General features: G+C 35.1%; 5 protein-coding genes and 1 pseudogene across 10 annotated transcripts; 5 read left to right on the top strand and 1 right to left on the bottom strand.

Moving 5' to 3' along the window:
* Positions 1-11,727: 11,727 nt before the first annotated feature.
* LOC110727050 lies at positions 11,728-16,588 on the top strand (annotated as a pseudogene).
* A 975-nt stretch (positions 16,589-17,563) lies between these two features.
* Positions 17,564-41,842, top strand: LOC110727049 (glutamyl-tRNA(Gln) amidotransferase subunit B, chloroplastic/mitochondrial-like). 6 transcript variants are annotated; one of them, XR_002512455.1, is made up of 15 exons: positions 22,892-23,015; positions 27,011-27,690; positions 28,282-28,491; positions 29,299-29,439; positions 29,545-29,748; positions 30,472-30,669; positions 32,022-32,090; positions 32,991-33,107; positions 39,783-39,879; positions 40,051-40,113; positions 40,202-40,279; positions 40,381-41,054; positions 41,159-41,296; positions 41,378-41,458; positions 41,537-41,841. XR_002512455.1 is itself a non-coding variant. In XM_021906584.1 (10 exons), the coding sequence occupies exons 2-9, from the start codon at positions 27,061-27,063 to the stop codon at positions 33,302-33,304; spliced, it is 1,650 nt and encodes a 549-aa protein (XP_021762276.1). In that variant the 5' UTR covers positions 17,564-17,855; positions 27,011-27,060; the 3' UTR covers positions 33,305-33,317; positions 33,461-33,774. The 6 variants fall into 6 exon arrangements, 3 of the variants coding, with proteins under 3 accessions (XP_021762276.1, XP_021762278.1, XP_021762275.1); XR_002512454.1 differs by having other exon boundaries at positions 41,159-41,458; positions 41,537-41,842; XR_002512456.1 differs by lacking the exon at positions 40,202-40,279 and having other exon boundaries at positions 41,159-41,458.
* A 1,975-nt stretch (positions 41,843-43,817) lies between these two features.
* On the top strand, positions 43,818-46,934 carry LOC110726984 (B3 domain-containing protein Os04g0386900-like). Its single transcript, XM_021906523.1, has 3 exons — positions 43,818-44,912; positions 45,901-46,172; positions 46,386-46,934. Exons 2-3 carry the CDS (start codon positions 45,903-45,905, stop codon positions 46,692-46,694), a joined length of 579 nt encoding a protein of 192 aa, XP_021762215.1. The 5' UTR covers positions 43,818-44,912; positions 45,901-45,902; the 3' UTR covers positions 46,695-46,934.
* A 4,216-nt stretch (positions 46,935-51,150) lies between these two features.
* LOC110727048 (B3 domain-containing protein Os06g0112300-like) lies at positions 51,151-52,285 on the top strand. The gene is made up of 3 exons (XM_021906582.1): positions 51,151-51,319; positions 51,448-51,562; positions 51,671-52,285. The coding sequence occupies exons 1-3, from the start codon at positions 51,300-51,302 to the stop codon at positions 52,022-52,024; spliced, it is 489 nt and encodes a 162-aa protein (XP_021762274.1). The 5' UTR covers positions 51,151-51,299; the 3' UTR covers positions 52,025-52,285.
* A 29-nt stretch (positions 52,286-52,314) lies between these two features.
* On the bottom strand, positions 52,315-57,229 carry LOC110727047. The gene is made up of 3 exons (XM_021906581.1): positions 55,957-57,229; positions 53,929-54,281; positions 52,315-53,445 (listed from the first exon to the last, which is right to left on the bottom strand). The coding sequence occupies exons 1-3, from the start codon at positions 56,672-56,674 to the stop codon at positions 53,407-53,409; spliced, it is 1,110 nt and encodes a 369-aa protein (XP_021762273.1). The 5' UTR covers positions 56,675-57,229; the 3' UTR covers positions 52,315-53,406.
* A 4,878-nt stretch (positions 57,230-62,107) lies between these two features.
* On the top strand, positions 62,108-66,296 carry LOC110727046 (B3 domain-containing protein Os06g0112300-like). Its single transcript, XM_021906580.1, has 3 exons — positions 62,108-62,300; positions 64,699-64,834; positions 65,264-66,296. Exons 2-3 carry the CDS (start codon positions 64,703-64,705, stop codon positions 65,567-65,569), a joined length of 438 nt encoding a protein of 145 aa, XP_021762272.1. The 5' UTR covers positions 62,108-62,300; positions 64,699-64,702; the 3' UTR covers positions 65,570-66,296.
* Positions 66,297-72,089: the final 5,793 nt, after the last annotated feature.

Here is a 72,089-nt window from a genome sequence, read left to right as displayed (position 1 = left end):
TTACTTCGTTTTAGTAATTTTAATTAAAAATCATAATTTTTTTTATAATCTGAATCAATGGTAGGTTCTTTGGATACCGTATGGGCCCGAGTACATTGCCATATTGTTAATCAGATCCTTGCAATATGTAATGGTTTGGAGGCATCAAGATCAAAAATTGGTGAGAAGTACAGACAATTGTCACTATCACGTATAATGGCAAAGTGTCTCAACATTGTTTGAAAATTCTCGATGATGAGACAAGAAGGATGAGGGAGTTGAGTTACCAGGTGTATGAGCGTTGTGGATGTGCAATGTGTGTGACCCATGGTTTACCATGTTCTTGCCAGATACATGATTCGCTAGTTGCATAGTCAGGCTTGTATACCAGGCGAATTCATCCATTCTGGAAGACCTTGGTTATTGGTGGTGGTGTTGATATACTTGTGTTTGTTAACGATTCAACCGAGGAAGCTGCACATTTTTGTTCTCTGGTTGATGAGGTCATTGGTAGTGATCCTGCTATACTTCAAAATGTATCTCGCATTATTGAAGAGGAGTTGCATTTGGATCATACAAACCTTGAAGAACCACATGTAGACCACAATGTTCGAGGTCGACAAAGGAACAATGATACCAGGCGTGATCCTTGTTATTTCGAACATGTAAACCGTCGAAACACTCAACGTGGTACACAACAAACAAGTACGACCTCAGGTAAGTCATGAAATTGCACGTATTTGCACTTGTGAATTACACGCCTATTGTTCTTGTAGCGTACTAATAAATGACCATTAATCTTGTGAAAAAGATCAATGTGACATCAGTCAATGCAGGTATTTGCACTTGCTTCCAGGACCAATGTTGCCTTACATCACGGCATGAAAGGATGTCATTGGTGATGGAGACTATGGCTTTCGTTGTGTGACTGACTTCTTCTTTGGTGATCAAGCGCAATGGTTTACCGCTCGGGAAACAATAGCAAACGAGGTCGCCGCTCATCCAATGTTGTACGAAAGGATTTATGGGATTGGAAGGGTTTGGATGAATGTAGAACGTATCCGATGGGATGGTGGGGCGGTTGATATGCAGCATTGGATGGTAGCAATTCAAGATTTATTTCGTATTGCTACTTGGTTCAACGCAAAGGTGATTTATCTCGATATAGGTAGCTTACCAACCTGCTACTACCCATGCATCACGGTGTTACCGTTGTGGGCACGAAGCACGGTCAGGGCACCCGCTCGATAGTTCGTGATCACTACAGTTGGTGGGTCACATTTCATCCGTCTTGATCTTGCACAAGATTCACCTCTTCCCCGATTGCAGGTTGGTGGACCGAGCACCACAAGCCAAGTGGTGATGAGGATCAGCAATATGAAGTCAGAAGGAACATGTGGGATACATTAATTAGGTAGTGAACTCATTTATGTACTTTCACTAAGGTTGAACAGTTGTAGCTATGTAATATAGATAAAAGTAATTAAACTAAATTCCAACAAAACCAAATATAAAAGTGTCCAGTTCTTACATTACATACCGAATACAAAGTAATATAAAATAATGAAGACAAGTATAAAAAAGCAACCACTAATACGAATAAAGAGTAATCTACAACCCCATCATCGCCTTCCAGTCAACTATCAGCTGCTCAGTCATTGCCCTTGTTTCACGCGACATGTCACTACAAGAAAACAGCTTGATTCCGACGGAAAAAATTCCGTCGTAATCATCGGAAATTCCGTCGAAAAATGGTCTTCCGACGGAATTTCGTCGGAATCAGTCTGTTGCAAAACACTTTGTAGGAAATTCGACCTTTTCCGATGGAATTTCCGTCGGAAGGCTAGTTTCCGACGGAATTTCCGACAGATTTATTTCTGTCGGCACTGTTTTTGACTTTAATCGAGAGTCCGTCGGAATATACTTCTTCCGACAGAATTTTTCGTCGGAAAAGTTAATAATAAAAAAAAACAGCCCTACCCACCACCAGCCCACACCACCAGCCCACCCTGCCCCTCTACCCACCCATACCTTCCTGCCCCCATAATAACCCATGACTTCCCCCCTACCCACCCACCCACACCACCAGTGCCCTTAAACCGGACCACCAGCCCAAACTACCCACCTTAACCCACCAGTCCCCCTAACCCGTACCACCAGCCCACACCACCAAACCCACGCCACAAAACCCACGAAACCAACAAAACCCTAAGTAACGGCCACCCACAACCAACACCCAAACCCAAAACCACCCAAAAATACCTGAAACCACCCAAAACTACCCAAAAAAACCCGAAACCACCCAGATCTAGAGCAGACGTCCACCCACAACCACCACCCAAACCCACGCCACCAAACCCATGAAACCACCAAAACCATAACCAACTCTACCCCACGCCAGAATCCACGAAACCACCCACCACCTTCACAAATCGCCACCCACCACCAGCCCACACATTACACACGCACACACAACAACTTAAAACCCAAAAATTTTAAAAAAACAAAGAAAAAAAATCAGAAAATCGAAAAATTAAAACATAAAACATACCTTAAATTGAAATGGGCTCGAATTTCACCACGAAAACGGTTTAACAAGGCCAAATTCGGCCATGAAAAGTCTAGATCTAGGCTTTTAATGGTCGAATTTGGCCTAACAAACCTCGAAAAAAACTTTAAAAACCACGAAAACGATTGGTTACGCAGCGGCGGTGGTGGTGTTGGTTGCACAAGGAGAAGAGAGGGGAACTAAGAAGGAGAAGAGAGGAGAACAGAGAAGGAGAAGATAAATGAAGGAAGGAGAAGAGAGAGAAAGAGAGGGCAGAGGAGAGAGGAGAACTGAGAAGGAGAAGGGAAATGGAGGAAGGAGAAGGAGAAGAGAGAGAAAGAGAGGGCGGAGGAGAGAGAAGAAGGAGGCGAGAAACTGGGAAAGAGAAGGGGAAGGAGAAGAGGAGAGAGAACGAGAAACCAGAAGAGAAAGAGAAGAGAGGAAAAAAGAGAAGGGACGCAGGAGAGAGAAAAGGGTTTAGGGTTGGGGTTTGTTAAAAAATTTCATTTTTTTTTTTCTTTTTTTTTTAAAAGTTATATTCCAATGAAATTTTCCGTCGGAAATGACCTTTTCCGACGGAAAGTACAAATATTCTGACAGAATATAAATATGTCGTAATATATGGGCTTTCCGACGGAATATTCCGTCGGAAAGCCCATATATTTCTACGGATTTATATTTCGTTGGAATTTTCCGACGAATTTCCTACGAAATAAAAATCCGTTGGAATATATGGGATTTTCGACGGAAATTCGCGTCCGTCGAAAAAAGGCCTATTTCTAGTAGTGTGTTGGGATACTCATCCAGTGCTCTTTTGTGAATTTCCATGGACCGACTCATCCACCACAAATAAGAAAACAACATATTATAGAAATTACAATTACTAGAAGTTGGATTAATAGTATAATAAAACACAACTACTTACATAATCCGTGTTAATCCTCTCGGGTAGAATGCTACTCCCAGGAGATACACGAGGGTGAGAAAATCTATACAGCATTGCATGTAACTAGGAGCGACCGTAAGAGCTCGACGACCAAGTCTGGTGTGGGTACAAACTACACTGAAAGACGAACGAGGGACAAACCTAGTCCACATCACAAATGTCATCTCGGTCGGAAATTCTACCCGATACATCTTCAAGTTGGTCGGTCTCTTGGCCTTCTTAGGATAATACTCCTTGGAATGTCTTGCACGAATCCAAGTTGTCGAACCACTCGATCAGGCATGTACGACTCAATGATGCTACGGTACTGGATGCAGCCAGTAAATAAAGTGGGTGGCACGTGTCGTGCAGGATCAACTCAGTACGGGAGCCAGTTAACCTCACGGTCAGTCAGCTCATCCAGTCTAGCACGAAAAACTAAGAGGCGCTCCATGCTCTTGTTAGGGAATCACGATCCAACATCCCAAGCAGACGCACGAGGGATATTAAGCTCCCTCGTCAAGGTACCCTGCTGAGGCCGAAAGCACGGAAAGTACTCGTAAATCCACGCTTGTAGAAGCGTGAGACAACCAGCAATCGGATCAGCATCTTTTCGTGATGCCGTACCCAACTACCGATACAGGTAGGCTAGAGTAGTTGAACCCCAGAGTACTCATGAATCGGAACACCATCAACAACAAGCTCGTGGAGGAAGGAAGGATGAGTGCGGTTACTACTCTTGTCTAAAAACAGTGATCCTCCTAGTACTAACCACATGTATGCAGTATAATGGACACTAAAGAGCCTCTGCGCCTCCAAATTCGTATCAAAAATCCTCTCAGCCAACACCCCACTAGCCTGCCAAATGGTTTTAGTACCGCACTTCTCATTCAACTCTTTCGCATTCATATCCATGGTAACTGAGCACGCGTCCCGTATGGCATCCGTGCTAGGAGTAGTGGAAAGCATGGAACCATCAATACGAAGCCTAAGAATATGGTACACATCGTGCAGCATGATCGTGATCTCCCCAAATGGCATATGAAATGTGTTCGTATCTGTCTGCCATCTCTCAACAAAAGCATATATCAACGGCCAGTCGAGACGCTTAAACATAATCCCGGGTAAGTGAGACAGACCACTGCCATCAATCAATTTAAGGTGCTCCTGTGCAAGACGACCTCGCCAATTAATCAATTCAGAACACAACTATGTCCTACTAAAATAGCGCAAAACATTCCGCTCCGTCCCGCCCCATATATATGACGCCACGTGACCACCAAAACTATGGATAACAGTCCCATCCTCAGGACCACCTGGCATCGGCTGCTACACTAACCATATCTCTACTGAGCTGGTAGTAGGTTGACCCGCTTGACTACTAACAAATCTCCCATGCTAACCCCTATATACCGTATGATAATCTTGAGGGTCATACTCTTCGTCTTGATCAGCATGACTTGCTCGCTCTTCGTCCTCTTCGTCAGATGTAGGCAGTCCACCCGACGAGTACATGGGGAGGCTCCCTTGTTATTGATGCTCTCCCAACCAACTACTAGAAGACCCATATTGCTGCTGATGACGAAACGGTGCCCCCGTAATTACTGAACGACCTGACTCCCTCCTAACAGACGCATTCAAACGTCTTGATATTGCATGACGAGCACCCGAACCCTCAATCTACATTAAATAAGTACAAAATCAAATATCAGTAATAATTACATATATAACTATTTGATTACAGTTGAACAACAAATATTAATATTCAAAAAAAAATAATTTCAGAACAACACCATCACCAACAACATTATTAATAATAATAAGGACGAAAATAATAATAATAATAATAATAATAATAATAATAATAATAATAATAATAATAATTACAATAATAACAATAATAATAATAACAATAATAATAATAATTATAAACCACATATTTCGCAACATACTAATAACAATAGTAGAAAACAACAACAACAACAACAACAACAACAACAACAACAATAATAATAATAATAATATTAATTATAACAATAACAATAATAATAATATTACCAACAATAATAATAATAACAGCAACAACAACAACAATAATAATAATAATATTACTAATAATAATATTAATCAGTTTTTTAAAAAAAAATTAATCACGAAAAAAAAACTTTGGAACATCCGCCTGAAATTTTCGGATGAACCAAGGAGGATCCGTCTGAAATTTTCGGATCCTCCTTGGTTCATCTTACAGGCGGATGTATAGTGTTGCGATTTTTTTTTCGCTTTAAACACATAATTGTTCGCCTCCGGTGCCGCCGCCTCGACCACCATATGTCATTCGGATTCGCCGCGGGTCCGCCATCGCCGGATTTCTTCTCCCCTCCTTCGATTGGTGGCTGTCGGTGGTGGGTTATGGATGTGTTTACTTTTTTTCTTCAGATTTTTAAATTTTAGAGAGATAAAATAAGAGTGAAGTATGAGAGTAAAATGTGATTTCATAAATGAGTGTTGTTAGTGTCGTGAGTATTTATTTACGAGGGGTAAATAACTAAATACGGAAATTCAAGCAAAAAATGCGAGCGATGCCTAGTAAAATGGGAGTGACGTTTAACAACCCCCCTTTAATTTCCATAGGCATTTAAAATATTCATGAATTTTTTTTCATCATATCGTTTGATTGATATTTAAATGAAAACATGGAGGGAGTTATAATTTATGAGAATTATAATTTTCCACGAAATATGAGAATTTATTTACCCACCTACTTACGGTCAAACACAATTTTTAAGGTGTTTGTCTGTTTGGTTGCACATTAAAAAAAAGGAAGAATTGAAAACTCTCATGAATTTGAAAATAAAGAACTTATTTAGTAGACCAAAAAAATGAGCATGTGAGAAGTGTAAAATCATGGAAATTTTTAATTCCCACAAAATATGGAAATTTAATTACCAAGCTCCCTTTAATAACTCAAAATTCCCATAATTTGTCTGATGATAAAATTCTCATAATTTGTAAATACCCATATAATAACCAAACACGTTTAGATAATTCTTAGGAAATTTGATGTGGGATTTTAATTCCCATGAAATACAAATGCCTATAGGAAATTAAACCTTTGTCAACCAAATAATAACTAGATTTAAAAATTCCCACATGACAATCAAATACATTTGTGGATAAACTCGCCAATATGGGAGTTATCCTTGAGGAGAGGTGGTTTATTTCGATGCTCCTCCGATTGAAATAAAAAACCTTCTTTGGGAGGATATGGTCAGGGTGGCTTTGCCATGGTTGATGGTTTAAGTGTTTTGTTTTTGGGTTATTCCCTCATTTGCATCAAAAAAAAAAACCATTTATGTAGTTTCTAAAAAAAAATTAAGGAAATAATTTCTCATGCATTAGAATTTTCTGAATGTCAACGAGCTCTTTTACCCCAACTTTTCTTTCACTAAATGTCTTGACTTCATTGATTCGATCATAACCATTTCTTTTTCTTTTTTTTTTTTGGGGGAGTTGATGTAAATTATGAAGTGAATCACTCATTATATAATATTAGTAGAAAAGAGGTATGAGGAAATCATGAGCTAATCAGGTTGCACACAGTGGCGGAGCCAGGATTTTCAACTTGGGGGGACAAAATGCTTAACTTACGAAAACCTTAACAAAAAATAAAAACAAAAAAAAAACTCACACACAAATTGGTTAATACTTAATATTAAAATTTCAAAATAAAAATAAATACTTAGTCATACAATTCAAAATGATGAAAAAATTACATAAACATTACATTAAAATTACACGTTCATTCTTCGAGTTTCGTTCTTTTAAACAAGAATTGTCGAAGATCGGGTTGTTTAGTTGCCTTGAATTTGTTTGAATTTGGTGAATCTTTTGACATTTCCTAATTAAATCGAAAATTATATATCAATTTCCACAAGACCACAATACACATCATTACATAATAACAAAACCTAAGATTCTAAATTTCTTATTCAACTACACATTTCAATAATTTAAAAAACAGGGGAAACAAAGTATAAAACTAAAATCTTCAACACCAATTCGCAGAATACTAACCATCTCTTAAAGCAAGAACCTTAATATTAACAGAATACTAACCATCCCTTAAATCCAAAAGAGGAAACAGAATACTAACTAAACTATCAAAATCGTATATAAACTATAAATCAAATCTTCAACACCAATTGTCCAATTCGCAGACGACAACAGGGGAAACAGTCGGTTAATCAATTCAATTAAACATTTCTTCAACACCAATAATTCAGAAATTAAACATTTCTATTTTAATTCAATAAGCTCAATACTTCAGAGTTCAAACTTCAAAAATCATTAATCAATTCAATACCCACAAATGACAAATCCACAATAAAAGTATAAAACAATTAAACAAGTAATGAAATTCAGATTTGCATAATACATACCTCCATTGATATTTGATTTGGGCAAATTACGAATTGCGAATTGATGTGAAGCTGAGCCTGCTGCGAGCCTGCAAACTTCACATTTGTGAAGACCGAGCTGTCGCCTGAAACCCCGAGCACCGGAGCACAGCGAACGGCGACCTTCCGACGGGCGACGACAGGGATTGGCGACCTTCGAAGAGAGAGAAGATGAAAATTGAAAAAGTTAGGGTTTGTTTTGCATTTGTTTTCTTCTTTCTGTCTTAGCAGCGCCTTTTTCGTTCTTTTGTTTTTTTTTTAAATGGGGGGACAAGTGTCCCCACTCGTCCCCTTCTAGCTCCGCCCCTGGTTGCACATCCATGTTATCTCTTTAATTTGAAAGGGTTATATTACTCTATCATGTGAAAAAATATCAAGCAAATCAATTACAAGTACTAATTAAGGCCTTGTTTAGTTACACTTTACTAATGGTGGAAATAAAAATTCATGGGAAGTGAGTATATCTGTATATGCTTAGTTGTTTGGTTAACATATACTTCCTCCGTTATAGTAATATTGCAACAACTGGAATTTTACATTATTCATTACGCTTGTTTGACCACATTTTATGATTTATACGTTAAGTAAAATATAGTCATGTGGGGTCTTGTTAGATTCGTCTTGTAAAATGCTTTCACAAGATCAACTTTTTATACTTTCCTTGTCCTTTATCTACATGCCTACTTTTCTTTTGGGGGGTTTCAAAACTACATGCCTAATTTTATTTAAAGAATGTACTTTATGACAATATTCCCTCTTTTTGATGAGTTGTCATCAAATTTCTTTTTTTTTTTTTTTTTGTAATTTTGACATCATTTTCCAACACTTTTGCTCTTTATCTCTTCAATAATTATCAACTTCTTTTTCTTTCTCTCTATCTCTCTTTAACCCCACATGCACATTTGTACTTCCCAATCAAGGGTTTTAAGAAATCTTTAAGTTCCTTAATTCCCGTGAAAAATGGGAATAGGCATATAGATAAGGGACGTAGGGAGTAATTTTTACTCTTATATAATTATAGATATTTAGCATATAAAATGTGCTTTGGATTGCGTAATTTCATCTTTGTTGCAATATTTGTGGAACAAAGGAATTGTGTGGGAAGTTGAATTTCCTAGGTAAATGAAAATTCCTCCAAAACATGAGAATTCAATTCCTCCAATATACCTTGGTCAATCAAAATTCCCTTATGTATTTTTGGATAAAATTACAATTTTACTCTAAAAAAATTGGAAAAGTAGTTAAGGTAGTTATAATATATGAGAATTACATAAGGTTAACCAAACAAAACATAGGAAATTAATTCATGGGAAATACAATTTCCTTCATATCAACCAAACATGATTTTAGCATTTCTTAGGAATATTTACTTTCCATAAATTATAAATTCCTATGGGTTTCTATTTCCCTAATGCAACCAAACGAGGCCCAAAAACTTTTGCTTACAAGTTACAAAGAATAATTTGACATGTTTAGTTCCACTTTTCAAGTCATTCTTACTTAGTTTGACTAAAATATGGTGGTTCAAATTAGGTAATGTTCTTTTGAGCATCTGAGGGTGTAGTAGAAAAGTTGTCAGCAAACAGAGCAAGTGTCAACAAAGTTGTGTTCAACAAGGCAGAACAATTGTTATATTTTTTTGGTATTTAGAGAGCCACAAGGACGAGGGTGAGAATCAATCTCAGAATCTCCTGAAACCTAAAACAATTGTTATCAATTATTACTTATTGATTAATTATTAATTATTAATTATTAATTATTAATACTAATTAGAGTAGATGCATTATTAGCCATTTATCCACAATAAAACACATAATTTGGAGGAAATTTTGTGAAGAACTACCCCAAAGTAGGTTGTTTTGTGAACAACTACCCATTTTTATTTTATTTGTGAACAACTACCCGTAAGATGACAAATATTTGTCTAGCACTACCCATTAACGGATTCCGTCCAATTGAGCTGTTTGTGGGGCCCACTCCTATGATTTTCCAAGCCCCAATTAACTCCCCAACTACCTTTCACCATCTTAATTTGACCTAAGAATATTTATGCTCCAAATTCATCCCCTTTTCATAAATTGACAGGGCTTAAAACCCCTTTTTTTCCTCTCACAATTGTCTTTCTTTTTCCTACTCATCTTCTTGCTGTAAAATTTACAAGCCAAAAACTTTATGCCAGAGTTTGTTGTAGTCCAAGATGTTTCCATTTTTTATGGAATGCCACAGTTGCATCTGCTTGGATATTGCAAAGCATAGTGGTATGAAGAATTGGACATCCTACCAATAAATATGAAACAAAAGTAGCTATTTATAAATTATAATGCAATTGAATTCAAACCCTAACCCCAAATAAGCAAAACCCTTAATTCAATTCTAATCCTAAACCCTAGAAATTTAAATCCCAAACTGAATTGAAGCCCTAAACCCTAAATTGAATCTCTAATTATGTTAATTGAAGCAAAATTAAAACCCCTAAACCAATTAAACAGAGACCAAGAATTAAAACAATAGCTTAAAACATTATCTAATTTAGTGAGAAATTGTGTTTAATTGCTTGAATTATTTTCTTTGGATTTTTGGATGACTTGGGGAGGGGGGGGGGGGACAAGTATGAGAGGAAAGAGGTAGTTGGGGAGAGAGTTAATTGGATGAGAAACCGTAGGAGTGGGCCCCACAAATAGCTCAATTGGACGAAATACGTTAGTAGGTAGTGTTAGACAAATGTTTGTCATCTTAGGGGTAGTAGTTCACAAATAAAAAAAAAACGGGTAGTTGTTCACAAACCAACCTATCTTTGGAATAGTTCTTTACACAATTTCCTAATTTGGATTGTCAAGGTAAATTCAAGGTTAAAAAGAGTTTTTAGAACCCAACAACTCTTTTATTAAAATATTATGATGATTTTACCACAAAAAATAGCCCATGTTTTGAATAACCATCCATTTTAATTTTATTTTAAAATACAACTCAAAAAAATACAACTCAAAAAAAAAAAAAATTCACCACCACTTAACATTTTTCGTAAAGAAAATCATTAAAGCTAATGCCATTAAACAAAATTGTTCGACTTGCAATGATTTGAGGTCAAAATTGACAAAAATTAATTAAAAATGCTTCGTTTTACGTACTAGAAATACTCACTGCAAAACGAAAGCATTTTCGATATTGTTGTCAATTTTGATCCCAAATCAGACTCTTTTAAACCAAAATGACCCCTAGAACTTTAATGAAGCAAATTTTATACAAAAATCGATAACTTAATGATGTTTTTTATAGAAAGTGTAAATTGGTGGTATTTTTTTTTTTGGGTGGTATTTTTTTTTGGTGAAGTGAGGATGGTAAAATATAAATTTTCCTTTATTAAACTCCCAAATAAGTTTTTTTTTAGGATGTTCAAAGTAGAGTTGGGAATCGTGCCGTGTCGGGCCAGGAGGAGGGTCGTGCCATGTCGGGCCTGGGTGATGGCGGGGCGTGCCGTGCTAGGCCACCAAATGGCACACCCCAGCCCACGACACGACACGGCCCACGTGCCTGGCGAGTCGGGTCGTGCCGGGCCGCGGGCCAGCCCATTATTTTTATTATTAATAAAATAATTTATTATTAATAAATTAATTTTAATATTTTTATTATTTTTTATTTTTATTTTTATTTTTTATAGTTCTTTATACTTCGTATTATTATGGTTCTTTTAATTATTTTTATTTATTGTTTTTATTTTTATTATTTATAATTTTTTAATTATTTTTATTATTATGGGTAGTTCTGACAGGTCGCAACGCGGGCCGTGCTAGCAAGCCAAAAGTGCCGAAGTTTTATTTTTTGTTCACGAGACGGCACATGGCCACCCTCGTTCCACATGCTGTGCCGCTAGTGGGTTCGTGCCGTATGGGCCGCTACCGTACCGTGCCCGTGCCGCCCACAAGCCAGCCCGGCCCATGTCTAGCTTTGGTTCAAACCATACGAAGTCATTAAGCTAAAAGCTTTCTCGAAAAAGCTCTATTCAACTAAGGCACAATCAATCAAACCAAACCTAGCTTTTTCACGTTTACGCTGCTGGTTTCGACCCCTCTCTCTCTCCCATTGAAGCGTGCTCTGAATTCTCCATTGAAGCGGCTTCTGAGCTTTCTCTCCTCCATTGAAGCATCTTCTGAGGTAAGGTGTTATTTTTTTCATTTAATTTCGTTGAATATCAATTAATTTCTTATTCTAGGGTTTATCGTGATTTAATTGTTAGTATACTCAATTTAGGGTTTTCTAAGGTGGATTATTGAACTATTGGTATGTATATTGAAATTATGAAAGATTATAGTGAGCCATTTTGTTGATATTCTCAACCGATAAAAATTGATGCTATTATTGGAGCCTAATTTTGATGATTGAGTGAAATTTGACTGCTAATGTGTTGCGGAGCTTTGTTTGCATAACACTTTGGTGTAAGAACAGAACCATGAAAATGAACCTTTTCTCAGGCCGCCTCTCCTGCCCTTGCTCTGGGATCGGCCTATCCCGAAAAATGAATTGAGGTTTTAGTGATGAAATATGTTATAATGAGGTTTTTTGCTATTCCTAGACGATTTGATATTTTGTTAAGTCTAGTTAGCTAGTGAGAATGATTGATGCCTAGGGTCGAAGTTGGTGAAGTAAGATCATAAGTGAGAGGATAGTGGTTAACTTTTAGCTGGTAAATATCCGAGTTAGGCTACCGTGAGACATTTTTGAAGAGTTAGCGTTCGTGCGAAGTCAGGGCATACCTACATTTGCATCTTAATTGGCAATAGTAGTTGCTTGTTGAAAAGTTATGTCCATTTTGAAACTTTCTTGACCTTTGGACCTGGAGATAAAGGTGGATAACTTCGTGGTTCTTTGATTCAGACGAGGCTTCTCAGAACAGAGTCATCTGGTTTGTGAAGAATGTGCTTAGAGGGAGTGAGAGAAGGGGGAGGGAGGGAGATATTTAGGGACTGCTGAAACAGTAATTTGTCCAAATATGATTGTGGGAAAGATTTATAGGAGTAATAGGACTTCTTCCTTCTTTTCTTGTCAATATTATGAATTATACTTACTTAGCAATTTACCTTCTGGGTTTAATTTAGTGTAACCAGGGGTTATTAATAGTATTGTTTCTTTCTTACTTATTTGAGGCAGGCGAATAGTTTTAGAAATTTAGTTGATGTTTCTTAGCAAAATGTTGTTGGAAGTCCCAAAACCCAAAGTTGCAGCATACAAGTCAAAACTAAAAAAAATACTGATAATGCTTTACAATTCTTCTGGATTTGTGTATGATAATATCTGTTGTTTATCCCTGGCTCCCTACATCTGTGATACTTTTTTATTTCCTTTGGGACGCTTCTGTGCAGCCTGTCCTTTCATATATTGTGATACTAATAGCCCTTCAGATATTAGTTATATAGTATGTGTAAGACATAAATACATTTAAAAAACAGAATTCATCAGTCTCTGGTATTGTTTCTGGGGCTTTAGATCCATGACATGCATATGTTGTTTTTAAGTGTACTGCGATGAATTGTGAATATACTGGTTGCAGGTTATGTTTTATGCAAACATAGAACTTCTAAACATGGTTCAGAACTTCAGATACCACCCCCTGTAGAACTATAAGGGATTTCTCATCCAAACTCAAAGTAGATTATTAGTGTTGCTGTTTTGTTCCTGTTGATTAGTGTTACTTTTATACATGATAAAATCACCCCCTCTAGGCCTTTTAAGAGGTTTCTCATCCTATAATAACAAAGTAGATTATTAGTGTCACTGTTTTTTTCCTGTTTATTTGTGGATTTTGCATGAACTTCAAATGTGGTTAAGGTATATTACCTGTGGACCTCTAGTTTGATTAAGGGGTTCTCATAGTATAATAATAGGTTCTCAGTATGTGAGATGTGATTATAGGATAGGATTGCAAAATGGAGGTATCTTTCTTGTTGAAGCCACCACTTGTCCATTTTTTTTTAGTTAGTCTAGGTGTCATTGTTAGCTTTGTTAGTGGTTTTTAGGCAAGTATAATATCGCCATACTTCAATTACTTTATATATATCATCTTCTGAGTTAAAGAATTAAAAATGATTGCTTTGGCTGTCTCTAAAATATTAGTGGCTGTTTGGTTTCAAAGGAATTCAATTAGGGGAGAGGAAATCAGCACCTACATTCTTGCTGGTTGGTTGTACCATATATGATTCCCCACCTCTATCCAAGGAATTGAGTTAGTTCTTATTGGGTTTTCAACAAACATAATTACAAATTAGAAGGGGTAGCTACCTTCACCACATATCCCTTAAACCAGGCCACTGCCAGAGACCCACATTAAATGTTATGGTTATTAGAGACCGATGACTAACACCACCACATACTGCTGGACTCACTTCCGCGGGTTCTGCCGGTGTTGACACCATTTATAATTTACCTGTGTCATCAGTACTGGCAATCTATCTACCCTCACCAGCACCGCTGAAGCTGGAGTCAAATCTGTCACCATCGGCAAACATCAGCCCCAAACATAGCTTGCTGCTACCATTGTCAAACCTTCCCCTAACCTAGGACACTATCTTACTGAGACAATCATTCAAAAAAATGACTGGATTGAGCTACCAATAGACCACCAGTAAAGGAGATGGCGAGGGGGTAAAAAGTTGATCTAAAAGCAAAAAACTTACCGCTCAATCAACACAAAATTTTTGAGTGAATTCTGAATATGGCCTGAATCTTGTCTTTTGGTGGTTGAATTGCTTCCAGTTGGCCTAATCCAACTACCAAAAGTCGAGTTTTAGTTGGGCATATGGCAAGGTAATAGCAGAAACACAACACTGTAATGCAACCAATTGCAACAGCTGGGTCCAGGCTGGTTAGGAAAATAGCTGCTGAGGTTGGTTGAGCTGAGAGTGGTGGATCAAGTGGTATGAGCAGGAGCAGTTGATATTGAGGGAAGCAGGTTCTCAGGAGGAAAATAAAGTAGTGGACCCAAGTTTTCCAAATAGCTTTATTTTGTTTGAGAAACCAAACTATATAAAAGGATATTAACCAAACCAAAATTTTAAATTTATTTCTTGATTTCTTTCCTCTTTCCGTTTCCCCTTCGATGAACCATGCAGTCCCTCGGTTACATAACTCCACTAATTTATAAATTGTTATTTCTATGGATTTTTGATGAATTTTCCTGCTTTGTTGTTTCTTTGATTTGGACATTTTGGTAGTGCGAGTCATATTTTCTTCATTTCCAGGGCAGGTGCAGACAGTTCTTCGGTGTCACTCAGTGAAGCTAAAAGCAAGATGCTGGCCACTACAAATAACAATGAAAGTGCCTTATCTGTGGCTGGCCCTAGGCCAATGGAGTGGTCCACTGTGCCGTACAATGCTCCTCAGGCCCCTGGGCCAAATGGGAGACAGCGAACATCAAGTTTGGAATCACCAATCATGTTGTTGACCGGTCACCAAAGTGCAGTATATACCATGAAGTTCAATCCGGAAGGAACAGTCATTGCATCAGGTTCACACGACAGAGAAATTTTCTTGTGGAATGTGCATGGTGACTGCAAAAATTTTATGGTTTTGAAGGGTCACAAGAATGCTGTCCTTGATCTTCATTGGACCACTGATGGAACCCAGCTAGTTTCAGCTAGTCCTGATAAGACAGTAAGAGCATGGGATGCTGAAACTGGGAAACAGATCAAAAAGATGGCTGAGCATTCCTCATTTGTTAACTCATGCTGTCCTGCTCGGAGGGGACCACCTCTTGTTGTCAGTGGGTCTGATGATGGAACTGCAAAGCTTTGGGATATGCGTCACAGGGGTGCTATTCAGACATTCCCAGACAAATACCAAATAACTGCTGTTTGTTTCTCTGATGCATCTGATAAAATCTACACCGGTGGGATTGACAATGATGTCAAAGTGTGGGATGTTCGCAAAAATGAAGTTACTATGACCCTCCAAGGCCACCAGGATATGATCACTGGGATGTCTTTGAGTGCTGATGGATCTTATCTTCTCACCAATGGTATGGACTGTAAGCTTTGCATTTGGGATATGCGCCCCTATGCTCCTCAAAACCGTTGTGTTAAAGTTCTGGAAGGTCATCAACATAATTTTGAGAAGAATTTGTTGAAATGTGCGTGGTCTCCTGATGGCAGCAAAGTCACCGCTGGAAGTGCAGACCGGATGGTTTATATTTGGGATACAACTACTCGGCGTATCTTGTACAAGCTCCCTGGCCATACTGGCTCTGTGAATGAATCTGTTTTCCACCCAAGAGAGCCTATTGTTGGATCATGCAGTAGTGACAAACAGATCTACCTTGGGGAGCTGTAAACTGGTGTTTCTTTCTTATGGCAACACATTCAACATTAATGTCGTATAACGGTGTAACTGATTTCATCTTTTAGGTTCATTCATGTATTCACAGGAGACAGGTCTAGTCTAGCTAGTTTTACATAAGCAGGAAACTTGATGCTTTTGTAGAGAAAATTCTGTGATGCTTCAGATTAAGTTGAATTGGGAATCCTGCTTTTTTCCTGTCCTACTCTTGGATTGGAATATGTGTGCAATGACTGTTCTGTATTTTCCACAACTTAGGATAAGTTGTTCTCACTTCCAGATGCTGTTACCTGATGAAAATTTAGCCAAATTTGGAAAGAATGTATTCAATATGGTGACTCATCGAACTGAAAATGTGAATCAAATTGAAATTTTAGGTTTGGGGTTGACTTTTTTTTTTTTGATAATTTGTATCATCCAAATTTAAAATGTAAGTAGCCGAATTGGAAAGCGGAACCAAATTGAATTCAATTATGATTTTTTTATCTCAAAAATGAAGTCATGCGAAAATGGGCTATTTTAAAATCATGATGTTTGGCTTGTCAAAAATATAAAAAAAAGTCATGATGTTTGGGACACACATAAGACTATAAGAGTGACTATAATTGGTAAACATGATACTTAAGTATATTATTATTTTTTCAAGCCCGAATAAGCATTAAATTAGTTTAGTTTCTTTCTTAAAAAAAACAAGTTACGATTTTCTAATATACCATGTTTTACAACATGGTTGCTAGGGTAAGGGGGGTTCAAAAGTTGAGTAAGGATTAATTCATAAAAGTATGACCGGTACCATATTTTAGTTGTTGACAAGAATTGATCTATTTTTTTTCTCCCCACCAAAACCTCTCATGAGCAAACTTTTGCAATAAGTGAAGGTGCTTTAAAAGAAGCCTCAAGACTAATACAAAGATGAGCATGAGCAGAGCCATGTTGTATAGGTCCACGTGTCATGCTAGTGTGCCTTGTGCTCAAAAAGATTGTCCCAACAGCCCAAAAAAAAGGCGTGCCTAGTTGGGCTCATATCGATATTTCATAAATGGAGCCCATGCACAACCTGTCCCCTGTGTCGTGCTAGCGGGCTACTTTAATTTATATGAAGTTTTAATTTTTGGTAAATTGATTAAAAAATAATTGGGTTTAAATATGAGCTTATGACGGACTCGTGTCGGGGTGGACCTTTTTTGTGCCGTGCCTAACTAGCCCAACCCATTTCTATCTCTAGTTAAGCCTGCTATACATAGTAAATTGAATAAAGTCATTTTTATTTTCAATTTTCAACTAGAGCTTTTTAGGCGAGAACAAAAATTAAATTAGAATGAGCTCAAAGCCTATAACCATTAACCAATTGACCATTGATGTTATCTAGATTTGACAAAGAGAATATGTGCGGGTCTTTAAACACCTTGGTTCTCCGGTGAAACTGCACCTCTCTATCTCCTCCATTGAAGCGTGCTCTAACTTCTCCATTAAAGCTGCTTCCGAGCTTTCTTTCCCTTATTTACTTCCACTTTGAAGCTTTTCACCGTTGCACCTCTCTCTCTCCTCCATTGTAGCTACTCTGAGTTCTCCATTGAAGTGACTCCTGAGCTTTTTCTCTCTCATTGAAGCTGCTTCTGAGGTAAGATGTTTTTTCATTTTTATATTACCACCGACAATTAATTGTACAATGTGGGATTTAATTTCATGCTATTATCAATTTAATTGTCAGTATAGTCAATTTAGGGTTCTTCTAAGGTGGAATATTGAACTATTGGTTGTAATTGCTAATGTTATTTGAGCTTCTAACGAGCGATTTTGTTGCCAGTATTTTGTTATTTGCTATTTATGTTCAAATTCTTAAGTGAGAAGATAAGTGGGTGAGAAAATTTAATTAATTAGGATGACAATACTCAACTGTTTGTCATATTGAATTATAATTTCGTTGATGTCGTAGTGAAATTCGACTGTACAAGTGTTGAATAAATTACACTTGTACATTCGAATTTCGCTACGTACACTTGTACATTCGAATTTCGCTACGTACACTTGTACATTCGAATTTCGCTACGTACACTTGTATATTTTGGTGGCTCGGGGCAAAATGATAATACTTTTGTTAAATAAATTATTTGTTTTATAATTATAAATATTTATGTAATTTGTTAATTCATAAATAATTTTATGTAATTTGTTAATTACTTCATCCGTTATTTTAATTGCATTATTTACACTTTTCCACTATTCACTCACCTCTTTTGAATATCTTTTGTGATTTATCCGTTACAATATTATATTTTTAAATATCATATTTTTAAATATTTACATAATTTCATGATTAATCAATTTATGACATGGTTATGACACACACAAAATGTGCATAATTACACTTCTACGTTGGAATCCTTCTTTGACTCAACTCATTCTATAAAAGAGTATTAAATTTACTTGTCCCAATCTATAAATGAGTAATAAATAATAATCATGTTTTATAAATAATAAATTTAGCTCTTTCTTATAAAATTGAATTAAGGTTACATTAATTTTTTCTTGTTACTTATAATTAAATAATTACATGATTCAGTTCACTTTTAATAAATGTATCATGTCATAATTAAATTATCACTTCTTATCATGCTGGTAAACAAGTCATTAAATAGAATTTATCAAACAATCTAAAAATCATAATCTTCTTATAATGATGTCACCTCAATTTTCAAAGTATATAAAATACCTAATATGATACTATACGAGTATTAAAAAATTCATACATGCATACATACCAAATAAAATTATGGTGAATAGTCACAACCACTAAAAATCATCTCACTCGAATTCTCCTATATCGTAAGAATAATTATTGTCAAAATAAAATTGCATAATTAAAATATTCTAAGCCTAAAACAAGAAAAAACCTTCTCATGTGAAAAATAAATACTTGTAGGAAAACTTCTGAAACGACTACTATCATCAGTAACACATACACATCTAAATCCCTTCATTTAAAGTGGAATCTCGATTTTGATAACTTTGATATAAATAATTCCTATAAAAAAATAACATTCATTAAGATATCTTTATTTAACTACAATTATAATAAATTCAGACATTTAATGCAAGAAAAATGATCCCTCTATTTTTTAAAGTGCACATCACTTTAATCGGCATAATTTTTAGGAGATTGACTTGAATTCATAAATAATATGCACAAAAAAATTGATACATTGTATAAAATTTCATAGTATCAACTAATTATAATAAATATACGATCAAAATTATTAAAGGTAATTTATGTATCAACAAAAATGTATATTAAAGTGTTTCAATTACTTTAGGATGATTTTTTTTTTTTGACAAAAACTTTAGGATGATTAATTTTGTAGGGTACCCCTCCGTTTCTTTTTATTGGTTATTATCATATTTTAAATACTATTCATAATACTTCCTCCGTTTCTTTTTATTGGTTATGTTTAGATTTTAAACATTATTCATAATACTCCCTCCGTCCCAAAATATATGAGACGTTGGACTTTTTTCACTATTCATGTATTAGTTTTGATCATAATTTTTTACTAACATAATAAAACATATTTTATCATAAAATATGTTGTTAAATAGGTATATATATAAAGTTTCAAAATATAATTTTTAAAATAATTTTCATTAATATTTAATTATATACAAATAAAGTCAAAGTAGTGCATTGACATGTGTGCAATGTTGACTGTGTCATGTATTCTGAGATAGAGAGAGTATTAGATAATCTTCAAATTTACTCACAAAAGTAAAAGAGTCAGGTGAGATTTTGATTCATCTCAATCGTTATAACTTTAAAAAGTATGCAATGAATAATAATCAGATAGGTGTATTGACAAATGTGTAAAAGTCAAAACGTATCTAATAAAAGGGACAAAGGGAGTGTTATACTTTAGATATAGGGTAATTTTGTAAAAATTTAAGAAAATTTTACCAACAACTACCATTATAATGACTACTTTGAGAACAATAACTACCATTTATTTTTTTTTTTATTTTTTTTTAAAAAAAATCTAAAAAAATCTACCACAAAAACCTTGAGTAACACAAGTACATTTTATTTCTTGGCAATAATCTCCAATTGAGGGGGCTAAAAAATCGGCTGTTTCGACGACGAGGGAAGGGAGGAGGGGCGGTTTCATCAACCTGAAAAAGGGAGGGGCTATTTTTGGGATGGGGGAAGGGGGGTGGTTTCGATGGTGTAGGTGGGTCGCCCGAGTGGTTTTAGGGGTAGGGAGGGGCCGACCGGTTGTTATCGGTTGTTAGGGGAGGCGGGCGGTCGAATTTCGGTCAAGCTGGGGGTTAGGGCTAAGGGGAGGAAGGATGGTGGCTGGGAAGGGTTTTTAATTATTTTTTTTCTTGTTTTACAAAAAAAATTTGGACCAATTATGTTGCGACACATCACACATGGCTTTTACAAAATAATATTCACCCTTTAATCGACCTAGTGGAAGAAAATCAACCCAAAAGTTCATAGTGCTCCCTAATAAATATAAGTTGGGATTATTGAGAGTAAATCACTGAAAGTTCGGATTAATAAATTAAAGTGAATTTTTCTAAAAAATAAAACTTAGATTTTGGAAGCACCCAATATAATAGATCGAAAAGCGAAGACAAGTCGAATTCAGGGTTAATTGGAGGATGAAATGGAGTCGTTTGACTCTTGGAATTGCCCTTTTTAATCTCTTTAGTTTTAATAAAAAGGTGTTCCTTTAATGGAAGTGGTGTTACTTATGTTTGTTGGGAGATGTAGCAAAATTTCAATTTCAGATTTACATAAACCCTTGTTGAAGGAGGATGGTAGTAGGTGTTGTTAAACCCATTTGTATGAGAATATATACTCCCCACGTCCCACAATATAGTTTTTGTTTTCCTATTTTAGAGACCCAAAATTTTGTTCCTATTTCTATTTTTGAATAGTATGTAAAGACCATTATACCCTTATTTATTGACTTTATTCATTGAACTTCCTAATTTACCCTTAACTTATCCACTTGCATTGTACTTTTTTCACTTCCTCTCTCTAACTTTTTTCTATAATTGTACTTTTCACTTTTTTCCCCTTAAATTATCCACTTGCCTTGTAATTTTGTCTAGCTTTTTTCTACTTCTCCTCCCATTTCTTAAATTCCGTGAAAAAAACACAATATGAACTATATTATGGGATGGAGGGAGTATAAGATATGGTTTTGTCAGATCGCAAGAAATGTGATTGACATGTATGAAGCATAGATTCCAAGAAAATTTTATCCATTTGAATTATTGGGGTCCCTTAGGGTAAGGCATACTGATTTTTGAGTTGTCTCCGTCATTTCAGCAACATTCATAGACTTTTAGTTGTATGTTAGAAAATACCTTGCACAAGACGAAACATCATCACCATCTTCCCTTATTCTATCAATAGTCCCATCGCATGTTTAAATGTATATTGGTAAGCCTTATATGCGTTGTCATCACTCGTTGTAATAGCTAAAAGGTAAATATCGTTAATGACCTTAATTAGTATTGTGTAAGGGCTTCTTATGCCAATAGTAACTTATGTTACTTTACTATTCTTTCGTTTGTTGTAAACTTAGTTTAATTAATGTAATTTCAGTTTTTTTTTTTTTTTAAAAAAAAAAAAATCTAAAAACTTACAAAGAATTGATACAAGCTTTGGTGTATGGAAATATAAAAAACTAGGTTAGGTCTCGTGCCATGCACGACAATTTTAAGAAATTAATATCAACTTTTCAATATAATTGGTCATTTTACAACAATAAAACAAAAAATCTAAAAATACTATGGACAATCTTTGATTAAAATATGAAAGATAAGTGGATATATCTAATAAGTATAAATTGAATAATTTGATATTCTTAAATACAAAGTAATAAAATCGTCTATTAAGTAATTGAAATATTGATGTGTAGATATTGTATTCAAATATATAATTATACATAGTATCAACATGTTTTGGATGAGGGCAATAAATAATACTGTAGTATTGATCTTCATGAGATTTTTGTGTATGTTTATATTAATATTATGAAGTATAGTCTAACTAATTTTTATATATTAAGGTAGAAAAATAGTAATGTTTCTATAAATAAAATAAAATAATTTAATATAGTAACTCATTTTCACTTAGAGAAGGGAAAGAGCGTGGTTATTATCATTCAAGGGATAGTAAATGTATATGCACTACTCTATTGTGAATTCTAATCAATAAATAAACAACTTTAGGGGAAAAAAAATATAAATACTCTCGTGTAGTAAATCATTATATGTCGCAAATCATATTAATATTTTCTATTATAGTCATAAATGTTTGTGTGAAAAGGTAAATCAAATATTTTATATTTAAAGTAATTATCTTTGTTATTAACATATATAATAAAATATTTTCGTATAAGATTTTATTCTATGATAACTTTTTTTAAAAATAAAATAAAATTAAGGAGATACAAAATTATACGTGTCATTGCTAGTATGTCTTTTAGTATATAATTATATATTATTATTATTATTATTATTGACATTTAAAACATGTTTACTTAAAACCTTTATAAAGTCCACCTATCTCATAATTAAACGATCATATAAAGATCCGCCCCATTTATTTATCAGACCCATATTATAACTATGGCGGGTCATGGCTTTGAAAGGCCTCCATTCCTATTTCCTACCTCTCTGAGTTATTTCATTGAAGCGCACTCAACGTTATCCATTGAAGCGTTCTCAGTTGAATCTAATTCTTGTATCCCCCATTGAAGCAGCTTCTAAGGTAAGTTGTTTGTTGTTATCATCGCATCAATTTCACAAGGGTTTATATTTAATCTAATCTAATTTAATTATCAGTGCTTTAAGTTTAGGGTTCATAAATTCTTAGATTATGAAACATCATAACCAAAAGAAAAGAGAATTATGAGCGTAATTTAATTATTGAATCAATAAATATCCCTAAAATTATGTAGTTTTCGAGATAATTCAATATGAAATTAAATCTCTTTTTCCTGGGCCTAGGGCGGCCGCCCCTCCTGCCCTGCCTCAGGGACGGGCCTGCAAGTGTATAGTTCCTTGATTGACTCTTTCACATTTAGTGGGTTAAGTTAAAAATACTCACAATTGATGTTCAAGTTAAAAGTACCTTCAACTCTTCATTTTGTTCAATGTACCAATTTTCAGATACCCGGCACTCGGTCAAGGGTATGTATTTGTTGCTAGGCACTAGGCAGTTTAATTACATTTATCCTGACATTTCCATTATTTTGAACCACCTATCTTTACTGAAACATGATGAAATGGAGATGGAAGGAGATCAGAAAGTTATTTTAGAGTCTTTAAATGGTTTTGAGATTATAATATTAAAAGGAATCATCAACCTAAAATGTTTGTAAGTATATTTGTAACTTGCAATGCACATATAAAAGATAGAACTTGTTCACACATCTCTGAAGTTTTAAGCTTTGATGTGAATTGTATCATTTTTATGTACCCGACATTCATACCCATTTTTTATTAGCATAGATTAAGACTTTGAGGAAGTATAGAAGGTAAAATGTTTCCATTCAGTGTTTAATGATATAGCCTAAGAAAGTTATCTGATGCCATATGATGGGAATCATGGGATATTGTGAAAGATTTTTTTTATTTTTGGAAAGAAGACATTATTTTGACTTAATGACTGTGTATAGTTATCTTACGGGAGGAGATTATTTAGATAGGGTGAACCAGTCTCTGCGACTCTGCCCTTATTTTCCTCTTTGTGATCGAGGATTGTTTATTAGTATTTGATCAAGCTCTTTTCATATTAGTGTATTGTATATTGCTGTTCTTTCTTTGCTAGGAGTGGAACAAGATGTACCTTGTATATTTGGATAAGATTGTCAAAAGGGTTAGAAGCTTCCCAAAAAGCTACTTTCTCCATTTTGGATGCATTTCCCTAATCTGAAAATTTCATATTAATTGCTCATAATCTTTTCCAGTAATTGTCTCTCTTTATCTCTTTCCTCATCACACGAGCCCGTCTTTTTATCTTCACATGGACTCCTTAATTGTTGTGCCTTTTCCCCATGCAGCGATTAATATAAGCAGGGGAAGTATATTTTTGTAATAGTTGTGAATAGGGTTGAGAGCATGCATAGGAATTTCTCATGGGTTTCTTTTGCCAACAAGAAAGTTACACATATTGAAAAAATCTGTACTAAGAGAATTGGGGGTTTAAATTTTAAATATTTGCACCTTGCCTTATATTATCACAACTGTGAAGCACATTGGGTTTTTGTGTTACATAGGGTACCTCATCAATCAATCAATAAAAGCCTTAATTCCATAAGTGGGATTGGTTAACATGAACCAAGTTTGATTATTCCGTTAAGTCATCGACATAAATCTTCCTCCTCCATCCCTTACGATCCAATGCTTCATCCTCATGCACATCCATACACTTCATATCCTTCCTAACTCCTTCCAACCAAGTCATTTTCGGTCTCCCTCTCCCTCGTTTAACCCCTCCATGGTCCTACTCTTCCACTCTTTGCACCGGTGCACCCTCGGGTCTCCGTCTTACATGCCCAAACCAACGCAGGCGATTTTCCCTTAGTTTATCTACAATGCCTGCCACACCTACTTTCTTGCAAATAACTTCATTTCTGATACTATCTCTTAGAATGTTCCCACACATCCACCTTAACATGCGCATTTCTGTAACCTCCATCTTTTTAATGTGCTCCTTCTTAGAAGCCCAACATTCTGTACCATAGAGCAACACTGGTCTTATGGCACTCCTATCAGCTGAAAGGGAATGCTTCGGTCACATAGCACTCCCGTGGTCGCTCTCCATTTAAGCCACCCCGATTTAATCCTTTGGGCCACGTCTTGATCAATGTCACCATTCTTCTAGATGATCGACCCTAGATACTTAAAACATTCACTCATGGTCAAATCCTTTCCAACTAAACTCACCACTTCATTGCTTGTCCCCCTTTGAGTACCAAAACGATATACCAAATACTCAGTCTTACTCCGACTTAGCTTAAACCCTCTAAATTCCAACCTTTGCCTCCATTGCTCCAACTTAGCATTAATCCCATCCTTAGTTTCATCCACTAAAACGATATCATCTGCGAACAACATACACCATGGAACCTCATTTTGAATTGGGTTAGTTACTTTATCTAGAACCGTTGCAAAAAGAAAAGGGCTTAATGCAGACCCTTGATGCAATCCGATTGTAATAGGGAAATCTTTTGTCAACCCTTCACATGTCCTCACATTTGTTGACACATCCCGATACATATCCTTAACCAGATCCACGTACCTTCGTGGGATACCTTTCTTCAACATTGCCCACTAAAGTACCTCTCTTGGCACCTTGTCATAAGCCTTCTCTAAATCAATAAAGATCATATGGAGATCCTTCTTCTTTACCCTATAAAACTCCATCATTTGTCTTATCAAATGGATTGCTTCCATAGTAGATCTCCCCGGCATAAAACCAAACTGGTTATCCGAAATGCTTGTGCATGCTCTCAACCTATGTTCAATCACCCTTTCCCACAACTTCATAGTGTGGCTCATAAGCTTGATCCCTCGATAATTAGAACAATCTTGAGCGTCTCCTTTGTTTTTATAGACCGTGACCAAGGTGCTCTTCCTCCAATCTTGGGGGATCCTTGTAGTCGTCCATATCTTGTTGAAAAAGTCTGATTAACCAATCAATACCAATCTTACCCAAACACCTCCACACCATTGGTACACCATCAGGGCCAACCGCTTTCTTAGGCTTCATCTTCTTCAGTGCAATCTCCATCTCTACTCTCCTAATCCTCCACACATACTCCATGTTGATTTCTTCATCACACACGGAGGTATCTCCTATCACAACTCCATTACTTCCATTAAACAGTTCATCGAAGTACCCCTTTAACCTATCCTTGATGTCCTCCTCTTGTACTAGGACCATGAGGTAAATAAATCTATGAGATGGATTCAAAGGGGCTATAATAACCTTAAGACCTAATACTGTAAAGAGGGGTTTTCTTGATCCAAGGGAGGTTTTTGCACATTTGCTCAGCTACAAGCTATTTTAGAACCGACATGTAAGGTGGAAGGCTTTTAGGCTTATTTGGGATTCTTTCCTTTTTAAATATAGACTTATGATGTCATATGTGTTTAAATAAGAGTTTCTGACCGGAAGCAGTTTTAGGTGGGTATTTAGATTTATTATAGATAGCAGCTTCTGTAATGCTGTCTGCTGTGAATGTGATGAAAAATGTTGGCACATTACACACCTATTCTATTAGTGTAACTGGTCACTATCATTTTGTCCGTGAAATCAAAGGATGGCTTAAGCTGTTAAGCTTAAATTCTTGGTAGTTGACTTAGAAGCATCTCCAATGTCAAATCTTAGTAAGAAATAGACGTGGGATTAGGTTTAGAAGAAATGTACACTTGTACAGTGTGCTAACAGAAATGGGAAAATTTTCCATATCAGAGTAGTCCTCATATTTTCTTGCAGATATATAAGTTAATTTAAAATCCAGTCTTGGATTGAAGGTGGCTTTGTTTCTGTATGAAGAGGAGAATCGTTGGAATGATGTATGATTTAGGGTCTTCAGTTTTTATTGTTCATGTTCAAATTGTTCTTTCAGGGTATTTTAAGATTGATGCAGGTCTCTTTCTGCTGTCAGTGCTTACATACTTAGTTTTGTTGCAATTTTATACCCAATTATCAGTTAGTAGTATTACTAATGTAAGTCTTCTTTGCTTCTATCGCAGACTCAAATTTTGTTCTATTGATGTTGAAGTTGATGTAATCAATCAGTAAGATGACATCTGTATTGTTTAGAGGGTTGCAAATTCGTCCTCTGTGTATTTATCCATTTTCTCTGTTGACTAAAAAAGCGGGTGTTTTATACTGCACATCTAATAACTTACATACCCAAAGTGTAACAACACAAGATAAACCAAAGTCACAGTCAAAAGTTGTAGCTCGAAACCACAACAAAACACTTGACAAATTATTGACAGACTATGAAGCAATCATTGGTATAGAAACCCATGTGCAGCTCTCCACTGTTACCAAGGCCTTTTGCGGATGTGATTACAATTATGGTTCAGAACCGAACACCAATATTTGCCCTGTTTGCATGGGCTTGCCTGGTGCCTTACCGGTTTTGAATTCCAAAGTGATTGAGTGTGCAGTGAAACTTGGCCTTGCGCTCAATTGCAAGCTGTCCTTAAATTCAAAGTTTGACAGGAAGCAATATTTTTATCCTGATTTGCCGAAGGGGTACCAGATCTCTCAGTTCGATATTCCCATAGCGACTAGTGGCTATATTGACTTGGATCTCCCACTTGAGTATGGTGGTGGACATAGGAAATTTGGAATAACTCGAGTCCATATGGAAGAGGATGCAGGGAAACTACTCCATACAGACGGTGGAAGTCATTCTCAGGTACTTGCTTCATCATTTTTGGGAATCTCATATTTGCTAGCTTGTTACAAGTAAAGATCTCTTATTAAAACAATTCTATGTTTAAAGTAGTATGAGAAATTCCTTGGCACATGTAAATGCTCACTATTCATGGGGTTTTCACTGCAATTTAGTTGGAACATGTAAATACTCACTCTTCACTGGGTTTTCACTGTCTCCCTACTTGCTCAGCCTTGATTTCACTTTTTACCAATAGATTTTGGTCCCGTTCCATCCTAAAATTAGTTAAGAGAATCCTCTCTGTTTCTGGCTCTTTTCAAAGAAATTTTCATTGTCTCATTGGCACAAAATGTTGATGTCATTGTAGGGTATACCAAAATTTTACCAGCCTCTGGAATGTAAAAATTATTGATGAGCAATGCGGGGGTCATGAACATATAAATTTTTATTTATTTATTTATTTATCATTATTTTTTTATTTTTTTTTGAGGTTTTTTGTACTAAACCATGTGATGTGAAGCCAAGTCCAGATTGAAAATTTTCAGTGCATGAGTTACAATGCTCTTTTTAATATATAGATTGCTGGGGTTTAATGCTACTTGCCTTCTGCAGGTTGATTTAAATAGGGCTGGAGTACCTTTACTCGAGATTGTCTCTGAACCTGATATGAGAAGTGGTATAGAAGCTGCAGAATATGGTGCAGAATTGCAGAGATTAGTTAGGTACTTGGGTGTGAGCAATGGTAACATGCAAGAAGGTTCATTGCGCTGTGATGTTAATATATCAGTCCGTCCAAGAGGGCAAGCTGAGTTTGGTACAAAGGTAAAAAAAAATTGGACTCTTTTCCTCACTCTACGTGAGATTCTTAGGTGCCTGATACTCTCTGTGTACGTGCTATTAAAATTATGCATTAGAAGCACAGTATCGCAATTAGTTGGTGATTTTTTTATCATCAAGCTGCTTGGCCCAGGGTTTCAGAATTTGCTCATTAACATACAAAATGCCCAATCGGATCTGTTGACCAAATTTGCGAATCACAATAGATCTTGGTGGGATAGAAAGAAAATATTAATTTCAAAATAGAAAGAGAGTTTTTTTTTTTTTTAAATAGTTTTGAAACATATTTACTCGTAGGTCTGGATAATGAAACATGGTTTTCCTTATCAATTTTATAGTTGTTAATAGCATATAATTAGACCAATTGATTTACATTCCACTAGGATACACGATTCTCATTAACATATTTGTTTCTACATGATTGTCCCGTACTCTTGTATTATAATTGTCAACTGAAATGGAGAGTAAGATATTCATTTTTTATAATTTTTTTTTTTTTTTTTTTTTTTTTGGGGGGGGGGGGGTGGGGGTGGGGGGATGTGTGGGCTTGGTTTGGAATTGATGGAGTAATCACATAATGATATGTACTTTGGGAATTTACATTAAGTTGCCTGTTGATAGACTTGATTATGACACCTGAATCCTGATTAAACAAATTTGACAATGTCTGATAAAATGTTTGATAATTACATTTCTTCAAAAAAAATTATATATAAATGGTTTGATAGGTACATTTTTTAATTATGTTTTTTTTAATCATAGACTGAATTTTTTTCCAAATTTTACTGGCAGGTTGAAATAAAAAATTTGAACTCATTTTCAGCTATAAGTAGGGCCATTGATTATGAGATCACAAGACAAGTGCAACTGCATAACCAAGGACTAGGTGACCAAATTGTACAAGAGACTCGTCTTTGGGAGGATGGTGCTCAGGTTATTGCCGCATGTTGCTCCCCTATTAGTTATTGAATAGAAGTAAGAATGTTATTCATCTGTGTTCTTTTTCTAATCAATTCCTATATCATGTCTCCCTGCTAGAAAACAGTAACTATGAGAAAGAAGGAAGGGCTTGCTGATTACCGGTATTTCCCAGAGCCAGACCTTCCTGAAGTAACTTTGACAAAGGAATATATTGAGGATATTCGTGGTTCTTTGCCAGAAATTCCTGAGTTGAAGAGACGACGGTATGAACAAATGGGATTAAGCATGCAGGATGTGCTTTTTCTCGCCAATGATGTACATGTAAGTTCTCTGATGCATTAATTTCACTACTGAGCTGTTTGTCATTACTTTTGTGAGTCTTCATTAATGGTTTACACCAAATCTAGCTACATCTACTGGTTCTTGATCACTCAAATTGCTTATGTATCAAGATTATCAACATAGATAAGCGGATTAAGTGCACAACAACCTCTGAAGCATGTAATTTCGGATCAATTTTAAATTTTCCTTTCTAGAATTGGGGTTACAATCGAAGTTTTATAAAAAAAAAAGAAGTGCAATGGCTATAACTCAAATTCCTGAAAGATGTAGGCTACACTTCCATTGCTGTAAAACATTGAAGGTATAATAGGAATGTGCAAACTCTCTTATAAGAAAATCACAGGATATACTTCATTAAAATCACACAATCTTCAAGACTATTTTGATTTGCTGGAGTATATCTTCACTGAAATCACAAGGGCATGACATGTACAATTTGCAATGTTTATTAATCTACATACCTAATCTATCTGGCGATTAAAAGGCTCTTTATTTATTTAGTTATTATTTTTATTATGCTTCTCTGTAATTTATCCAAAAGTTTGAAGCATGTAAACTACTCAGAAATCTTATTTTGTACAGTATGTCTAAAGCATTAACTTTCCTTTGATCAATTTTCTGCTGCCTAAAATGTTTATAAATTTCAGTATCTTATCCATTGCTCTTAACGGCCGTAATTCTTATATCTGAATGGGTTCTCAGGTTGCAGAATTTTTTGATGCAACCCTATCTAAAGGTGCTGACATGAAGCTAGCTGCTAACTGGATAATGGGTGATGTTGCAGCATACATGAAGAATGAAAAGGTGTCCATAAATGAGATTAAGCTTACTCCTGATGAGTTGGCTGAATTGATTGATTCTATCAAAACTGGGACAATTAGTGGCAAAATTGGCAAAGAGGTGCGTTTTGTTATGCTGTTAGTGTACCTGTTGGAGCTTGACAGGCTTTTTTCATCACTGCAGAGGACTTTATATAGCATGTCTTGCAGAGTTGCAGCTTTCTCAACAAAATGCCATCAATTCTGCTAACTTGGTTGTTATTTTCACACTTTTTTCTCAGTGATTATGCCAAGAAAACCATGCCCACTTTCTTATCTTCTTCTGTATCAACTTGTCACTTGTCCACTAATATCCAAAAAAATGCAAGTTTCAATGATAATGTCGTAGAAGCGTGGAAGTGAACCTACTGTAATAGAACAATGACCTACTAAAATGCAATGAAGTGATGTATGGGGGAAAGAAACTTTAGGCTTTAGCTTTACAAGTTAGCTATGGGTAGCTTGGGAAAAAAGTTAGGGAGTTAGTTAAGGAAGACATTTATAAACAGAGAAGATTAGGGAGAGGGAAGTCATGTTGAATGTTGATGAGTGTTTTGCACTTTTGCTTATCTCTTAGGTAGTTGATTGGAAGAGAATCAAGCCTCTCGAATGCATTGATATCCTTCTTATTGCTGTATTCCAGTCGTTCATCAATCAGATCATCTTCTTATTCCTTCCTTATCATATTCAACTCTACATTCAGTCCATAGCTATGATAATTCATAGCATATTAGTCCTGCTGAGGTAGGGTTTTCTAGTCATAAACTTTTGGAGAGGCTTTCCAAAAGACCTGCATAGAAGTTTACTTATTGTTTGAAGGGAATCAAATATTGTAAAATCAGTAAATACACATATTGACCTATATGCTACAGTTGAGTCAAAGAGATAATGTATAGAAGTCAAAGTAAAACTATTTAACGGGACCAAAATAAAAAAGAAGTGATAAATCTAATTGGTGATGGGATAATAGATGGGATAGTGAGTTAGTGACAGACAACATACTGATTACCACTTTGATTCAATGGTCCTGTTATTTCCTTTTACTTTTCCAAGTTTGCTAAGTTTAAGGGACGTGAAATTAATGAATTCTAAGATTTCTAACCGAATCTTACCAGGATTTGTATTAGTTGCCTTTGGGCTTTACTCTTACTTTAAGCATATTGATTCTCAAAGTTCTTAATTTTGTCTCTTAAGTATGATGTTGGAATGGAAAGTAATATTTTTTTTCTTGGCCTTTTACTCTGTTATTATTGTGCCCTTTCTGTGGCAAGGAGAGATTAACTGTTCCTTTTTGATAAGAATAAGACTGAATATTAGCCTCAATTAGTGTTGCCTTTTTGGTTATCTCTGATGTTACTCTTATACGCTTTGTATGCCATGTTACTCTTATCTGCTTTGTATGGCGTTACACTTAGGCCGTTTATTGTACTGTAGATACTATTTGAGCTTATAGCCAAAGGAGGAACTGTCAAGGGTCTCATCAAGGAAAAGAATTTGGTCCAGGTAAATAGTTTTGCTTATATGTATAATTTTATTTTGAAATATGTATTTTCTCTTGATCCTTTTTTTTTTTTAAAAAATTTCCTGATGTCTTTGGGGGAGGGTGGGGAGATGATTTTGGAGGTTATGCATTGCATTGTCAGACTGTTTCAGACTGTTCGTTTCTGTGATATGAAACACATTAATCTGGTTTCTTGGTAATTTCATGTTTCCAAGAATTTTATTTTAATCTTACCCTATTGACATTAGAAATTGAGAACTTTGCTTGCCATTTTGATTGCGTACTTTAGTGCATTATCTGATCTTATTACCCTTTGCATATCTTGTGCCACTAGAAAATTGGAAATCCGAAAATGTAGTTTATAATATGAGCTAATTATATGACTGATGTGGTTAGCCAAGCTGCTGGAAAGTTTATCTTTTGAGATTCTGGCTTGATTTGCCTTTACATATTATGTCCTTGAGTTGGTCAATTTGCGTAAAAAGTTACACAAAGATCTAGTATAAGACTGATATATTGTATTAAGATGAATCAAAAGTATCATAGCCAGCTCGCCAAATGAATATTATCCTATCATTCCTATGTCTTGAGTAAAAGCCACCACCATCTATTATACTTTGATAGTAATTAGGTCCCCAAGTAAATAGCATCCTTATTTGTCAACCAGTGTATACACCAATTGTATCATATTGCTTATGATCTGCCCAACACTCTCACAAAAGGGGGAAAATCCAAGAGACGAGTCTCTGGTACTGCTGCTAGATTCACTAATTCAGTGCTCTGTTATATTAAGAGTTAGGTCCAAGAATACTGACTAGAATGCTAGTCTCTACAATTCTGCATGTCATAAACTTAACAAAATAACTTGCTATGATTTACTTCTTGCCTTGATGAACTTGCAGATTACAAATCCAGCTGAGATAGAGCAAATGATTGATAAAGTGCTTTCAGAAAATCCAAAGCAAGTTGAACAATATCGTGGAGGCAAAACAAAGCTGCAAGGTTTCTTTGCTGGCCAGGTATATCATCTTGTGTATTTGATGAAATCTTTATCCTGTTTTTTTAATCATTGGATGGTATTACGTACATTATGAACATTTGGGCTTTGTAAAAACTAGCAGTTCTGGATGTGTAGGTGATGAAAGAATCGAAAGGCAAGGCAAACCCAGGTGTTTTGAACAAGATACTCCTTGAGAAACTCAATGCCAAGAGCTGATGTTTGTACACAGGTATAAGTCAGGCCGTTTTTAGTCAGGCCATTTTTTTACTTTTAGTTTTCAAAATTACACAATACTTTCCACTTTTTGCTCCTTGTAATTGCTTTTAAATCGCAGTTCCCATTTGAGATTTACTATGTTTTCAACTCTGTTAGTGCTAGGAGTATTCTCTCGCTAAAACCATTTCTGAAGATGAATACACAGTGACACAGTAATGGGTGACAGACTTGGTTAATTATGGCTCAGCAAAGAACTATCGTGGGTTCAAGGCATTACCGCAGCCTCTTCTAGTGCGAAACCCTCTAAGTATCTTTAACCTTGAAAGTTTATTGTTACCTTTTTAGATTTTGGTTCTTGTAAAATTGAACAATAAGTCATTCAATTTAAACCAATATATATTGAAGGAATTTCACTTTTGCTCCAGCAAACTTGAGGTATCATAGTTTCTAACTACACTAGATTCAGTTGATGACACGCTAGATCTTCATTTGAGTGTTAATAGTCACTATTATATTAGGAGAATTATGGATTGTTTTCAGGTTCTATAAGCTCAAAATCAGTTACGCAGAATGATCTGTGGTTAATTACTTAATTATATGATACTCCATAATAGCTTGATAAAATGCTCCATTAGACAGTCCTTGACAAAATTAGATACTAATAAGCAACTTTCTACACCAGAATTTGAGCTCATTTCATAGTCGCTTTAAAAATTACTTTGGTTATCAACCGGCTTGCAAAATGTTAAGAAAAAGAAGCATAAATCTAGCTTCTTAACTTGCAATAAACTTTTTCATTCTAAGATGCTCATGACAGATACTCCGTACTATCATGCTTACACATTTGATGCTAGTCTTAAATTGAAATAAATCAAGCAATGCAATTAAATAGAACGATCACATTCCCTACCATATTTCACCCAATTAACATAAAGTATACAGTATTATATCTTCATTGTAATTCATACGAAGTATTAAACAATATTGTATTACGATGTAGTAATGTCATTCCCAACTCATTAGGTGGTAGGCCACGAGATGAAGGACTTTTTACCAAAGTGAGCTAATTTGGCAAAGTATTTACCAAATTGGTCTCGTGACAAAAGTATTTCCCAAACAAAGCTTCTGGTGTAAAACGCTGTCTCGGACAGCGTTTTACACCCAGATTTAAAAAAAAAAAAAATTCAAGAAGTAAAACGCTGTCTTAGACAGCATTTTACTTGTTTGACTTTTGTTGGCCAAACTTCGTATTTAATAATTTATTAAAAAAAAAATACCCCAATACTGTAAAACGCTGCCTGAGGCAGCGTTTATACGTTTAAATGAAACGCTGTCTGAGGCAGCGTTTCTTGCGGGGCATAAACCCAGATTCTGGTGCGTTTTTCACATTCTCACAACCGTATTTTACACTCTTTCTCTCACTAAAGCAACTCTCATTCTCACAAACACCGAACCACCGCTGCTGCCACCGCCGCCCCTGCCGCCGCCCAAGTGAAGGGAAGCTGTTGCTCACTCTCTCTCTCACTCACTCACTCACTCTCTAAATCCAGGTAATCCCTAAATTCGTAGTATAATTTTACATTGAATAGTTGGTAGTTTTTGTATGTTGTAGCAAAATGTGATGTAAATTGTATTAATTTGTTGCTAATTAATAAGGAAAATGTGATAAATTGTTGATAATTGTTGATGATAATGTAGTACATTATTGAAGAACAACGTAGACGAAATTGTTGATGGTAATGTGATACATAATTGACGAAAATAATGTGGTTTATTTTTGATGAAATTGTTGATGGTAATGTGGTTTATTTTTGTGAAAATAATGATGAAATTGTTGATGGTAATGCCGTACTAGTATGTTGATAGTTGTATGCAGTACTAAGAGTTAATGAAATTGGTGATGAAAATGTTGATAGTGAGTGGGCTTGTTTCATTGTTGTCATATTAGCTAAACATGTAGGTTCTTGAAATTTGATATAACTTTCCATTATCAAAGCTATGTATGCTATGCATCGTTAAATTAGGGGTTTTTTTACGTTGTTTTAGCATTCGATTATCCTTAAATGTGTTATGGTTGTTATGTAGAATATGGCTACACAAAATGTAGTGTTGTTATGCCGGTGGGGAGGTGAAATTATGTGCGATGGATCAAATGTTGAGTACAATGGAGGGAACATGGAACTTATAACACTTGAACCGAACATGACTGTGAATGATCTGATGAATGAGGTTCACAGTAGTATTGGCGGGTTGGTAGAAAGGGAGGCTATAGACACACTGTTAACTTCCAGTTGAGAACCTGTACATGCAACAAATTCCTAATATTCCACATTTCATGCTCTCATGTTCTAGCAGTGTGTGCGACTTATTCACTGTTAGAGAGGCCGTGGGTGGACCCTTTCCTGCAATCGGATGCGTATATGAACACGTATGCACCACAGTTCTGGCCTATTTTATGTCAGACCACTTGGACACAGTACGCAGGACCTAGACTCATCCCGGACGACAGCATGGTAAGAGGAAAAGGTCGACCAAAGTCAAAGTGCATATGCAATGAAATGGATGAGACTAGCCGACCTAGGACTAAATGCAGCTGCTGTCACCAACAAGGTCACAACCGCAAGACGTGCCCTGCTAGATCAACCGAAACATAAGCTTGTATTTGTTTTTAGCTATAGTAGTAGAACAGTAGATTCATGTAGTAGATGATTGTTGACGTTATGTAACATTTGTAACGCTTGGATCATGTCTATGTTATATTTCAGATTTGGTGACCTATTTTTCGACTTTGCCTTTTACCTGTGTTAGTCATGTCAATTTCATAATATAGTAATTCTGTTTTTTAATTGGTTTGGCCATATTGTTTTAAATGAACTGATATCATGGCCGGACACGATCGGATACCAGGACCACTTGACCCTTCTGTCCTTACACTGCAGGATAGTCATCGGAGTGTTGACATATAGGAGCAGACGGTAATTTCTCATGTGCCATTTCGTGTGCAGATTTGTCTTGTTTTGATGTATTCTCCAGCATTATTTACGGTTTTTAAATGAATTACCAGGGGGACATAGCGGAAATGTTGGCGTGCAGACACTTAAGGTCTGGCTGGGTAGTCCATCCACGCGTTCTTCAGTACGTCGACTGGGCTGGCTTCGGCGGTATTCATCGCGTGGGCTACAGAGAAATAGATCGAGGGCTTATCAGTGCATTAGTTGAGAGATGGAGACAGGAGACACACTCCTTCCATCTTCCTGTGGGGGAGGCGACTGTCACACTGCGGGACGTCGCGATACTCACACGCCTTCCCATACATGGGAATGCGGTGACAGGGGGCGTGGTGGTTGACCCCGCAGGTTTAGTAGGTCGGGTTCTAGGGGTTCAGCCAGAGCCAAACGAGATCAGGGGCAGCGCGCTGAGGTCGGTACGATATTTCCTTATTGTAGATGACATGGGATCCCTATTTTGTTGTGTTGGTAGAGGCCATGCCGGAACACTTGCTCGAGCATCGTGCTGAGTGGCTTGCCAGGACCCCCATGATCTATTTCGAGGTCGTGGAGAGCCACCTACCGGACCGAGTGTTGCGATAGTTCGGACTTCACCAGCCTATCTCCATGGCATGTGACACTAGTATCCGCCTCCACGGCATTGACCGTCGGGGAAAGTTGGAGACAAACTGGGCACAGGAGCATCATCAATTCATTGAGCTTAGGGACCAGCGGTTGGAGTCCGTCGTTGACGGTCACCTGTTTCAGGGTGTTATGGATCCGCGTGATCCTTACATGGTATGGTATAGGCAGATTACACGCCTTTTCTTCAACCCTACCTACACGCCACCGTCCACGCACTACCATCCAACTTATGATGTTATCAGCGGACTTGTGAGTTTATTTCATTTTCTTGTTTTCCAAAATTATTTGAAATTCTATATCATATTACTAAGTCATGGATGATTATTGCAGGCGGGGGATATGGGTGCGATGGTTGATGCACTTTCAGATGCCTTAGCAGCTGTACCCACCAGAGCCCAAGTCGAGCGGGTGCGAGATATGGGCATACATAGCTTGCAGAGATATGGCCATGGCCATCTCGTCCACCCTAGGGACGATCATGACCCCAACTCCTTCCATTCACAGTTCGATCGGACAGAGCTGTGGCGCAGGTGGTTACCATTCACAGTTCGACTTTGGACAGAGCAGTGGTGGAGGTGATACTTCGGGCTCTACACAGGCAGAGGATTACTTCATCCATAACACCGCTCTCGGCCATACCCAGGATGACTCATCGTCTTGCTAGCTGACTCCACCGTCCCGAGACCCATTCACCACCATTCGGCATTACAACAGGCGTCCGAGGCGTGTTCGTAGACGGACGGAGGACACACAGGATGGAGATCAGTTAACTCCAATACATGAGTCCGGATAATATTAGTTAGTTGATGTTTTTGTGGTACTCAGATATCTAACAATGTAGTATATAACGCTTACATTATTAATACAAGAAATGTTTTTTAAATGACTCTCTGTACAATTTGAAGTTTATTTCCCTTATTTGTCCGAATTTGAATTTTGTCAGTAAAACTAGATCTTTCATCGCCTTATATATATCAAACAACATATATTTGGTCAGCTGCACTTAAAGTGCTGTTTCACGATAGTTGTAGTGCTGTTGGGGTTGTTTCCAGTGTTTGATGGTTGTCGGTGGTGGTCAAGGTTGGTGGAAAGGTTGGGACTGGTGGTGGGAATGCTCTTGCATTGTTTAGAGTGCTTTGGATTGCGTAGGGGTGGTCGAGAGTGGCGGCCGGTGGTGGTGGGGGAGGTGGTTGATGGTGGGGCTGAGGCTGAGGCTGCTGGTGAGGGTGATGTGTAGGGGCAGCAGCAGATGGCAGGAACAACAGCAGATGGCAGAAACAGGAGCTGGCTGCTGGTGATGCAGTCCAACAGAAAAACGCTGCCTGATGGTCCACATACATACAATACGTGTATTCCATTATTTTTTTCCAAAATACATACCAACAAGTCAACTACCATAAAACGCTGTTTGAGATAGCGTTTTATGTCTTGAATTTTTTTAACAAAAATTCTGGGTGTAAAACGTTGTCCGAGACAGCATTTCACCCCATAAGCTTAGTTTGGGAAATACTTTCACCACGAGACCAATTTGGTAATTACTTTGCCATTAAAGCTCACTTTGGTAAAAAGTCCCGAGATGAATGTAAAATGGAGGGGTTTTTTTTTAAGGAAAAAAATATATACTTGTTTTTATTTAATCATTAGTTTAGTTTATTTACACACTATTGTTGTATTATTTAGGGATGAGCAAAATTATCCGAAAAACCCGAAAATTTGAACCGTAACCGATCCGAAAATTAGGGTATCCGATCTGATAACCATAATGGTTCGGGTATCCGATCCGATAATTTCTTATCGGGTATGGTTATTGGGTATCATTTTAAAATTAACGGTTATCCGATCTGATAAGCAAGTTTTTCAATTTTTTTCCTACTTAAATCTATTTATCCAAAATCTAAACTCTTACTTTACTTCATAATCACTTCATAATTTGAATGGTTAGTAATATTATTAATAATTTGGTCAACATCATATGGTATTATTGTTAATTAGTGTTAAATGATATCATAATAACTAAATTATAAAGTCTAAATTTTCATTATTGGATATCATATTAGGTACCCGATAACCGATCCGAAAATCCGGGTATCCGAAGTTTAGGTACCCGAACTTATTGGTTCGGTTCATTGATATCATTTTTAGTGTTATTGGTTATCGATTACCTGAACCGATAATGTTAATGGTACGAATACCTGACCTATGATCACCCCTAGTATTATATACACCTTATCTTTTTATTGTCCTATAATTCTCTGATTATGGATTCTTCTTACAATCATTAACGAGTGTATGATCTATAAACCCCAAAACCAGATTTATTTACACTATTGAAATAGGAGCCTATTAAAACTTTAGGTCCAAAACAGTGATCAGCGTCAATTACCAAGAGCAAGGCAGGTAATTTATCACAGTAATTTCTTACAATAAATGAACCCCTCCATCCTCTCCTTAAGAAAAAATAATTTCTTTTTACATAAAAAAAAATAAAAAAATGCAAGAAATAAATACTACTCCTCTCTAAAAAATAGTTGAAGCAAGTCAGAAACAAAATTAAAAGCAGCCCAGCTGAGGCATTCTTTTGCTCTGACTTTGACCAATAATCTTACCATTTTTGCAATCTGTAGCTTACTTTCAGGTATTTTTTTGGTCCAATTTTATTTTTATCTTACCATTTTTTTGCAAGATTATATCTTTATAGCTTACTTCAATTCCAACCAACTCCTTTATCTGGGGTTGTTTAATTTCACCTTTTCTTTGATTGGGTATATTCTATTTTCTTCATATTTACTCAATTTGGTAAGATTTACAGATCGTTAGATAGTCATTGTGAAACTGTTACTAATCAGCACTTTGGAATTCAGAATGGAACAAATAGAGTTGGGTAAAAGGAGGCGTCCGATGCATGAACAGACCGAAGGTAAATTCGACGTGGAACAAGAAATTGTAAGTTTGTAAAAGTTTAATTGAAAATTTAATTTTTGAATATGGAAATTATAATCATGAATTTTAAATTATATTAAAGGTACCAAAAATTAAATGTTGAATGAGAAGTTGGAATTGAAGTTATAATTGTGAAATGTAATTTTGGATTTTACATGGTATTTGTAATTGCAGATTGGACCAAGTGGAAATGGAATTGTTCACAACACAATTGATTTACATCCTGGACTATTTACGGTAATGCTATTTGGTTTTTTGAGTTCAACCGCACTGTATTTTGGGTAGTTGTGTTACAAAAAAAGCTGACGTAGTTGATGAATTGTAGGATAACTCGCTAAGTGTGGGTGGTTATGTGAAAGCATGAGGGCAAGTGATTAATCAATATTCTGTTGCAATGCGCAGAGTGAGTTACATGCTTTGAGTGTAAATATTTAGATGGAGTTTATGTTTTTTTTGTTTGTGTAAATGTACCCTAATGTATCCATCTTTTATAATCAATGGCAGCCCCCTAATATGAACTGTCGGGTTGAGTCATTTGGAAGAATATGCCAGAAATTTGATGAAAGGAGGACAAGATGGTGTATGTGAGATGAGATTTGGTGGACTACTACATTTGGCTTCCCATATGCATCTTCCCCGACAGTTAGTTTACTGGATAATGACGCGTATTGATCCAATTAATAGGTGCTTAATTGGTACAAATGATCAGTCGTTTCAGTTTTCCAAGAACCAAGTGCATTGGATTTTAGGATTCCCCCTTGGGGGAAAAAAAGTTCCTACAAACAAGCAATTGTTCGGGGAAGTTCGTTTGAAGGTGCAAACAATATTATTAAAGTATGGAAGATCATGGGACACCAAACCAACAATGTGGTCGGACATACACTTCAGTTGGCATTCCTCTTACACTACAGATGATGGATAGATTGGAGGGACATTTTGAGGCGCATGAGGAAGAAGAATTCAAAACGTTATTCCTAATCATTGCCCTTCAAATGATATTATGCCCTAGACTGGCATCTGACTTGTTACCGGCGTTGAGTTGCTCTATGGATTGCACAAACTATGATTGGTGTCAACTGGTTTTGTCAAAATTCATAGAGAGTGTGTCAAGTTTTGCACGACGTTTTTATGCAAATGGGTTTGCCGGTGGATGCGGTGGATGTGCAATATTTGCTGTAGTGAGTATCTAATTTCTTTGGTGGTGATTATGATATCTTCAAAAATGTTGTGAATACACTTTGATCTTTCCTATATGTAACAGCATTATTGCCCTTCGTTGCAGATATTCTATCTGGATCGCCTTGATTTGGGTCCTAATGAATGGGATATATATCCTCGAGTTAAGGCATGGAGCATGGAGTGCATTGGATATGCGGGGAAGCTAGACCGAACTATATCTGGTGACTATGGAAAAATCGGGGTAAATATAGTGAATTACCATGTTTTTAATATCTCAGTTTTATCGTCACTTGTCACACCTATTTTCATTATAATTTTGAAGTTGATAGATGTTGCATATGGCGAAAGACACCCTAAGGTAGTTAGGGACACATTTGGACCCCTGGAATCTCCAATGTATAACGTGAGTGTTGTTATGACTAGAAATATTGATGAGCTTCATCAGTACCAATATTTTTATACTAATTGAAATGCTATGTAGGATGTTTCGGAGCTTCCTGTCGGTAGAACTAGAGGTAGGCGAAGACGTCCGGACTTATTTGCTTTACGATGGGGTACGAAGCAAGTATATGAGGATACTATCACCCCCCTATACATTGAAGAATCCACCAGTACTGATGGTGTGTTGGAAAATTCAGCAACCAGTTGATTTATAATGAAACACTTTGGTTAACATGTAGTACTATTTATGCACTTTTTATCATACAACTTAATATTGTACTTTCATTTCAATGCAATCATTAAGACCTGGTATTGTGAACTATGAAATCGTTGTGTGAGTTTTACATAACCTGTGTTTGAATGTCATGGTTTTAAAGTGACCTTGCATTGGATATAGATCAAAGGGGAGTGAGATAGAGATCAATATATCTTATGATTAGCAAGAGTTTTGAGAGCATGCACCATGTACGTATAGGTAAATCTAATTTATAGCTAAATATTATTTATATACCAGTTGATCTGAAGATTTAAAAAAAAAGTAATGGATTTTGTGACCAACTTTCCATGTTGCATAGATGTCAATCATGTCATCAGGACACTTATAAAAGAACTTGCTTTGTATGCATTTTTACTCTAGCTCTTTTTTTTTTTTTTTTTTTTTTTTTTTTTTTTTCAAATGTGATTATTTAATAAAACAACTTTATATACTCGTAATTTCATAAGAAGCTCCTTAATATTTTATATTTCATGTTATTTTTCTGTACCACAAATTTATACTCCGTAGTTGTTATAAAAGAATTATTGATTTGCAATGTAGTGAAAAAAGGCAAAGGAAAATCAGTATTTAGTTATCTCTTTATTTGTATTATAGGACATTTTTGTTATTCCATTCCTGATTACTTACCAACAATAGAACAAAAATTTTTCAGGTTATATCAATATTTTGTCGAAGGTTATTTAATGTTACAATGTAGAGTAGGTCATATAAGGCTAATATTGACTTGAGAAAGAAGACATGAATAGTGAAGTAACATGTTATCATTGACTACTACTGTAAATTAATGTAGAGTGAACATAAAGCTCATGTATTTTGACAATAAGTTTTTCAAGCATCACTAATATGCTTTGAGTGATGCAACACGGCTCAGTCAGTGATGAATTAATGTAATTATTAAACCACACTCAAACACGTCTTCCGGAAACTGGACATCAAGTTAGGTTTGATATACATAGAGAGTCATAGAGATAATGAGATATGGAAAACAAAATGGCTATTCCGTATATGTCTTGTTTTTATTTTTATTGTTTATTACTTCCTCCCTTCTTTTTTATTTGACCCGCTTTAACTTTTACACTATTTACCACCTCTCCTTTAACCGTCTTTTTTGAATAATAGGTAAGGAAAAACATATTCATATGGGATCTTTATAAATTCGTCTCAATTAGTAATATTATAATGTATAACTTTTATAATTTTTACTTATGGAAAAGTAAAGTTATTGTTTGCTAAGGTTTTGCACTAACAAGCGTGATAAAAGAAACAGGTCAAGTAAAAAAAAATAGAGGAAATATTTCATATATACATTATTTTTTTTTTCTTTTATTATCAACATCAAGGAATATTTTTTTTTCTTATAAAAATGATGAAGGTAAAAAAATTACCCACTTATTTATTATTTTCTATTTTTTTTAACACTTATGTTTGTAAGTCGTATTTTTCAATTTTCGTCAACATCAATATTAAACTTTTATAAGTCTAATGTAAGCACCCCGTTTCTTCAGTTTTCCGGCTTTTCCCACATTAGGTAGCTACTACCCTCATAGTTTCATTAAATTGCACGTATTCATGTACAATAAAGCATTCAATGGGGATGATCTAATAATCGTTTTATTTACCTCGTTGTACTCATTTAAGGTTATCGCACGGGTTAATAATTTTGTTTATAACATTTAAATGTAAAAATGTTCTAAGTTTAATTTATAGTATACTTTAAATAGTTGAATCGAATTTATATTGCGTATACATTATATTACTGGTACGAAAAATTATAGAATTTAAATTGTTGATTTGGATTTATATTTGGACGGACAATTATATGGTTCATAATTTTGATTAAATTATATATAAAAAATTATAGTAATCAAAGATGGACAATATAATTGCTCCATTCCGATCCACCCTTTTGTACCATAATGTAACGTGATTCGTTATATGAAACTCCAAATGTCTCATATGATCCAACATCATATGAGCGCCCTAAAGTCGTATAACATGTTATTATGCGTCCAAAATTGAATAAAAGGTTTGTTGTTTAGGATTAATTAATTTTGCGAGGGAAGTCAAGGGTTCGACTCCTTTTCTTAGCCACTAGCTGTACTTTACTCCTTATTTTTAATTTTTTTTACCGAACTAATGTTTTACTCCTTATTCTCTTACTATACTCTTTTTTGGACAGAAACCTAGAGTGCTTTTTTTTTTTTTTTTTTCCTTTTCCTTTTCCATTTAACGTATCTTTGTTGCTCTCTCATTCTAATGACTAATCTCTTTATTTATCTTAATTTCTTACACAAAATTACACCAAATTTTCTATTTCTCATATTCACTAGTACAATTGGCAAATATAGTCTATAAATTTAATTGATATAGTTTTTAAACACAAGTTGCTGAAAATTTATGAAAATATATTTTGCTATATTTTAGAAGAGATCGATAATTGGCCTTGAAAGTACTACTAGTATTGTAAATGAAATTGTATTAAAATATGTAGCAGCAATTCCTGATTACATAAGAAATTTTGAACAATGACTTAGAACCCGTTCTCTTTAGCTTAAATTCAATTCAGTTCAGCTCCAATCAGTTCAGTTGAGTTTCTAATTTCCTTCTTTCATAAACAATTCAGTTCAGTTCAGTAAATCAGAACATACCCTTACTTTTGAATGGTCTTTAAACCACCAACTACTCCGTCCAATATAAATGAGTACATTAAAAAAATAATAATAAACATAGAGATAGTGTATGATCTAAAACCCCATCCGGCCATTCTCCCTAATCCAAATTTAATTACACTATTGAATTACGAGCCGATTATAACTTTAGGTCCAAAATTGTGATCAACTTCCAAAGAGTAAGGCAAGTAATTTACCACAATAATTTCTTACAATAAATGAACCCCTCCAATCCTCCATCCTACCCCAAGAAAAAATAATTTCTTTTTACACACAAAAAAATATAAAAATGCAAGAAATAAATACCTCTGAAAATTAGTTGAAGCAAGTCAAGAAAAAGAAAATTAATAATAATTAAAAGCCAGAAGCAACCCAGCTGAGGCAATCTTTTGCTCTGACTTTGAGCTATAGGGGTGAAACAGAAAGTCACCAAAATCTTACCATTTTTGCAATCTATAGCTTACTTTCAGGTACTTTTTTTGTTTAAATTTCATTTATATCTTACCATTTTTTTTGCAAGATTATATCTTTATAGCTTATAATTACTTCCAAGCAACTTCATTATCTGGGGTTGTTCACTTTTAGCTTTTCTTTGATAGGGTATCTTCTGTTTTCTTCATACTTGTATTTCTGTTTTTGATCTGACATTTTTCAGATTGATTTACTTACTGTGTTTATTATGTGTTGCATGTTTGATAATCCTCCTTAATCATCCACTATGAATTGGGCTTTTGTTGTCTGTTCCTAACTATTCTCTTGATTTTGCTGTCTTTTTTAACATCTTGTTTTGATTGTAATGGATGTCTTGTGCATTGAGCTATCTAATCCCTCTATTTTATTCCCTTCGTTCCAAATTGTTGTGCTAATTTCTCATTTTTCACGGAAATTAAGAAAAGTAGAGGACGTGTAAAATCACGTGTGAAGTAAATTGGGAATAATCACAAAAAGTACCACAATATTGTTTTCTAGTAGAGCAAGAATAAAAGTGCACTTTATTAGTTTGTACTTATTAAATGTGAACACCAACTTTGAAGAGTATTTAGGAGATATTAGTGTGAGGAAAGGTAAAAAGTGGGGGTATAAAGTTAATTTTGCCCGAAATAAAGATTAATCTACCAATCTACGCATTCCAAATTGATGGTACATAACCATGAGACATGTGTTTGTTTGAAGAAACAAATCACATCAAATTCTACCTCCGATATAAATAAAGTTTGATATGAATATTATTCCAGCAAAACAAGTTAGATTCGTAATTGGGGTGGATCGGCTATAGACCTTAAGAAATGCGACATGTTTTCATTCTTAATCGACCTAAATTACACATATGGTGTGTATAGGGGAGAAAATTCTTAAACCTTCTAGTTATCCTAGCCTAAGTAAAGAATAATTGTCCTGCTTGATTAATGTTTATTTTTTGATTGTTGATATTATGAGCCTTTAAATTTACTGTTACAGAAATGAGTGACGAATTAGAACCACTACAAAATAATGAGCAAGTAGTAGCTGAACCAGAGTCTGATCATGCAGTTGAACTTGAACCTGACCATGAACCCAAAGTTGATCCTGTACCAGAACTTGGAGTTGAACTTAAACCTGAACGTGAACCCGAACCTGTTCCTACAGATTCCTGCCAGGATGTTGATATCGAGCCACTTTCAGGAAAGCCTTACTTTCCTATAGTTATTGTGAAATCACATATCGGCCTTGTTGCTTATAAATATCAAGTGGTATGCTTTCTTATTAACTTTTCATGTATCATCTGATCTGTTAAAATTTTAGGAACAGAAAGCTTTAATTTACACTCATGTCATGAAACTTTGTGTCGAAATAACATGATACATATATGTACACTACGCCACAGCACAACTCCTAGCACATATGACATATTCTAGGTGCTTTAGAAGAATGACTAATGTCTTTCAATTCTTTGATGATACCAGATATTACCTATACAATTTTCTCAAGCCCTTCCCAACAAAACAATCCCGGTCATCTTAACTCGTGGTGGAAAAAGTTGGGAGACAACTTATTTAGGTGAAAATGCACCGTCTTACAAAAGGTTCGACTCTAGGTGGAGAGCATTTGCTGAGGACAACAATCTAAAGGTTGGAGATGTTTGTGTTTTCGAGCTCGTGGAACAAAGTGATACTTTGCTCAAGTTCAAGGTTCAGGTCCTTCAAGGCGACTTTCCATCTATGTTACTAAACAAGGAAGATGGTACCATCAACAATCCCATAGTTGTTGAATAAAATTAGTCATGCTTCTTTCTCTAGTATGATTTGCTAGGTTGTTTATTAGTAAGTAGTCTTTTGTTAGCTTGTTTATGCAATAGCTGTGCTATTTTACATATAGCTTGGTATAGCGTATGACCTCTCCGTTCATGTGGTTTTTGTCTCACTGGCTCAAGCAAAAATTGTAATATATAGCTGCTATGTATAATTGTATACAAGTTAGAATGGAAGTACGCGTAACGAGCAGGGTTTTGTTTTGAAAAAGGGTTAATGGATTTCATTTGCTTCTTAAGCCTGAAATAGTGAAAGCCATAGGGCAAAAAAAAAAGGGCAAAATGATGTAGACGGCAAAATTTTAACCAACTAAGCTACTTGATCATCCATAAGCAAAGAATTTACTATGACTAAAATAAAGTAAGGTGTTACATTAGTGTTTATTATTTATTTTTCCTCTCTAAATCTTTATATTAGAAAGCTGACAAAAATAAATCCATAGAAATTAGGGAAAAAAAACTGTTATATCTTGTAAGAGAGGAAATAATGAAGATTTTATTATTTTCCAAATGATGTATTAGACCCAAATTTTTCGTAAATATTGCTCATTATCAATTATATAATTATCATGGTTCAATAAAAAAAAAAATTATTACTATAGAAAACTATGAATTTCTTAAGTGCACCAGAAAAAAAAGACCCTATGAATTTCTTAATGTATGGCCATGGTATGCGTACAAAATAAAATAAAAACCTTAATTTGAAGCCCAATAAAGAATAAAAAAGACTAATTAAGCTACAACTACAGTAAGAAGGGAAATTGCAAAGTTATCTTAAATGTACTCTAACAACCTATTTTACTCCGTAATAAACATAAACTCCTACTACAACATAAATTAGGATATCATGAATGTTTATATACGAGTATATCAAAATTATATGACGAATAGTGGGATATCTTTAGACTTTTTTCCTTTAGCTTAATCTAGTCTAGGAATATAGAGAAATCCTTGAAATTTTACATACAGTAAAATTTTCAATTGTCTTTAACCCTTGAAATTTTAGCTTTAGCTTTAGCCATGGCAAACGAGAGTTGTATAGAATTACAATTGGAAAATCTAACCGATGAGATGTTGATTGAAATCCTTATTCGACTACCATGGCAATCAACCCGTCGATTTAAGTGCGTCTCCAAGCGTTGGATGTCATTGTGTTAGAGATATCATTCTGTTAGAGATATGAGATATCGGAAAATATAGATATCGGAAAATATATGTGTGATATATTTTCCGTAGATATCATTAAGAGAATAATATATTTAGGTTTATTTATGTTAAAGATATTAATTAGATAATATATCTTTAGGTTTATAGTTATGTTAGTATATCTTTTAGGAAGATTGTTTCCTATCTTATGAGCGTATGTTTTGTATAAATACTTTACCTATTGATGAATAATAAACAAGTCATTCCATTATCACTCTTCCCCTAAATTTGTCATGGTATCAAAAGAAGGTTAGATCTTGGGAGCGTTTCACAAAAATTTCCCCCAGTCGGTGGGTTAGAAAATTAAACCCACGGGATTCATTATTTTTTTTTTAAAAACAAAATAAAAAAAATATATTAAAAAAAAAATCTTCCGTTGTGCTAGTGTCTTTGAGATATCTCTTTGATATTCTTTTTGATGCAATAATAACGCATAGATGTTGTTTATGGTGGATCATGGTGCTCCGCTAGTGTCTTTGAGATATCTCTTTGATATTCTTTTTGATGCAATAATCACGCATAGATGTTGTTTATGGTGGATCATGGTGCTCTGCCAAGATAAAACTAAGCGCATCATGCTTGGAGTTACAAGAAAAAAAAATGGCAAACATTAAAAAAAAAAAAAAGCCCTCTTGTGTCGTGAGACAAGATATATTGATTTTCCTTTTACCGTGAAACAGGGTTTATTTGTTGGTTCTTCTTGTGCCGTGAGACGGAGTTTGTGATTTGATTCGAGCATGATTTTGCTCCTTTTGATATGAGTTTGGTTTTGCTCTAAAATAAAACCAATAAGAGATTTGAGTGTGGTTTGCTCTTAACAACCAATATTTGATTGGAGCTCGTTTTTGCTTAGGAAAAACTCAGGAAAAACCAAATTGTTCGAAAAGAATGACGTTCTTGCTTGATTGATGACTGGTGAGTACGAAAAATATGAACGGTCTTATCATTGAAAAAGAAAAAAAATAAACGACATCACCATAGTAGTGCATCTCGACTTCAACCAAAAGAAAAATTTACCATCGCAACTTTCGTATTATTGCCGTTACGATTGTTGGAGGGTGTTAGAGATATGAGATTTCGAAAAATATGTGTGATATATTTTCCTTAGATATCATTAAGAGAATAATATATATATGTTTATTTAAGTTAAAGATATTAATTAGATAATATATCTTTAGGTTTATGATTATGTTAGTATATCTTTTAGGAAGATTGTTTCCTATTTATGAGCGTATGTTTTGTATAAATACTCTTCATATTGATGAATAATAAACCAGCCATTTCATTATCACTCTTCCCCTAAATTTGTCACATTGATATCGAATCCATACGTTGTGCACCGGTTTCGCCATCATAATAATAATGGTAAGGTTAATAATAACTTGCTTGTACTTGTTACAGGAACTAGGAAAGTAATGTTTGGTGAAAATTTAACCATTCAAATACAAAAAGTTTTTCCAAGTTCGAAATCTTCTCTTAAAGACTTGATTCCAATTTCATTCGATTTCTTGCACAAGAAAGTCGAGGAATTTAATTTGTTAAGTGTGTCGAAAAGACTTGTATATGATCCATGACGAGAAACTTAATCTTTTGATATGTAATCCCTCGACAAAGCAGTCCTTCGAACTTCCTTGTCGAAGGAACTTCGATAAAAAAAAAGCTCCTTTTATTGGCATCCTTTGTAGCGAGGATGATCCGGCGATATACAAGGTGGTTATTGGTCGATCTGTTGATGTCGAAAACATTCATTATAGTATCAAATTTGATGTCTTCTCATCTGATAGTGGCTGTTGGAGTAGCTTTGTGGTTCCGGTCCCCTCAAACTATAATCGAGTAATGAGTTATTATAGTCAGAATCAACCTGCTGTGATATGTAACGGCTGTTGGACTTATAGCACGCTTAGTGTAGTTGTATACGATCCTTTCAACAAGCCTGACCAATGCGACTTCATCAAATTTTCAGACGAATATTTTGATGACGAGGATGATTATATACACTTCTATGACAGCTTTTGCCTAAGCAATGTACAAGGGTGCATACGACTATACAATACACGCGTTTATGATAGAGATTCAATTGCAATCTTTTTGGGACTAAAATAATCATGTTTGGAACGATAAAAAGTTCAATCTTAGTAGTGTTAATCTTGGTAGTATGGCCGTTTCCTCTTGTTATATATAGGAAATACAGTATGCAAGTTAAAGGTTTTGATCCTTTCGACGGAGATGTTGTCTATGCACACGCTTTAACATCAGGCCATTTTCTTGTAATCGACATGAAATCTTTAACGGCACATACTATCGACGATTTAAGTCGTCCATTTCCTTCGATCATAAACTTATTTCCTTATTCCCAACTCCCATGGCCAACTCCGATTTAAGTTAGCCCTTCACTTTTAAGGAGTCTTTGATTAAATATTTTAATGTATGACTATATTATAGGTTCTTTTGTTTCCATTTGAATTGTTTCCACTTGAATAAGAATGTAGTCTCTTTTTTTTTATTAATTTGTTGTTTTATCAATTCCAAAATTATAATCTGAATTAGTATGAGTGTATTATATTATGTATGATTACTAGTCTCGCCATCTCAAATGTTTATGCACGAAGTAGGCTTTACTTGCTTATACATGGATATCCAAATTATATTACTCCGTATGTTTCATTATCACTCTCTCCGTCTCTAAATAATGTTGCTACTATGACTTATGAACAACATTTAGTGACAGAAAGAACATATTTACCAGCTTAATTAATTAATTACGATATCCCCTCGTCATACTTTCTCACTTCATTCTATGATCCCTTGAACCCTTCTTATATCTTTCAATTCCCCAAATTCATTATTGTCAATTGCATCAATCCATACAACCATATTTCTGCAAATCAAAAGATTGACCTGAACGTTTTCCAATTCTAGCTAGATGTCATGTTATAGACTTATAGGTTGTAATAATTGATCCACTACTTATTGTCAATTGCATCAATCCATCTCTTACGTTACATGATAATAAATACTCCAGTCCTTATACTTCATGCATCTTGTACACTCCTCAGTGTGACCAATCATAACTTGAAACCTATGCTCCTAAACATCTGGCAAATAGTACTTTTTTTTTAGCTCTACTAGAAGCTTAATTAGCTTGCACTTGGGGTCGCAATCTCTCTCACTCTCCTATATAAAAGAGGTTACTAGTAGGCAAAACAAACACGAGTACATAAAATGAGTGCATTTTATCTCAAACATACGAGTTCATACAAGTCCTTGAGCAGTGAGGCATATTACGGGCCTGTTCCAGAGTTTGGCTTCTCGGCCAAGTGAGGTAACTAAGGCGGCCAAGGCAGCACATTCGTGAGCCGTGACTATGTCGAACCGAGCTATGTCGTAAGTCTTAAGTTTACAACTTTACACCATATTTAATTTTAATAATTAAATACGGAGAGTTTAATTAACCAATTAATTTTATAGTTTATGTTTATCATAGTATTGTATGGATTGTTAATGTGTTTTAGAGAGATGAAACCAAGAGCGAATACTTGTGAGGATATTGATATCGAACCGAAGACAGGAGCACCATTCTTCCATGTCAATCTTACTAAGACGCATGTTTCTCCTCTCTATCTACTGGTATGTTTTTTCCTTCATCTCTTTCAATTTATAAGAATATAGGTAGATAAAAAATATGATGCATTTTATTACGTTATTGAAAAGTTTCTTTGATTACATCAATATCAGACAATACCGGCTGAAGGTGCTCGACTCCTTCCTAACATCGAAGCCCCGGTGATCCTCACTCGTGGCACTGAGAGTTGGACGATGAATTACATCGGTAATAATATAGTACATAAAAGGTTGGATAAAAGATGGAAACAGTTTGCTGTTGACAACAAACTTAAGGTAGGAGATGTTTGTACTTTCGAGCTCACGTCGAAAGATCCAATGAGGTTGAAGGTTCAAGTCCTTCGAGGTGACTTTCCAGCTGCTCTACTCAATAGCGATGAAGAAGAAGACGAACAAGGAAAAGAAGTCAAAGAAGAAGAAGAAAAAGAAGAAGGAGAAACAAGCTATAATCCTATAGTTGTTGAGTAAGAAAACTATTACAGGTTCAACCAGTATTAATTTATAAGGTTTAGTTTTAAATTTAGTTTGTAGAATAATTTTGATGTTTATAGGGAGCACTGAAGTATGTATTTCGAATCAAGATGAGATTTTGAGTCCGAAAACGAGGCAATGTTCTTATTAGGCTAGTTGATTATTAATAGTAGTAACATAATTATTAACTAAAGTAATCATATTATATTATGCTGATATTAATAATATACTGATAATTATCTCGGATTAACTGATCCTCGCTAGTATGCATTTATAATGTACTGCATTCTCCGAGTTTAAAAAACAGAGCATGCAGTTTGTGGGTGCTAGATTTATCGTTTAACAACAATTGGTGTCTGCAGTTCTATAAATAGTACTGTAATAACTTTTTTTTTTTTTTTTTTTTTTTTTTTTTGAGGGGTTATAAGTTATTCATGGGAGTAAGTTCAAATTAAGAGACAAGTTATCAACCCTTAAAATGCTAACTAAATCAGATTATGGCCTGAGTTATTCATACTTAGTCGTCATCCCTGCGTTTAGTTGACTGAAAAGTTAAGACTCATCAAGGATCATCCAAATGAGATTACCCCCCATTTATATAATTTAAAGTGTCTCTTTGGATCATAAAGAGCATGAAATCACAGCCTTATTACACCATTAAAGAGTAACAAATAACAAAAAACTTCCAAGGTTGACGATAAGAGCTCGAGTACTTAATCAGGAAGCATCAGCAATTAGATCTCTATCACCTTCGAGACTGATCACAATTTTTATGGACAAATCATCCTTCAAATGATCTTTGTAACACGAAAGTTATAATTATCACAAACTTTTGTGAATAAATATATAACTAACACTTGGGTAACAAATTTGGCAGCTGTAGACATCAGCAACTACCAGCTAACAGAATAATAAAAAAAAAAACACATAATAGTAATGATGAAAATTAGCTTCACGCCATGACACCAATCAAGTCACTGAGTCAATATCTGAAAAAAGGGTGGTAATGGAGGGTAAGAACAAGATACCAGCCACTGTATGACAACTTGTAAACAACTAGGTGATTCATAGAGTTCCGATGATAACAACAGATACAGCCGAAGTTCTACAACCATCTCAACTGAAAAGGTGCTGCAGACTCGCAGTCTCAATAGATACGAGTCATCTCTACATTAGTCTAAGTTGCAACAATAGACATATTAACAGGCCTGATATCAGCTGAAAAAGCTTCTTAATTAAGTATTAGAGGGACAACTAGATAAGCTAAGGAATTAAGCTGGACAAGGTTTCTACTCATTAGTGGAATGGAAGCAGCCTACTTCTGATGTAATGCCGCAACATATGCAGTTCTTTCACCACACCAATCAACAAGTGCACGGTTAATCCTCCATATGAGCAGCAGATCCCATATAGGAAGCCTGGCCAAGATACAAAGACAAAGACAAAGTTGGTGAACAATTTAGTTCGAATTATATATACATGTAATGACCAATGAAGAAAATAAGTCAACAACATGTTGAAAGAGGGTAAGATTATGCCCTTGCTTAAAGCCAGTTACTGCATGCATAAATCATAATACATAAAAAGAAAACCTGTAACCAAAATAGTTAGTACTAAAGTCTAAACACATAAGGAATAGTTCTTTCCCATCTTTAATTTGCCACCATCCAAATATATAATGCATGACTTGCAAGATTCATCACAAAAAGATTAATCAGATATGAATAACATTGGTGAGACAACAAACACTCTACTCTTCCCCTCTCCCTGTTCCTAAATCAAGCTGGACAAAAAGGTTTTCAATAAAAATTTGATTTTATGATTTACAGAAGATAAGCAGATTGCTCAAAGCCAATATATATAATTCCCTTTGGGTCAGATGAGTCTAGAAAAGTCCCTACCTTCTCAAGCAAGATCTTGATTTCAGCATGTTGCTCCTTCATTGCTTTGTTAAGTGGCTCCAACTTCAAGGCATAATCAATATCCTCCATAGATCCTTCAAGATTACCAAGTTCTTTCCTAGCAATTGCTCTGCGTGCATACACTTTAAAATACTCGCCGTGCAATTTCAAGGACTCAGTGCAGTCATCCTCGGCCTCCCGGAATCTGCAGACCTTGAGGTATGCCAATGCTCTGTTTGCATAAGCGAATGCAGTACGTGACAGTGCAATGCTTCTGGAATAGCAATTTATAGCTTCATCAAATTTCTTGTTCTTAAAGAGTTCATTGCCCTCCTCTTTCGCATAGGCAGCATCTGCAAAAAGCCACCAAGGTTTTCAAATCATAAGGACATCAGTAAAATAACTAGGCAAAATAAGGAGGGAAGGTGGAGTAGAGGAAAGCAAATCTTATAATGACATAACATTTGTGGTATACCTAGGTCTGGCAAAACAAGAATTCATACAAACCACAATCGCTTCACATAGGGTTGTCATTAAGTGCACAATATGCTTCCCCGAGATTAAAAAAATAAAAAGTTCATGTAAACTAACAAGAGCATTCTGAATATGCCACTCCCAAAATCTATCGTCGGATAGGGAACTAAAGAAAACACAGCACAGAAATAGATTATCAACAGAATATGTTCATGAGGCAAGACAATAGCTACAAGATAACCAACCAAGAATCAGTTTTAAGAGAAGCACAAAACAATGAGACAAAAGTTTCTTTGTGCCAATTCCTGATAGGGTTGCTCAATCACCGAAGCAAAGTAGCTATTGCACATAAAAGAGAGAAGTTCCCATTCAACTTTCTGAGACAAGCTTAGATATTATCAATCATAAATTTCTTCTTAAAATAAAGATTGGAGGTTTTGAGTCGCGATTAAAGAGAATAATGCAGAAATTCTGATGTATGAAACTACAACTTCAAGGTAAACAAAAGGTCAAAGAAGGAACTTAGGTACTGCAGAAGCTCCAGTAAGACAAGCTAAATCTTGGTGGGATGAAGTGATTATTAAATGAAAAATATAAAAGTAAGTTGCAAGGAGGGAAGTGGAACAATATCAGAGATGGCTTAGCCTCACATTTGATAGGAGAAGATACAAAATGCGCAAGTAAGACAGAACAAATGATCATTCCTAGAAATTGCTCTGGAAGAAACACAAGGTGCACAAGTTCAACAAACAAATAACCATTATTTAAAGAGGTAATGATAGAACAAGCCTAGAAGCATAGGGTTCAAACATATATTAATATAAAACAACGATGTCATCACAACACCTAAATTCAAGCTCATATAGTGCATTGTGGTGATATACCATCAGTTGCAACTTGCAACACAAAAAACATCCGGCCCAAGACTAGTCACTTTGTAAAGAAAGCTCCCACACAATACCACTTGAATACTAATTACTAAGTACTTATTGCAATGAATTACTTAAAGCACAGCATCAACATAAAGTTTGTATTCAAAGAATAGTTGACAAGTCCAATATAGACTCTAACCTCAAAAATGGATAGACCATATGGCACGTATAATACAGAGATATCACCACACTATTCTATGAACTGGCTAGAGCATTAACGAGCACTTGAGTTGAGCTAATGATAGAGCAAGCCTAGAAGCATAGTGTCCAGCCATATTATAACACATCGATGTCATCACGCGACCTAACTTCTAGCTCATATAGTACATTGTTGTGATATACCATCAGTTGGACAGTTGCAGCTTTAAAAACATCTGGCCCAAGACTAGTTATTTGTAAGAAAGCTCCCACATTGAATACAAGGTACTTATTGCAACGGATTACTTAAAGCACAACATTAAATGCAACATAAAGTTTGTGATTAGAGAATAGTTTACAAGTTCAATATTGCATCTAATAAACCTTGAAGATGGATAGACATAACGCAAGTATGATACAGAGATATCACAACACTATTCTACGAACAGGCTAGAGCTAATGAAACATTGAAAGAGCCACTTACACAACCGGGGAGGAAGCAAAGTTGGCCAACACGGGAGCACAAATGGGATAACATACTTATGTCCAGTGAAGCTAGCATCAGCCTCCACCTTTTGAGTCTGAAGATTATAGGAAAAGATTCGATCTTCCGTGCTAAAGAAGACTATATCAACATCAAAAGGATGGATGAAACAAGGCCGGGGCAGTGACTTATCCACACCACAACAAAGAACACACTCAACATCCACACGAGACAAATTGTACACCAAATTCCATTCATTCACACCAGATTCAAAATCTTTTAACCTCCACAACGTCAACACATAATCTCCTTTTCTAAACATCTCCATATAGTGAATATACCCTCCAGCCCCGAAAATGTCCCGTTCATCCTCCAATTTCAGAGTATTAAAGGGCTTCCTACACCCCTTAGGAAGCGGAATAAACCGACATCGAGCCATCTCCTTCTCCTCCTCAACACCGCGAAAAGGGTCATCATCATCCCAAGTAATCACCCCACAACTTAAATCAACCCAAAAGAAACGTCCAGCAAACTCAAACACCCCTTCAGCCCTCCAAAAATGCATCCCAAGCATATAACTAGCAGGTTTATCAACCCATTTGCCGGTATCCGACGAAAAGCACAATAAAGAACCAGAATCACTCCCAACAATGGGCTGATACTCGACAACAATAAACTTCTCCACAACCCCATTACAAGAACAATCAAGCCTTGACATGAACCCTACAGAATTCAGCTTATTTATCGAGTCCTCGGGTTTCGGAAGTGGGACCCACTCACCGGTTACTGGGTTTATGACAACCAAAACAAAATCCGTTTTGCGATGAGAAAATTGATTCGGGTTTTTCTCAAAGGGATCTCTTTCGATATGAAACGAAAACAGAAGCAACCCATTGCTAGAAGCTACAATTACAGGTGGGTTTTTGGTAGGTTTCCACTCACTAGTAACTGGTTCGTAAATTAAACGATGATGATTTGCAGAAAGTGATGAAATGTTAGGGTTTTGAGCTGGGTTGAACTGAGTTACCTTCTCTTTTGACTCGGTGACAAATCGATCAACGATAATCCATGAAGATGAAGATGAGTTGTGAACAATGTAGGAAGTGACGAAATGGGGATCACAGATTAAGGATTTCCAGGTTTTTGAAACACATTTGAATCGACAAACGGATTGTGCGGGTAATCGGGTTAAGATTTCTGTGATTATTTCACTGGGAAATTGAGCCGGAAATTTTTTGATCCGACATTTTTAAATTTTCGGGTTAAATTTCAGATTTTTCTGTATTTTTACAGAATAGAAGAAGAGAGAACCTGAGTATTAATGGAGTCTGTAAATAGAAAACATAACTGCTGATGTCATGTATGTACACATGTCTCTTTCTGGAACATTTTTTCGCGCCAAAATAATTAACTTGAGTTACGATGATAATTGATATGTGATGTTCGATTGTTCATTGGGCCCTTCACCCTTGTGTCTAGCAAGGCTCACTAGTTATTATGGTTATTTAATTGGGCACATCCTAAGTTTACATTTCCATGAAATTTACTTGCGTGTCTAAGTCAAATTTCAATTACTTTTACGTTATTTTGTCATATTAGGTAATGCTTTTAGGTGTTTAGTGAGCCATAAAGACGATAATGAGAATCGATCCACTTCTTTTTCAGTAAATGTGTTTATTGTTAATGCATTTTCTTACCTTACAAGATTCTAATTACAGTACCTTATCTTACATACGCCATTGTACTCCTCCGTGTGACCAATCACAACTCGACTCCTATACTCCCAAATTTATTGCACGTAGTTACTTTGTAGCTCGATGTACTAGAAGCTCAATTAGCTTAGCTTGCACTTGGGGTTGCAATCTTCTTTCACTCTTCTATATAAAAGGGGTTACTAGTAGGCAAAACAAATACTACTCGTAGTACTAACAATACGAGTACACACAAGTTCTTGAGCGGCTAAGTGAGGTGACTAAGGCCAAGGCAGCAGTGCAGCACGTTCGTGTGCCATGACCAGTTCCACCTTGTGTTATAGAGAAATGAAACCAAGAGTGAATACTTGTGAGGATATTGATATCGAACCGAAGACAGGAGCACCATTCTTCCATATCATTCTTACTAAGACGCATGTTTGTCCTCGCTATCTATTGGTATGTTTTTCTTTTATCTCTTTCAATTTACTAGAATATAGGTAGATAAATAATGCAATAATGGTCCATTTTATTACGTTATTGAGAAGTTTCTTTGATTACATCAATATCAGACAATACCGGCTGAAGGTGCTCGAATCCTTCCTGACATCGAAGTCCCGATGATCCTCACTCGTGGCACTAAGAGTTGGAGGATGAACTACATCGGTAAAAATGTAGTACATAAAAGGTTCGATAATAGATGGAAACAATTTGTTGTTGACAACAAACTTAAGGTAGGAGATATTTGTACTTTCGAGCTCATGTCGAAAGATCCAATGAGGTTAAAGGTTCAGGTTCTTCGAGGTGACTTTCCGGCTGCTCTACTCAAAAGCGGCGAAGAAGAAGATAAAGAATGCAAAGAAGAAGAAGAAGGAGGAGGAGGAGGAGGAGATACAAGCTATAATCCTATAGTTGTTGAGTAAGAGAAGGAAAATTTGTTAATTACTACCTACAAAAAACAGATTTTGTGAATTACTACCTATAAAAAAAAAGTTTGTCAATTACTACCTAATTTTTTTTTTTTTTTGTGAATTGCTACCTTTTCCTTAATCTGCCCCTAATTAAGTGATTTAAACTCTTAATGACATTATTATCCAGCCAAATTGTAATCAGTTAAAAAAAATATAAAAAAATGTAAAAATAAATATAAAATCAGAAAATAATAAAAAAAATTCAGAAAATTAATAAAAAAATTCAAAAAATTAATAAAAATTCAGAAAATTATTTTTAAAAATACGAAAAATTAATTAAAATTCAGAAAATTATAAAAAAAATCAGAAAAATATTTTATAAAATACAAAAAATTAATTAAAAATTCAGAAAATTATTTTTAAAAAAAATAAAATCAATTAAAAAAAATAAGAAAATTATTTTAAAAAATACGAAAAATTATTTAAAATTCAGAAAATTAAAAATAAAAATCAGAATATTATTTTAAAAAATCAGGAAATTAATAAAAAATTCAGAAAATTATACAAAAAATCAGAAAATTATTTTAAAAAATACAAAAAATTAATTAAAAATTCAGAAAATTAAAAATAAAAATCAGAAAATTATTTTTAAAAATTAGAAAATTAATAAAAAATTCAGAAAATTTAAAAAAATCAGAAAATTAAAAAAAAATCAGAAAATTATTTTAAAAAATACAAAAATTAATAAAAAAAAAAAAAACCGAACCCAGAACCCAGCCCCCCAGCCCGACACCCAGCTCACGCAACCCCCTCCCCTTAAAATCGCCAGAAACAACCACCATTGTCGCCGGAAAATGCCCCCTCCTCCTCGCCGACCAATTCCGCCACCTATTAAACCCAAACCCACCCTAATCGAAAACCCCTATATCGATTTAGGGATTTAGGGTTTCGAAACCACCCTAAATCGATATAGGGGTTCGATTAGGGTGGTTTTCTGGGTGGGTTTGGGTTTAATAGGGTGGCGGAATTGGCCAGCGAGGGGGAGGGGGCGTTTTCCGGGGAAAATGGTGGTTGTTTCCGGCGATTTTAAGGGGAGGTGGTTGCGTGGGCTGGGTGTCGGCTGGAGGGCTGGGTTCTGGGTTCGGTTTTTTTTTTTTAATTAATTTTTGTATTTTTTAAAATAATTTTCTAATTTTTTTTAAATTTTCTGAATTTTTTATTAATTTTCTGCTTTTTAAAAATAATTTTTCTGATTTTTAATTTTAATTTTCTGAATTTTTAATTAATTTTTCGTATTTTTTAAAATAATTTTCTGATTTTTTTTTTATAATTTTCTGAATTTTTTTATTAAATTTCTGATTTTTTAAAATAATTTTCTGATTTTATTTTTAATTTTCTGAATTTTTAATTAATTTTCCGTATTTTTTAAAATAATTTTCTGATTTTAATTTTTAATTTTCTGAATTTTTAATTAATTTTTCGTATTTTTTAAAATAATTTTCTGATTTTTTTATATTTTTCTGAATTTTTTATTAATTTCCTGATTTTTTAAAATAATATTCTGATTTTTATTTTTAATTTTCTGAATTTTAAATAATTTTTCGTATTTTTAAAAATAATTTTCTTATTTTTTTTAATTGATTTTCTTATTTTTTAAAATGATTTTCTGAATTTTTAATTAATTTTTTGTATTTTTTAAAATATTTTTCAGATTTTTTTTTTATAATTTTCTGAATTTTAATTAATTTTTCGTATTTTTAAAATAATTTTCTGAATTTTTATTAATTTTTTGAATTTTTTTTATTAATTTTCTGAATTTTTTTTTATTTTCTGATTTTATATTTATTTTTACATTTTTTTTTATTTTTTTATATTTTTTTTAACTGATTACAATTTGGCTGGATAATGATGTCATTAAGAGTTTAAATCACTTAATTAGGGGCAGATTAAGGAAAAGGTAGCAATTCACAAAAAAAATAAAAATAAATTAGGTAGTAATTGACAAACTTTTTTTTTATAGGTAGTAATTCACAAAATCTGTTTTTTGTAGGTAGTAATTAACAAATTTTCCGTAAGAGAACTATATATTATAGGTTCAATCTTGTTTATTTCTTATTAGTTTATTAGATGTAGTTTGCAGAATAATTTCGATGCTTTTAGGGAGCATTAAAATATGTACTATTCCCTCCATCTCAATTTATTTGCTCCATTGGATTATTTACGGTCTCCAACACGTGTTTTAAGACGTAAATATCTCGATTTTCATATGCGTAAAAATTATAAAAACTTGATATTTAAAAAGTATACAATGAGACGAATCAAACAAGATCCCTCTTAACTATATTATCATTATAAATTAATGAAAATTTATGGTCAAAGATTTTAAAGTTTGACCCCGATTTTTGCTATGGGACAAATAAATAGAAACATAGGGAGTACGTATTTCGAATTAAGATGTGATTATTGAATTTTAAAACAGGGTCAATGTTCTTATTACTAGAGCTCGTTGATTATTATTAGCTAAAGTAATTATATTAGCTATGTGCTGATAATAATATCAAGACACATACCTATGTCTTATTCCTACAGTCTCTCGCTTTTATCATTTTTTTTTGTCAGTATGCATTATAATGGAGTCTGTAAATAAAAATATAAATTGCTAATATCATATTTGTACATGTGTCTCTTTCTGGAACTTTTTTTTTTCCTACGTATATAGTTGTATGTTATCACCCTTATTGGAATAATTTCGATATATTTTTTAAGTTTTTCCTCCATTTTAATAATTAAAACATTTTTTTTACGTCTATTTTAAAATAATTTCAGCACTTTTTATTTGGTGAGGATAAACTATTATTTGATTACTTCTCATCTCTCCTTAATCACATTCGACAAATATTTCATTATCTTCCCCTCCTACAAACCCTACTCAGTCCCGATACCTTAAAAAATACTTACCTTCTTTTTTTTTACACGTATTTTTTTTAGGAAGTTTATTTTTAGTTGACATGTTTCCTTTTGAAGTAAGTTTTACACCTTGTTTTTTTAGTGTACCCCACCTGCTTTATCATTCTCTCTCATATCCTTAATATGCCTGCCTAAATTAAACGTATCAACTAAATAGAAACAGAGGAAGTAATATTCAGTAAAAATCTGTAACTTTAAAGAAAAAAAATATTATAGAGAATCAATAAAAATAATTTGAGTTACAAGATGAAGTGAATAGATCTTACACTACTTTTTTTTTAATTCTTTCTCTCTCCTACTAATTATAATTTATACGAAATATTATGAAAAATATTTATTTCGTATTGTATACTTTTGGCCATCAACATATATTTTTTCAAAAACTTCGTATATATCCTAATATTGCGATTATTATAGAATTGATGGAAATTGATAAGAGTATAACTTTTGTTAACCCAAAATTGTAGACTTTGAAGTCCCTCTCTCTTTTCGTAAGTGTAGGTGTGGAAAAAGTTTGCCAAATGCGGACTACGAAGTAAAATTGACAATACATTAGTCATTGAATTCTTGTAGACTTGTAGAGTTGTAGTGCATCCGTTTGACGGTCAATATCATTACATTATTAGACACCGAGGAATTCAATTCAACAAATACGGAGCTCAAAACATTCCCTTCTTCTCACCGGACTCAACCACAGAACCTCCGACCACCGGCTCTCTTTTACGGCGTTGGCATACAACCCCACTACTTTGATTCTTCTTCCTCCTTTTCAAGTGTTAGTTCAAATTTCTTTTTACTTTTTAAATTATTGTCAATCAAATTTGAATGTATCTTTGTTACATTTATGCAGTTTTTGTTTAATCTGATTCTAACAAGTACAACATTCTTAAATTAATCTTGTTGTTTATAGTTAAATTTAAGAGAATTTTGTTTGATTGCACAGACAAATGAGAATTTTTGTAAAGTAAAAAACAATAATTCTTAAAAGGAGTTTGAGAGTGGTAATAATGTACAATATTTCCCTTTTTAAAGTGATATTAGATCAATTTGTTGTAATTCGTAATTTGGTTTTGCTAATTGTGATAAATTAATATTTAGCTAGTCTACTTGCTTCAAAGACTAAGTATTGATCTTTGATCCTGTCTTTGGCTATTACAAGTGTGGTATAAAGGATAAAAGATGATTATATCATCATTATCATTATTAGTTATTGTTTAGAATATGTAAATCTCTCGATTTACTCTTTAATTTTGAAAGTCTAAGTATATCCCTTATAATTAGCTAACGTACCTAGTCATATATTGTATCTAGTCATAGTTTGGTATGTTCAATATTCTAATTTTGTACTATATATACTCGTGTATATTCATCAATATAGTTAAGCTTTCCAACATTCTCTTTCTCATAACTCTATCATGGTATCAAGAGTTTTTGATTCATATTTTCTTGCTTCCGCTACTACCATAGTTACACTGTTAAAACCCTTTGCCGACGCCGACAAATGATGGTGACCATATCAAACTTCCTTCTCGAAAAGCTTTAAACCAAAATCACACTTTTCGTTCAACTCTTTTGACACCCCGTATTTCATGTACCAAGAGATGTCATATATAACTTTTTTTTTTTCTCCAAACCCCTTACACGGAGAAACAATCCTTTTTCGGTATCCCGTAGTTTACCTACCATGTGTTATCATATATGAAATTCTCTCTACAAAACCATTATGGAGAAACATAACATTCCGTTCTAAACCACCAGCACCACCACCACCACCATTATAATTTTTTTTATCTCGCCTTCAAAGGTGGTGAAGGAACCTCTATATTTTTTTTTCTCCCATTTGTTGCAAGCATACGCTAGCAAATTTCTTTTTTTTTTTTTATTTTTAATTATACAATCGATGGTTCATGTGTTTAAAAACCGTGAAAAACACTCATTCACAAACAACTTCTTATTCTCTCTCTATATACTATCTTTTTACTCTTCATGCAACTCCTCCACCCAAAAAAAAAAACCTCTAATGCTCCACTCCCTCCAAACCTTATTGGAGAATCACAATGCAGTGCAACCTTTCTTACCACCACTTCAGTTCCTACATTGAACAAGATTTGAGATGTTATATCCAAGATCGGTCTCTCGTTCCGGACGTCCGTCTTGCGGGGACGTATAAAGGATAAAGATGATTACATCATCATATCATTATTAGTTATTGTTCAGAATATGTAAATCCCTTGATTTACTCCTTAATTTTGAAAGTCTAAGTATATCCCTTATAATTAGCTAACGTACCTAGTCATATATTGTATCTAGTCATAGTTTGGTATGTTCAATGTTCTAATCTTGTAATATATATACTCGTGTATATTCATCAATATAATTAAGCTTTCCAACATTATCTTTCTCATAACTCTATCATGTGGAAGAAAGAACAAGTTGCAATAGTAGTGGGAAATCAAATACTATTGAATGACAAATTGGTTACTCCAATTGAAAATGATCTTTTCTTGCAAGTTAGTGACATATATTGTGATGATTTATGTGAAGAGCAAGTTGTAATATAAAATGCGCGATTGGATGATAAATTGGTTACTCCAATTGAGAACGATCTTTTCTTGCAAGTTAGCTATGATAATGATTTGAGATGCTTTCAAATTATGGACTCACATTAAGCATAGTTTTAATCTTGTACTACTAGATTTCATGTAATTTGCCCCCCTAGAATTGGTTGTAGTTCGAATTGTTGATTTGAGTACGTGTTTTATCTTATTTGCACCCCTTCGCTCTAACTCTTGAATTGGTCGACAAAATTGATGATCATTTTCCCAAGCTCAACTTAATGTGTAATTTGTCAGAATGGGTCAAATTGATTGTTTATTAGAGGGTGCGTGACTCTAGAGCGTCTGGATTTAAGAGTGACTTAAACTACGTGTAGGAAGAGAGAGGCGTTTGTGATTTGTTTTGCTTCATTTCAATACTACAAAGTGCAAACTAGTGACTTTAAACAACTTTGCTTTTGTTATTTTGTTAATCTTTCCTTGAGTAAGAAGTGATCTCTTATACTTATGTATTCCAGCAGCTACTCTGCTAATGTTTAGTATTGCTCTGATATAATAGGTATCTCTTATATGAATGTTTTGATTCTTGATATGTATGGAACTTTTTGTATTATGAAGAGATATGAACGAGGAGCAGCAGCTTGATCCTGTATCTATAGATACCGAAGAGGATGAAGAAATTGAGCCACTTTCGGGCAATCCCATGTTTCATGTAACTCTTTACAAATCACACGTCAGTAGTCCATATCAAATGGTAGGATTTTCTTCTTACTCTCTTACGTTTCATTAATGTATGGAGTTGTGGATTTAAAGAACAATATAGCGATTTATAGTTTCATTCTTATCTTCATGATTAAGGTTAGATTCATTCACTAGATGGCTCATAGAAATTTGGTGCATAAATGAACTTTTACGTTTTTTGCTATCATTGTGACTTTTTGAGGTAGCATTGATGATACACACAACACTACAACACCTGCTTATTGACCTCTCACTTTTTGTCACACTCTCATAGTTAAAGCTCTTAAAATTACTTCATCAGCTATTTGCGGGCTTTCCCTCTCGAGTCTAAATGAAATCTCTTGTTGTCAAACAACGTATACATAGTTAGCTTGCATACAATCCTTACAAGGATGCCACACTGAGTCGCTGACTATAATTTCTGATTGATTGATGACTTCAGACAATTCCTGCAGCAATTGCTCATATATTGCCCCATAAAACAGCCCCAGTTACCCTCACTCGTGGCAAAAAGAGTTGGGAAACAACTTATTTCGGCAGACATCCAACCCATAAAAGATTTGAATTAAGCTCGTGGAAAGAATTTGTTGTTGACAACAAACTCAGGGTTGGAGATGTTTGTATTTTTGAACGCATGACACTTGGTGATGAGGCTTTGAAACTCAAGGTTCAAGTTCTTCGAGGTGACTTTCCTTCTATTTTACTAGGAAATGACGGTACAAGTGATAACCCCATAGTTGTTGAGTGAAGATTATGATCAAGCTTCTTTAAGGTCTTGACTTAAATTTCTTAGCTTAGAAAGATTTGGCTTTTGAATAAGAAAGTATTCCAGTACTGTATTATAGGCTGAATTGGAGCATCCAGTTCATTGAGGTAAAGCACGTTGGCACCACCGGTCTGCGACATAGCTTGCTACGAGTCAATGACCTTAGCTTGGCCCGAAGATACATAGTAGTAGTGTAGTACTGCAAATTTGTAATATGGAGTTGATGTACTGTTATGTATATTGGATTATGTAGAGATTAAGGTTTTTCAAATGAAGGGAGTGTTATTATCAAAATTAGTTGATTATTGTGTTGGAGGCTTGGAGCTCATTGTTGTAAAATATATTTAAGCATACTAATGTTGTTAGCTGCTCTCTAGAAAAGTGTTGAGCAAATTAGTGGCAGTGAACACTACTCAAGGTAATTTGGTGTTAATTTTTTTTTTTTATTGTATTTTCCATTATTATTGGCAATTTGATGAATTGATCCTCATAGGCTAATTATAATATGTATGAGTCATTCAGTTGAAATTATCCTAAGTTTTAATTAAAAAAAAAAAAAAAAAAAAAAAAAAAAAGAAAGAAAGATAAATAGTTATGTACAAATTTTCATAGCTAGTAAACAAGCTAAGAATGGTCATTCTTATCAATTTGTCATCGGTTAAAACAAGTTTAAACAAAGCAATATTCAAAAGCGTAATTTTATGGTACTTCCTTTGATTTCTTTTAAATGCAATACGACTTCTCATTTCACGCTTACTAATGTGTTATTTCAATAATAAATATCTTTTATTACTAATATGGAAAAAATTTAAAAATTTGATATTATTAATAAACTATAAAGCAAGACGGATTTAACAAGATTCCACATGATTATATTTTTTCTTAACCATAAATCAACAAAGCCCGTCAAAGTAGAGTATATGAAATTATAAATAGTGTAAAAGTCAAAGTGTTGTATTTAAAAGAGAATGAAGGAAATATAAATTAAACTAATACTATATGATAAACTATGTAAAGATTTAATTATTAAGATAGGTATCTTGGCAATGTCCATTGATAAGTAAAGAACACAAAAGTTTACATAGGCATTAATAATTTTTTAAAAAATGTTCTTAAATCAACAATCAACTTAGTTTACAAAAGAAATTGTACAGTTATAAAATCAAATTTAGGTGATAATGTGACAAGGCTTTGTTTTGTGTGGAATACATTTTTTTTTTCATGTATTTCTAATTAAGGAAAATGCTATACATAGCCCTCATGGTTACATATAAGCATTAAATTTACACTAGAAAATCGTATAAATTTAGGAAATCATAATAATATAAACATTAATTACACTGATTTGCGCGTGTTTTTGTCATGAATTCCTAATTTTATATAATTTTCAAGAGTGCATTTAATTCTTATATGTAGCCCTTAGGACTACATATTGCAAATTTGAACGCCTTTTAATTTCGTAAGAGTATACTACTTTTTGTACTCCGTAATTCGTATTACTTCTCTCCCTTTAACAATTCAAGAGTTAGAGCGAAGGAAAAATTGTCAAAGTGAGCTTTTAATAGAAACAATTTTCCAAAGTAGATGTATGGTAAAACTATTTACCAAACTAAGCTTCTAGGGTAAAACGCCAATCAGGCTGGCGTTTTTAACCTGGCCAATTTTTTTAAAAAAAAAAAATCAGTCAAGGCAAAAGCGCCATCCAGGGTGGCGTTTTTACCCTGACTGAAATTTTTAAAAAATTGGTCAAGGTAAAAACGCCAGCCTGGTTGGCGTTTTACCGTTGTACTAAAAACGCCAGCGTGGTTGGCGTTTTTGTATTGGGTATTTCAGGCAGTGTAATGTTATTTTTTTTCATTGTTCTTCAAGAAAACGAAAAGCCCCAATTTCCAAACCCTAACCCGCGCCACATTGCTCGCCCAATCCTTCATATTTGCAGCAAATTCATCACATCCTATTGCTTAGAACTTCATCATACTCACTAAAAATTATTCCTCCTTCTTTGTTTAACACTTTTACACAGTAAATTGATCGTATTTGAGGTATATATTGAACTTAACTATTTTACTTGTTTATGATGTTTTTTGGGAATTTATGTTTGTAATTTACAATGGTTACTATATTGTTGTTCAAGTATGCGAAATAAGTATAACTACATAATACATTGTTGTTTAATTATTGAAATTAAGTATATATATATGTATGTTGTTTAATTTCAAATCATGTATACGAAGCATACATTATTCTTCATACTTAGTGTGTAAATTTTAAGTATGTTTACGAACTACATTGTTGAATTAGGTACATTTAAATATATACTACATTGTTGATTAACTAGGTAAATAAGTACATTGTTGAACACTACGTTGTATATACGCTTAGCTTGAGGATTTAATGGAATCATTGTGATTTTAGTTGTGTTGTGTATTTGTGTCATCTAATATGTGTTCCGATTGTTATGTAGAACATGGCTTCACAGTTGATTGTTTTGTTATGCCGTTGGGGGGGGGGTGAAATTTTGTGTGTCGAATCGAACGTCGAGTATAGAGGAGGAAAAATGGAACCGTTGGCATTGAAACCTTGTATGACTTACAATGATTTGTTGAAGAAGGTTTATACTGTAACTGGTTCAAACCCAACGAATGTTGAACTGAACATTAAAATGAGGTTTAATTGAGAGTGTTAGTGGGATTCAAATCTTACCTGTATTAAATGATGACCATTTGGAGGTTTTGAGGGGTGTTCTTGCAATGAGGTCTCTTCCCATTGATTTGTATGCGGAAATGGTGCCTATATGTACTCAATAGACTATTCGATTGATAGAGTAACAACCTACATATCTTCCCTCATACAATACAAGCTCGTTACAAATGCCCTCATACAACATTCCGTCATTTGAATATGGAATGAGATCTTTCAGTAGAATGTTACACGACGATCAATTTTCATCACCGATGTCAATGTTGCAGCAACCTAATCCATCTACCTCAAACAATGACATTTCATCACCTATGCAGTTGCATAGTTACTCTCCTACGCAAGAACATGTTCAAGCAACACCGTCTCAAACTTTGGTGACTGTTGAACCTGTTGTAAACAACAAATTGTCTGTTCTTGATATGTATGAGGATTGAAACGATGAGGGTGAGGACGGATATGAGGAAGATGTTATAAACAACGAATTGTCTGTTAATGATGTTGTGGCTAGAACTCCATTGCCTTGGTTCACTCAAATAAACGAGAACTATGAGGTGGACATGTATTGGGCTGATTCGGGGAGCCAGACTTCGTTTGTTGTCGGGGGAGAATTTGAGAAGGGCATGATTTTTGACAGTAAGAAAGTGCTCCGGGAAATGGTGAAATTGTATTCCATAGAACGAAATCAGTTCTACACCACGGTGACATCGAATGAGACTGTCCTTCATCTTAAATGCAAGAGGGAGTGTGGTTGGTCGCTACGTGATACAAAAACAAATCTGAACACACATGCCTTTAAGATCGTATCTTACAAGGGCCCATCGTGAGAACTGCGTGAATGAAGTTTCGCCCAGAGATCACCGACACTTGGACTCCTCCATAATCTGTGACTATGTGAAGTCGTTTGTGCAGAAAGATCTATGTTTGAGAGTTGAATTCATACAACATCTCATTTCCAACAAATTTCAATTCGATGTTCCCTATCAAAGAGCGTGGTATGCCAAACAAAAAGCTATTGCGGAAATTTTTGGGGATTGGGAGAGTTCGTACAACAGACTTCCTTTTTTCAAGCAAGCCCTCCAAGAGTCAAACCCGGGCACCGTAGTTTTATGGAAATACAAAGCTATTGCTGAAGGCGTTTACTACAGCAACATGGAGGTGTTTGAACGAGTATTTTGGGCCTTCAAGCCTTGCATCGATGGGTTTAAACATTACATGCGTGTTCTCTCTATCGACGGGACAGACTTGTATGGGAAATATAAAGGCACACTTTTGGTTGCTACAAGTGTTGATGCTAATTTTTCAGGTATTTCCTCTAGCATTTGCAATAGTTGAAGGGGAAAACTCCTCCAGTTGGTCTTGGTTTCTAAGCTGCATTCGGGTTCATGTTACTGATCGAGATGGCCTATGTGTTATATCTGACTGACATGCTGGGATTATTGCTGCAATGACTGACACGAATGTTGGATTTCATGAGCCACGGGCCTCTCACAGGTTTTGCGTTCGACACATGGCCTCTAACTTGAGGACTTATGTGAAGAACAACAACATGAGAGATAGGTTCAAGGCTGCTGCTTACCAACGTAAAGAAAAAAAATTTGATGAAGATATACGTTCCATCGGTGAATCTTGTGTTAAGTCCCTAGAGTACATTATGGATGTGTCGTTTCGCAGGTGGTCCTTGTTTCATGACGCTGGTCGTAGGTATGAAATATATACTACAAATTTCTCAGAGACATTTAACAATGTATTGAAGGGAGCTCATTTTCTGCCGATCATGTCCCTATTCGAGTTAACTTTCCACTGAGTTAACAAGTATTTTAATATAAGAAGGGATAGTTCACTTGCTAAGCGTGTCGAGGAATATGCATACTCACCTAAGGTCACTTCCATTTTGGAGAAGAATAACGGAAAAGCAAAATACCATACAATGGATGTTTATAGCCGTCAGCTTGGTATATACCAAGTAAAAACACCCCGGGGAGAGAGGGTAGGCAGAAAAGGAGGTCATAAGCATACCGTTAACTTTAATTTGAGAACATGTACATGCAACAAGCCTATGATATTTCACCTACCGTGTTCTCATGTTCTAGCCGTGTGTCTTAAGTATTCAATTTTTTGAGGAACCATGGGTGGACAGTTTTCTACGATCAGAGGCATATGCAAATATGTATGCCCCACAATTCTAGCCTATTCCTTGTGAGACGACGTGGAATACATACAGAGGGCCTAAAATCATTCCTGATGAGAGCATGGTCCGAGGACATGGTCGGACAAAGTTGAAGCGTATACGAAATGATATGGATGAGACTAACTGTCCACCAAGCAAATGTGGTCGTTGTCATCAGGAAGGACACAATAAGAGAACTTATCCGTTTCGAACGGGCTGTGACTGGTATTGGTCTTAGTTTATGTCTTATTTTAATACCATGTTGTGTGAACCATGTTTTCACTTAGGATGTAGCTGATTTCTTGTTTTACATTGTGCAATGAACAGATATCATGGAGGGAAACGATCAGGGACCGCCACGAGCTGACCCAGGACCAGCTGACCCTTCTGTCCTGACACTTCAGGACACCCATCGGAGCCATGATATATGGGAGCAGTCAGTAAGTTTTCATCTACCAAACCTTTATTTTTATTTTTTTGCAATTTTTATGTTAATTGATCTAATAATGTAATTTTGTGGGTTGTACAGGTTGATCCAGCATGGTGCTTGCTTTGCAGGCACCATGTTGACAGGGCGGTGGAAGATTGGGTCGTCGACCCGCGTGTACTACATTACATCGATTTTGTGGGTTTTCGCGGATTTTATAGGATGGCCTTCACACCTATAGATCGAGTGCTAATTACTGCGCTCGTTGAGAGATGGAGACAGGTGACTCACTCCTTCCATCTACCAGTTAGGGAGGCCAACGTCATGCTCCGAGATGTGGCGATACTGACATAACTCCCAATACGTGGTAGGGCAGTGACATGACCCATTATACTGGACCCTCGTGGCCTTGTTGAGAGGGTGTTAGGGTTGAGGCCTGAGGACGCCGATATTTGGGGTGTTGCCTCCTGATGCTGATGATGGAGTCGTTCAGAGATACGCTTGAGCGTACCTGTTCATGTTGATATGATCGTTTTTTAGTAATAAGAGTGGTAGTCACATACTGTTGATCTACCTACAGCTGTTAGAGAACAGCTGGGAGCGGATACGTGACTACAGCTCGGGTAGTGCGTGTCTTGCGACCTTGTATCGCCATCTTTGCCGAGCATCCCAGAGAGATAGATGGGAGATCGGCGGTCCCTTGATTGTGCTTCAGGTAGCCATTTAATTTTATACCATTTTTTAACTACTACGTACTTAACAGTGACTAAACTTAACTTGTATTTTTTATTACAGTTATGGGCTTGGGAGCACATCCACGTTGGTAGGCCAGCTATGGCTACTAGCCGTCGACGACAGGATGGCCAGGAGGAGGAAGACGATTAGGAACATGCATACGAGGCTCCGCCACTCCCTCCACCAGACGTGGCATACGGTTGCTGATTAGGGGATTTTTCTCCCACCAATCGGAATGCGCCACGTGGACCAATCAGGTCCTGCCAAGTGTCCCCCAGTTGGAACAGTCAGGGCTTCCCACGTGGCACGCGCTTATTCGTCCACCTTGGACCTGTTATGTCAAGACATGTGGCATACTCCATGCCTAATGGAGAAACCGGCCACCCAGGCCCAACTTCCGAGGGAAGCCCAATCGGCCCTAGGTTTACCTAAACCTAAGATGGGCACGTTTCCCAAGGTTATAAATACCTCCC

Source organism: Chenopodium quinoa, unplaced genomic scaffold (assembly GCF_001683475.1).
Source record: "Chenopodium quinoa cultivar QQ74 unplaced genomic scaffold, ASM168347v1, whole genome shotgun sequence".
Classification (NCBI taxonomy): Eukaryota; Viridiplantae; Streptophyta; class Magnoliopsida; order Caryophyllales; family Amaranthaceae; genus Chenopodium; species Chenopodium quinoa.
The sequence above is the reverse complement of the archived record's forward strand: the minus strand, read 5'-3'. Positions and strand labels throughout refer to the sequence as shown.

Coding starts and splice junctions, on each gene's coding strand:
- LOC110727049 (XM_021906584.1), top strand. CDS start 27,061: ATGACATCTGTATTGTTTAGAGGGTTGCAAATTCGTCCTCTGTGTATT. Junction 32,091..32,990: donor AGGAAAAGAATTTGGTCCAG/GTAAATAGTTTT, acceptor ATGAACTTGCAG/ATTACAAATCCAGCTGAGAT. Junction 33,108..33,223: donor AAGGTTTCTTTGCTGGCCAG/GTATATCATCTT, acceptor CTGGATGTGTAG/GTGATGAAAGAATCGAAAGG.
- LOC110726984 (XM_021906523.1), top strand. CDS start 45,903: ATGAGTGACGAATTAGAACCACTACAAAATAATGAGCAAGTAGTAGCT. Junction 46,173..46,385: donor TTGCTTATAAATATCAAGTG/GTATGCTTTCTT, acceptor TGATGATACCAG/ATATTACCTATACAATTTTC.
- LOC110727048 (XM_021906582.1), top strand. CDS start 51,300: ATGTCGAACCGAGCTATGTC. Junction 51,320..51,447: donor ATGTCGAACCGAGCTATGTC/GTAAGTCTTAAG, acceptor AATGTGTTTTAG/AGAGATGAAACCAAGAGCGA. Junction 51,563..51,670: donor TTTCTCCTCTCTATCTACTG/GTATGTTTTTTC, acceptor CATCAATATCAG/ACAATACCGGCTGAAGGTGC.
- LOC110727047 (XM_021906581.1), bottom strand. CDS start 56,674: ATGTCAAGGCTTGATTGTTCTTGTAATGGGGTTGTGGAGAAGTTTATT. Junction 54,282..55,956: donor TTTGCTTCCTCCCCGGTTGT/GTAAGTGGCTCT, acceptor GGCTTTTTGCAG/ATGCTGCCTATGCGAAAGAG. Junction 53,446..53,928: donor TCAAGATCTTGCTTGAGAAG/GTAGGGACTTTT, acceptor TATCTTGGCCAG/GCTTCCTATATGGGATCTGC.
- LOC110727046 (XM_021906580.1), top strand. CDS start 64,703: ATGAACGAGGAGCAGCAGCTTGATCCTGTATCTATAGATACCGAAGAG. Junction 64,835..65,263: donor TCAGTAGTCCATATCAAATG/GTAGGATTTTCT, acceptor TGATGACTTCAG/ACAATTCCTGCAGCAATTGC.